Here is a 72,089-nt window from a genome sequence, read left to right as displayed (position 1 = left end):
CACGCAAACTGCAACGTATAGATTAGAGCACTATGATTTTTCCCCAGTCTTTCATTATCCTAATGTTGTAAAAAGGGTTAATGTAGGTTGAAATAATTTCTTATTAGTAAAGCCAACCACTGTGGCACCTTTTAATTTCGGAGCTTAAGCTTCTCCAGACCAAGCACTCTTAAACTATACTGCCTACCAGGATGGATGACTTGACTTAGTCTTGTAATCTTCTGTCTTATGTAACATTTCACATTTATATAACGGCTTGTACTTCACTGGGTTGCTGCAAGCTTTGAAATGATATCATATCAGAAATATGCCTTGAGTCGACAGAAGACATGGGAAGGGGAATCTAAGGGAAAACCGTAAACTACTTGAAAGGGAATGGCTGGATAAACAGGAAGTGCTGTGAGGCGGAGCTGCACACTGGAGAGCAAGAATACTAGAACGCTGACCTTTGTCGGCCTCAAGAGAGCTGTCTCACAAAGAAGTTTGGTGGATGAAAAGGAGTAGTTGGGCCTTGGTAACACTGATTAGAGCAAACACATGCGGAACAACAAGAAATAGTGTGCGACAGCCAATAGAAATGGAGGAAAAGTAAGTGGCAAGCACATAAATCAATAAAAAATAAGGGCGTGCTTTAAACCCCTAGATTTCACAAGCACAGCGCAAGGTCTGTGCACGCGAAACCTAAAAATACAACAGAGCTTTTAATGAAGCAACCAGGCATTAAATGTATTGCTGTTTTTTTCAAAGCTGGGAGTAATCCTCTTTAAGTAATTTCCCAACCAAAATAGTCGCAAGTCTCACTGCACTGAGGGCCCACACAAACAGAGCTGGTTCGGTAACTGGAGTGAGGACACAAACTTCCAACTCCCTTTTACTGGCAAGGTCACCTGACTTGGTCGTCTTTGGTGGGTTGCATAGAGTGCAAGTGAGGGACAGGCATCTAGGAGAGGAGGATTCAATCTCTCGAGCAACACTGTTGAGGAGTGTTGTCAGCCTTAGTATGTCGCTGTACTGGACTACTGATTTCAAAATATTGGTATTTTCATGTATGACATAGCATTAATGTTCACATATTTAGATCTTGCACGTTGATTCTTATCAGTAAAGATATCTTTATTTTAAGTGCATTATTTGATATGTTAAGCCAAATGAGTTCTTTAGCAGACCTCCCACATCACATATTGCCACCATGTGTGGAAAGATATCAGCACATATCTCACGGTAAGCTAGTAAAGCAAGTATACCTTGAGCTGGAAACCACTTCATAGAGTAGATTTCCAGCTTACATTTGAATGCTCTGCTCTTTTTAGGAATTTTGAAAACTGCCTTGGATAGGCGGTGACCTCAGACGCCTTTAATCTGTTGTTTAGATAGGGGTAGGAGTGGCAAGCACCCCCCCCCCAGCTTTCCCTTGCCAGGACCCGCCTCCTCCATTGTCCTTCCATGGCTGTGAGGGTCTTTGGACCCCACACCTCCCCTACAAAACCCTGCCTCCCCACTCACAGGGTGAGTACGTTTTCGAAATTGGCAGATCTACTTTTGGTGCACTAAGTGAAAGGTAAATGTGTTATGAGTTTGCACACATGCCATTTGATGGAGTTTAATCTTTACATATTCTCTTTTTTTCCAGATCTGGGATATGAGTGATGAAGAAACTGTCTGAAATCCAGGGACAGAAAATCCATGATCACCGCCGCTTTTTCGATTCCTGCAATTTTGCCTGTTAATAAATATTAAGAATTTGTGACGTATTCCAATTCTAAACAAATATAATGGACATGTTCTTTTTGCCTGCAGCAGTATTGTTCCGCAGTATGTGTTCGTTTTTTAACCTACCCATCCCATGTGCCTGACTCAGTATGCATTGGAAATGTAATTGCAGCTATAACAGAGTAACTATTTTATATTCCAAAATAATGCAGAGTTGAAGTAAAATATATTGTATAAATATTTTGTTTATTGTCAATTATCTACTGTATATGTTTATATGTCTAGGAAAGTTGTAGCGCTGTGAGGTGCTGGTTCACAGAAGGTTTTTGACCTGGCTGCTTGGGGAAGCCTAGCATAAATGGAAGATAAGTTAAGCTATTAATAGAAAACAACAAAAACAGAGACAAAATGATCCTGGCAACATAAAATACATAACGTGCCAATGCAAATTACAACAGATGGAGAAAATGATACGCATGGCAAGTTTGCTTATATTTGCATATTTTTGAGTGTGAGGAAAAAATGCCCTTGAATACTTGGGTGACAGTCCAAAAACTTGAAACCACTGTTCTGTGATAAGACACTTATGATAATGTTGAGTCCATGAACGATTTTCCTTTTATGGCGAAGGGAGAACTAAATATTATCCCAGGCACTCTGAAATCAACGTGGGCTTTCTAAAAGGAAAAAAAATACAGAACTGTTTATTACGATTATCTGAATAGTTCCTTAACATCCCCTTTGTTAGGTCTGGCTTCACATCACAGCAGTCTGCATAACGTATTATTATGAATGTTTAAAAAAATACTACAGTGGGCTGTTTCTCCAGTCAGAGGAGTCTACTCTCTCGCCACACCCTATTGGCGCCTTCAATGGACTTTTTGCATTACACATATGAAGGTCTATTTTAAATCTAAAACATTAATTCAATCATCACACACTCAGTTACTTGTCTCAAATATGCATTGTATACAGAAAAACTATACTTTTTGTATTTCTTTTTACTACAATTGACTGTTTGTAATATTTTTGTCAGTACCTTGAAGCAAGCCTGATCTTTAGGGGGCCACCTTATTGCTTTATTTGTTTTCACACAGGTGTGTTTATTTTAGGTTATTGCCACCACAACAACTTCCACAACTATAATTATTACTACTCCCTCTGCCATAGACATTACTACCATTACCACCATCACCACCACCAGTACCATCATAGCATGTCCATCAACATACCTACCTCTATCACCACCACGTTTATCAACATTTCCAGCACTGCAAGTACCATCGCTACCACCACATTGCTACTATTACGATTATTACCACTGCCACCAACTTTACCACCTCTGTCACACCAGAACTACTACCACCATTATCACTGCCATGATTACCTCCACCACATTTACTACCATCATTACCACCCTCAAAACCAGTAGATTTTACTTCAATGAGGTAACACATGCAAATACAGACATAAGCAAATGCTGTTTGCATGTATTAGCTCAAAAAAGCAGGTCCTATTGGTAGTGGCAGCTGAACAATCACGTTCTTTCTAGCTCTAGCGAATACTCAATTATTGGATATATATATATTAGGGTAGCTTAGGGTGCCAGCCGTCAAAACCAAAGTAACCACTTCACAAGGGATATTCCTCTCCTGCCTATATTCCTTTTGCATTACTTACATTTGAAGTATGACTGTCATTGGTATCTTATTGTCCTCAAAAACAAACTCCCTCTAAATATTTTTAATTATTATTTTTGTAGCCTTCTTCAATATGCCTTTCGTTTCCTGCAGCCTACAAGATAGGAAAGACACCTCTTCCCCTTTGGTCTGTTTCAAAATGGACTTCTATAGCCCTGTGGAATAACAATACAACTACACCATAAATCAAAGGGTAGTTGCTCATTTACCAGTAGCTTGGCATGTAGGATACTGGCAGATATTACCCAAAGCACTGCAGTATGTCCCAGAGAGGTGCAGAATGTCCTGCATTGTCCTTCCAAGTTGGTGTCTGCAAGGGGGCCGATATGAGCATATATACACATGCCATGCTATCACCGTGTTTTCCTCCAATATTTCCCTATCTTTCTTATTGTTTTTATCACTAGCTTGCCTTGCTTCTCCATCTGGTTCGTGGTCCTTTACTGGTCATTCTACCCTTAGGCGACATAATCTGTTAATTTGCCTTCTCCCATCATTTATGTGCCGATGGCATACGCATATTCTCTTTCCCAACATTCACCACTGACTTCCATACGATAGTCTCAGACTGACTCACAGCCCTTCGTAACTGGACTTCTTTATGCTAAACTCCGTCAAGAGAGCAGTTATTTACCCCCCTTCTAAATCAGAGCGAAGAAACTAGCCGATCCCTATCAGTTTTCATCCTGATGATATCATCTTGTACCATCAGGCAGAAATCTTGGTGTATAGTTTAACCTGCCAATGACCCTGGAATCCCTTCCATAACTATTGCTGACAGATACCAACTGCTTAATTTTCTCAAAATCTATCTATATAGTCCCTTTCATTTAGCCAAAACTTTACTTTGCGCGCTTGTTTTGAGCATGCTGGGTCACTGCCTTTTAGCTGATATTCCTCAATACTCTTTCTTTCTATTGAACTAAGTACTAAAGTGCTCTACCAGAACCTCTTCAGAGGCGCACTCCTAAATCCCGCTGCCATCTTCAAATTGACTTATCTGAAAAACAGTACAACCTACAAACTGTGAATTCAATTTATGAAAGCCTGCACAGCTTCACGATTACTCTCACTCTAAAGTCTAGAACAGTACTACTGGAATCTACTCCATATGAAGTTGTGCTCCATCACCTAGCCTCTCGCTTTGAAAATTGCTATCAAATTTGCTTTGAGACTGATTGCTTCCTATGATTGATTGCTTCCTATGGTCAGAACTAATTCTTACGTACTCTCTCTTGCACTCATGTTCCTTCTCATTATCCACTACTGCAGTGTCCTTCAAACTATGGGGCTTGCCTCACTCCCATCCAAATACCTAAGGATATGAGCCGCTCTGTGAAGGAGCCCCTTGCCAATATGGGGGCATTTGTATGTGTCCATGGACAGCTTGGGTAAAATAGCATCCATGAAGTGTTTCAGAAAATCCAGCCTCAGAGAAGGCATTTTGCATGTTTTATTTGAAGTCGCAGTATGCTTTGTAGGTCTTGTCTGCACAGCACTTGCGCTGTACTGCGAGACATGTTGTGTACAACTCAGTAGGCTTATAACCTGCCCACAGTGTACCATTAGTGTTTTTGTTGTCACTCTTATTTGCTGTCTTTCGATTGATTAGCTCCCATAGGCTTCTCTTCCTTTATTGTGGTAGCTCCTTCCTGGAGCATAGACCAAGTACATGTATTCTTGCTTGTCTTTGTTCTTCCTCGTCTTTTTGCAATGCACTATTTCTTTATTTTATAAATGGTTTCTTATTACTCCTGGATGCACAATGTGCTTTCCTACTTTTAACACAGGCATACAACTTCTTATTTGTTACTTTCTCCATATCTTTATCGACACTTTAGTTACTTACACCCAAAACTGTACTACTTTATGCCACTCTACGCTACTCTACTCTACTCTGTCAGTCAGTCAGTCAAAATACTTTTATTCGATAAATTAATATCATAAAAAGACATGATACAATTATAGAAAGGATTATTTACACAGCATACTCCATAGACAATAATAAATTTCTTTTTAAAAATATTGATACATACATATTTCATAAAAACAGAATAAAAACTGCCGTGGACAATTATGTTCCATATCTTCATTGGCGACGTAATATGGTCAAACAGATAGAATGAAGATCCTACTAAACTAAGTTAACTAAGGTGGGTAACAAACTAATACTCCTATTCCTAATTGGTACAGCGGCTACTAAAAAGCTCGCAACAGAAAATATTATACGATGAATATTTAATAGTTGAAGAACAGGAGGGCTGGCCTGACCTGTGTAAACCCAGCCTCCCTCAGAATAGGCAGCAAAAACTTCTTCCTAATATCACTGTAGTGATCGCAGAACATAAGGAAATGTAAAGTGTTCTGTGTGGAGAAGTCATCACATCTACAAGGTCTGGCCTTATCTGGGGTGCACCAGTTATAAAAATGACCTAACGAGAAATGAATCAAATTAAAACGAAATCTAGTTAAAAGATGCCGATGATAAGGACGGTTCACTATGGTGAGATAGAATTCAAGTCCAGGGGAGCTAACTAAGGCATAGTTCGCTCTAACAGTTGGTTTCCTGGTTTCTGCCTCCTCTCTCTCCAGGGATAACAAGTTCATCATAACGTTTTTTGTCTATAAGACATCCATTCTTGTTATTATTATTTAAAATTTTATATAGCGCGCAGTTACCCTTGGGCATCCCAGCGCTTTTCCAGACACTGTCTCTGTATGTATAGTCTCTGGTATGAGAAAAAGCTTGGGACGCCCTATTTTTTTCAAAGCTAGATTTAACGTAAGTGAGCAGGGAATCTTGGTAACGTTATCCAGCAGAAGGCAATCTTTAAGTATTGTATGGTTCAGGGAGATTTCTTGGTTAAGCCAAGTCTTCAGCCAGTATGTTAATGGAGCTGTTTTTATCAAATCAGTGACGTAGCCCACCCCCAACTCAGTATGGATCGAATAAGTTGGGGTTGACTGGGGAACCGTTAGGACCGATCTCAAGAATTTGTTTTCGATCACCTGAATTTTGTCTTGGGGGGAATATCCCCATATTGAACAGCCATACGTGGCAACCGCAAGACATTTTTCTTTGTATACTTTCATTATTGCCTCTACTGGTCTTGCCCCCAGCTTTTTTACAAAACCCAAAAGAGGTGAGGTCGTTCTAGCAAATGCAATGCTTCTGCTCTTACATTGCGGGGCCCAGCTCCCTCTATCATCAAATAGTACCCCCAGGTAGGGGAACGTGGGCACCCTATCAATTACCTCAGCACCACAAATAAAGGTTTTGGCTCTGTTTTTCCTGGAGCACTTCCCTGACAGCATAACGTGGGACTTTTTTGTATTTATTTTTAAATCCAGAGTCTCCATGAAGCTCCCAAAGGCATCTAACAGCCTTTGGAGACCTAACCCCGTGCGAGCCAGAAGAACAGCGTCATCGGCGTACAATAGAACTGGTATAACCAGATCTCCTATACGCGGTACGTCCTGTGACTCTGCCCCTAAGGCTGGCTCTAAAGCATTAATATACAGTGTAAAGAGAAGGGGGGCCAGAATGCACCCTTGTCTGACCCCCCTTTCTGAACTAAAGTGACTAGTGCAGCGCCCTTCATTGTTAACCCTCACTGAGGCTAAAAGACCAGAATGAAGGTCAGCTAAAAAATGTACTAGTGGTGGGTCAAAGCCCATATTTAATAAAATCTGCCACAGTTTTGACCTGTTGACCAGGTCAAAGGCAGAGGAGAGGTCCATAAACCCTATGTACAATGACCCCTCCTTAGCTTTGGTGTACTTATCAATTAAAAGTTGGAGATTGAGGCATTGATCTAGTGTGCTCCTTTTTGCTCTAAATCCATATTGTGCATTAGACAGGACCCCTCTGTCCTCCAGCCACTCCGTCAATTTATGTAAGATGACACGACCCAAAATGTTTACAGAGGAATCTATCAGGGAGATAGGCCTATAACAGGAGGGGTCCTGCCTATCTAACTTTTTAAAGACCGGGACAATTATAGATTTGAGCCAAGAGTCCGGGAGACTATTTGGGCCCAGGTCATTAAACACGTTTGTCAATATTTTTGACCAAAATTTTGGGGCTGCCTTAAACAAATCAGCAGGAACCCCATCAGGGCCAGGGGCCTTGTTCTTTGTCATCTTCTCTATCGCCCTTTCAACTTCAGCAATCTCAAATACCACCATGGGAACTACATTCTCGGGTAAGATAGGATCTATATCGTTCTCCTTATCTGGCAGACTATATACTCTACTCTGAGTTACTCCTCTCTACGCCACTCTACACCACTCCACTCTAAGCTATTCCACTCCACACAATGCCTCTCACGGCACTCTATGCCACTCCACTCTATGTCACGCCACTCTACTCCACTTCATCCCGCTCTATGCCACTTTTCCCCATTTTTTTCTACCGTGCTATTCTATTCTTTACCAATTTATTCTACACCACTCCATTTGACTCTACGCCACACTGCTCTGTGCCATTCCATTGTGTGCCACACCACACTACACTATACCATTCGATTCTGTTTTATTCTAGGCCATTCTACCCTTAGGCCACTCCACATCATGCTACTCTAAGCCACTCCACCCTAGGCTATAGCACTCACCTCTGTATTACTCTGCTCTATGCCACACAGTTAACATTTAGCCATGCTGCTGTACAACGTGGCTTAAAGACATTGACAAAACCAATAGCTCTCACATAGGTGAGACCTATTGGCTTTGCCAATGCTTGTTTATACTGGGAGGCCAAATTTGAAGTTACTATAGATAACACAACTTGTGGCAGGCTTGATCGACACCTGTGAACTCCTGTCGAAACCTGTGACCCAGCATTCTTTGTTTCACTTTTTAAGTATCTTTGATATTAACAGTCTAATTCTGTCCCTGACTAACGCTCTCTATGGTTTGGCTGAACCTGCAAAGGGCAGCCGTTTGTGTTGTGTAATGCAACTGGTGCTCAAGTAAAGCTCTCTGATACCCGATACGTTCGGGTCAAGTTTGTGCTATATCAAACTCTGGGGGGGAAAAAAATTCTGGGGAAAATTCTCTTTTCTGCCATTTTCTTCCTCCTGCACCTCAATATCTAAAGAGAATCTCACTTAATGTGGTTAAACCATATTAGACTCTGCCAAGGTTACTATTACACAATCTGCCTCATACTTAATATTGACATTTCATGTCTTAGAGGAACAAATGCCCAGAGGCTCAAAAGATGGTAAAAACGTCCACAGCAGTAATCGTCTTCTCATTTGCCTTCTCGCAAGAGGCACTGTGGCTGCAGGCCCTTGGGCAGAGAAGAGAGACGGCATGATGACAGTTCCCACATTTTTCTGTCCGCAGACGTTTCTGATGCCGCAGAAAACCAGCCTTGGCAGGGGACATAAAATGATGCTCGCGGCAGGAAGTGGGCGATGCAGCATCGCCTCCTTCTTCATCCGGGAATGAGGCCAATAACTTAGAGTTCAACTGCACTACTATCTAACATTTCCAACAGAATCACTCCGATAATTTTTTATGTAACTGATCCATGTTATAAAGAACACTGAGCAACCTCATTTCACAATACGAACTTTGATAGATGGTGCCTACCTGTGAGGGTTTGGGTACTTTTTGTTTAATGGCTTTAATGGAGGCGTCTTTATTGGCCCCATGAATTCACATTTCCATGGAATGCGTGAAAAGGAAACCCTTTACTCTACTGAGGATTACATAAAGAAATTAATACAAGGACCTTCCACTTCAGTTTTTTGGGAACTACTCCCATACCTATCAACATTAGCTGACAAGAGAAAAAAAAAAAAAAAACTTGGAAAACGTAACCCCTTCGCTGCCAGCCCCCTCCACCACTGTGCCACACTCTTTTTTTGCTAATTGGAGCAGCTGCCGCTTAGGCCCCCATGGTATTTTGTCCACGTAAGGTATCCACACCAAATATGCGTCCTTTTCTTCCAACATCCTGAGGATTCTAAAGGTACCCAGGGTTTGTGGATTCCCTGGAGGGAACCGAGAAATTAGGCAAAATACAGCTACATTTTGCTTTTGGGGGGAAAATGCAAAAAATAAAAATGCTGCAGAAGAAAGTGTCTGTTTTTTTCCCCTGAAAATGGTATCAAAGAAGGTTTATAAAGAAGGTTTATGATGCTAAAATCACCAGCTTTCAGGAACAGACACACTTTTGTCAGAAAACCAAAATGTTCTACACAATGTTGCCATTTTACTGGGACATTGCCTATTTTTCCTATTTTTGTGCTTTCTACCCCTTTCCAGTTAGTGGTAGAAATAGGTGTGAAATCAATAATGGATCCCGGAAAGCTATACATTTCTGAAAAGACGACAAAGTTCTGAATTCAGCAATGGTTCAATTGTGTAGATACTTCAAGGTTTTCCTATTGAAAGTAACAGTTGAAATAAAAAAATATTGAAATTGAGTTGAAAAAAACAGCTATTTGTGCCTACATTTTCAACTGTACCTTCTAACTATGCTAGATTGTTTAAAGCAATATACCATTAAGTCCGCAAGACCCTTCTGGTTGCGGGGATATATTGGGCTTGTAGGTTCACCAAGAACCCGAGGTACAAAGAGCACCTTGCAATGGTTTTTCATTGTGTACCGGGTATAAAGCAATTCATTTGGTAAAATATAAAGAGGGAAAAATAGGTATCAAAGAAACCTATCTATTTCTGAAAAAGAAACAAGAAATGGAGTTTAGAAGCAGTGGTTATTTGCACATCTCTGAAATTGTGGGTAGCCATACTAGCATGTGAATTAGAGGGCGTTTTTCAAAACATCTTTTTTATTCACTGTCGTCCAGTTGGAAGGCAGAAATGCATAGAAAGACAACTGTTCTCCCGATAAAAACAGTACATCCCCTGTGTGCATAGGTCTAGTGCCAGGGACAGGAAATGGGTCGAAGCACAACATGGACACATGACATTTCTCCACTGAAAACTGACCCCTTTTTTGCAGTGTGCCTAGCTGTGGATTTTGAGCTCTAGCTCAGCCAGCAACTAGAGAAACCTAGCAAACCTGTATATGTTTAAAAGCTAGACACCCAGGGAAATCCAGGATGGGGTGACTTATGCAGCGCTCACCAGGTTATATTACCCAAAATCCCTTGCAAACCTCAAAATACATTTCCCACACATTTCTGTGATGGAAAGTTCTCGAATCTGTGGGCAGCCACAAACTTCAACCCACCAGCGTTCCTCCAAGTCTCCCGATAAAAAGGTATCTCACTTGTGGGGGTAGGCCTAGTTCCAACGACAGGAAATGGCCCAAAACGCAACGTGGACACACCACATTTTTCCACAGAAAACGGACCCTTTTTTGCTATATGCCTAGCTGTTGATTTTGGGCCCTGGCTCAGTTGGCACCTAGGGAAACCTAGCAAACCTGTACATTGTTTTAAAACTAGACACCCATTGAAATCCAGGATAGAGTGACTTGTGTGGCTCTCATTAGGTTCTGTTACCCAGAATCCCTTGCAAACCTTAAACTTCATTAACAAAAAAAACCATTTTCCTCATATTTCTAGGATGGCAAGTTCTGGAGTCCGCACCAATTTATTTATTTGAGTTTTTATATAGCGCTGGCTAGACCCGGAGGTATCAGAGCACTTTACATAAGGTTCCACATTGTTACAAAGTTACATCAGTTACAAAGTTACATCTGTTGCAAGAAAACATTTAAAAAGCATAGAAGACGAGATAATGGAGCCTAGAAGGGTAGGGGAGTAAAGTAAAAAGGGTAAAAGGGAGATTCGGCAGAGAGACGAAGGAGAGTCTGCCCAAAGTCCGGCTGGGTAGGTGACGGTTGAGGGGGAAGTCCACGCCCCATCTCCTCTATAGCTATCAAGGTAACTCCACCGGGCATCGGCCAGAGTGTAAGATCTCAAACGGTCGATGGCAAGTTAACAGATTCAATGGTGGCGGTAGAGACAAGGATAACTATGTCCAAAGTCCGGCTGGGTAGGTGACGGTCAAGGGGTGACCCAGAACCGATCTCCTCTATAGCTGGCTAGGCAGCTCCACGGGAAATCGGCCATGATGATCGGTCTCTTTGCGCTTTGAGTTCATGTAAAAGTCAGGCGTTATCCTGGCCCGTCATTACAGTGGACACCCTGGCCTCGAAAAGCCCCCAGAATAGGGTGCCTGTGCAATGGGGGATTAGTTGGAATGTTCCTACAGCTCAGTATGGGAGTGCCCCGGCACTTCAGGAGCCCCCCGCGGCGACAATCAAGACTGGCCCCAGCCACCATCTTAAGGTCAGGCATTGCCCTTAGAAGGCTCCGCAATTAATATTTCGGCCTCTACAATGTCCTCAGGCCAGATCGTTATGTCAGGGGGGAGATGCCCAGTAATGCCCCCACTGCTCCTTACAGAGGAGTTGTCAGCACATCGCCTGTGAGAGACAGTCAGTCCTGCCCCTCCCCCTCAGCTTCAAACTATGTCTTGCACTATGTCTTGAGTCGAACAATATGTTTCATAGCTCTCAGTCCGGTTTTCGAAAGAACTATTCCACGGAGACTGCCCTGCTGAGAGCAACCGAAACTCTACGGATCGGAGCTGATGAGGGTAACACTATGGCACTCATTATGCTAGACCTCAGCGCTGCGTTTGACACCGTGGCACATTCCACCTTGCTACGGTGTCTGAGCAGTGCTGGGGTTACCAAGGCAGCATTGGGATGGCTCAAGGACTTCCTCTCGGACCGCAGTTTCCAGGTTCAGAGAGGTATGTTCCTTTCCAACAGCGTAGCCTTAGAACAGGGGGTGCCTCAGGGCTCGGCCCTGAGTCCCACCCTGTTCAACTTGTACATGGCTCCATTGGCAGCTGTAGTTCAGTCATACGGCATAGATCTAGTATCTTATGCCGATGACACGCAGCTGCTCATCTCCCTGTCACAGTCACCCACGTTAGCAGCGGCCAATTTTAAAACCTGCATGCAGGAGCTTGCTGGCTGGATGAATCAACACTGCCTGAAGCTCAATGGGGCTAAAACGGAGGTTTTAGTGATAGGGGGAGATGGGGCGAGCTGGACTCAGGAATGGTGGCCGCCTTGTCTTGGCTCTCTGCCCATCCCGTGCAGTGAGGCTAAGAACTTGGGGGTCTGGGTTGATCCTAAACTCTCTTTTGAGAGTCATGTTGACAAACTGGTGGGGAAATGCTTTGGGGTTATGAAGACCCTAAACCGCACTCTGGACCTACTGCCACTTGAGGCCAGACGCATCATGACCCAAGCGTTGGTCACATCTCGTGTTGACTACGCGAATGTGCTGCTATTAGGAACTACGGAGAAGAACCTGAGAAGATTGCAAGTGCTGCAAAATACGGCGGCCCGTTTAGTCCTCAGACTCCCCAAAAGAACGGCATCCAAGCCTATTTTGGCTGCCCTTCACTGGCTTCCTATAAAGAAAAGAATCCTCTTTAAAGCTCTCCTTTTCTGTTACAGGATAACTTCTGCAAAAGCGCCAGAGTACTTGAAGGACTTAGCTATCCCCTACCTGCCCAAAAGAGCACTTCGCTCTATGGGTATGGGTCTTCTTACAGTTCCTCGTGTAAGAAGGGCCAGGATGGGAGGCCGCTCCTTTCGGGTGTTGGCAGCCACCCAATGGAACAGCCTTCCAGCTGTGATCAGACTAGCCAATACTGAAACTATGTTCCGGAAGCTTTTAAAAACACATCTGTTTGCCCTCTAGGGATGGATGTTTCTGCTCTCTTGACTCTCGCTCCACAGCGCGGGGATACGCCGGGATGGCGTCACCAGGCGCTTTATAAACCCCTTTTATTATTATTATTACCGGTATAGCCTGGTGACAAGCAAGTAACAGTCCACTAGTGTTGCAGTCCAGGCGCAGGTCTACCACACTCCTGAAGGTGGAATGACTGTGTGAGCGTCCGATCACAGCCACAAACTTCCACCCACCCAGCATTCTCCTTAGTCTCCCAATAGAAATGGTGCCTCACTTGTAAGGGTAGTCCTAGCGCTCGCACCCGGAAACGGCCCAAAACATAACGTGGAAAACAAACCCTTTTTTCGCAATGTGGCTATCAATGGATTTTGGGCCTAGCTCAGCTGGCACATAGGGAAACCTAGCAAACCTATACATTGTTTTAAACTAGACATCCAGGGGAATCCAGGATGGAGTGACTTGTGTGGCTCTCACCCAGTTCTGTTACCCAGAATCCCTTCCAAACCTCCAACTTTGTAAAAAATAAAAACCCATTTTCATCATATTTCTGTGATGGAATCTGTGGGGAGTCACAAGATTCCAACCACCCAGCATTCCGCCAAGTCTACTGATACAAATGGTATCTCACTTGTGTGGTTAGACCTAGTACCGGTGGCAGGAAATGGCCCAAAATGTACTGTGAAGACTTCAAAAATATCGATCACAAAAAAACATGGTTTTGTGAGGTAGTCACCTGCGCTTTTGGTCCCGGGCTTGGCACCCATCTAGGTAAACCTACCAAACCCAGACATTTCTGAAAACTAGACCTATGGTGGAGTCCGGGTAGGTGTGGCTTGCAAGGGTCCCCAACGTTTTCTTACCCAGAATCCCCCATTTTCCAAAAATGTTTGGGGGGGAAAGTTGTGGGATCACTGGGCCGATACAAATTTCCTACCACCCAACGTTCCCCCCCAGATCTCCTGATAAAAATGGTACCTCACTTGCATGAGTTGGCCAAGTGACCGCAACAAGGAGGGGTCCAAAACGTACTGTGGAGACATTAAAATTATCTATCACAAAAAAGGAAACAAAATGCCTCAGTCAACTAAAGAATCTCTTCCCCGGATCCTAAGGCAACAAAAGGAAATCCTCTGCTGTTTGCAGCAGAGAGATTTCTAAATAGTAGGCCTTGGACGTAACGGTTACGTACTTGGCACCGGAGCCCCAGAGCCAAGGCATGGACGGGTTAAATAAAAAGGTTGGTAAGAACTCAGCTACATGGACACTTGATAACAATACTTATGGTTAAATATTATACATATATGACTTCATATGAAAAGCAAGGTCGCTATTTTCACACTGGACCCCAAATTCAGAGAGAATTTCAGTTTTGTGGCAAATAAATTCTCCAGGCACTGGATGGTGCTTGGAGTACACACCACATTTGTATGTATATGTAAATTGGAATTGTAATGTTTTTATGTGTGACTAAATTGATACTATTAATGTTTTCGAAAAAGTACCATTTTTGAAAGACTCTCCACATACATTTAAAATTATTTTGAACATTTCCGATAGACCCACTCTTTTTACATTTTTGTAACCGATCCAGCTTCTGAGGAAAACAAGGCAACTCATATCACTTTACATGCTCTTTTAAGGTCTTCACAGTGGCTCCTTTCCTCCCGAAGCTCTGCTGTTAACCATTGGGCAGATGGTTTAGAACTGGGAGAAGTTTGAATACTCAGAGGCAACATGATTAATGGGGTCTGCTAGCCAGTGATTGTAGAGCTCACATCTTTGATAATATACCTTACGTATAAAGGTTGGGAAGCAGATAGTTTAAGAAGACAAATTGTATTCATTAATCTTATACCATGCTCGAGAGACTTTGGGATTCATTCGTCAGACTCAGTAGCTGATCAAATTGATGATAAAATGAAAAAAGGGACTTAATAATGATCGTACCAAATGAATGGAAAGGTTAGCCCACTTAAAGAGAGGACAAATTGGGGGAAAAATTAATCAAAAGTGGGGCCTGTTACACGAGTGGGGCCACAGACCAGCTGTATTAAGTTAGGAACTGGAAGGTCATAAGTCAATTAAGAAATTGACAAAAACTAATAATATCTGCATGCATATGATATCACCAAGAGCGGCTATGTCACCTAAAGCCTCTGGGAAATCATGTGAATACTCTGGGAGACAATAAATAAGGGCACATGAGAAGGAGAAATTAGCAAGTAAAAGATCTGGCTCTTCCCCATAAACACTATGTAGAATTACAAAATAGAATAATCAGGTTCTATCACTGACAAGGAAATATGAACATGAGATAGCTCAGGGTCATACCCACTAAAGAAGTGGAACAGGTTCCCACTCCAGGCAGGTAGGCTTGCAAAACTATATTTCGTTCTATTCCTGACATAAGTTCTGCCACTTTCTCCCAGTGATAGGAGAAGTGCATTTGCTACTCTCCACACACAACATCCATGAGAGGCCATAGACAGAACAATAAATTAGGACAATGCGCATGGATTCCATCCCTCACTCCTCTTTGCTCTCCTACACACTAAGGCAGGGTAAGACACCACATTGGTCTTCAAACACAACACCAAAACACCTCCCATATAGACCACATTACAACTCGAATTTTTGATAACCTAGTTCACTATATGAAAGAGTGTACTACCTCTCTGCCAAGCACGTTGTTACTGTATACATGCAAATACAATGCAAAAACGTTTTCAGCAATAATAAGCGCAGTTCCACCTTGCAGTGGCAGTTCATCAATCGGTGAAAGACACCATCAGAGGAGAATGGAAAGGTCTGGAGAAAATTATCCTGTCTAAGTTCATGTCTAGGATTAGGGAAAACCCATACACAAGCAAATTTGTTTTGACTGCCCCTTGGGAAATCAAAGCCCAAGTGTGAGAAAAGTAAGACTATTCATAGAAAACAACAAAAACAAAAATGACATAGAGATGTCCGATAGTTTGTTAGCTCTATGACCCCACACGTAGCTGGAAGAGTCTGCATGCAATATGAGAACATATCACCTATGGCCGTAGTTGGTAAATATATTTCTGCATTTATAAAAAAAGGTGTGTATAGGACTTAATCGTCTTTCCTTTTTTAGCCAGTCTGTGTACTCCATGTTTTTCACTTTGTCCATAATAATCCCACATTTCTACCAACCAAGGAGGTTCAAAAACAGATGCTTTCTGATGCTGCAAATAACTGTGCTGCAGTGGCTGCCCTGATCAGTGTAGCATTGATAGCAGATAGTTAATAATTTGCCTCTCTGATTGGAAAACCGATGTTAGCCAGAAAAGACTGCTGCTTCTACTATTTTTAGTAAAGAAGTTATTTTTTATGCCAATGTTGCAGGACATGATTACGGCAGCCACTTAGGGACTGTTGAACCATCAACACTTTGGACATGTTTGTAATGTGGACTACCTGATCTGAGATCCAGTAACACAAACAGAATTTCGAAAATTACTTGTCTAATTACGACAAAATCAACGAACCCCTAACACATCAAAATGATTATTTAGCAAACCGCTGAAATGTTAACTATGTTAACACCTTGGCTGCTTGAGATATTCTGCTGTGCTGAAGGTCAATAGAAACGGGTGTGGTCATGACGAGCTCAGCTCGTCATCAACACACGAGCACCGCGCCTGATGACGAGCTGAGCTCGTCATAAGCATGGAAGGAGCTAAAGAGCACAGTGAAACACGTCCACTGTCATTTGCTAGGGTGAGCAAAATTAAGTATTCTGGCCAAAGCTTCAAGACATTTAAGTTTAACATTTGTTGATGATGGGCAGGACACGTGGAAAGAGTTGTGCAAATGTTCAATGTCAACATATCTTGAAGCTACAAAGCAGGTATTCCTATGACTTCTAAGTTGAGTATAATCACACCTTCATCAGCGAGACCTGTCAATGCTCTCCAGGAAAGAATAGAGATAAGGTAAATATCAAGGACACTTGAAAAACACCTAAATTGCACTTGAAAACAGACCAATGAATATGGCCAAAACTATTAAGGGGACGATGGTAATTATTTTCTGCATACGATACACCATCAGCAAAAAAAGTGTGATTGATTGTACACACCTACATTGTCATGCCCCTGGTTCCCCTTCTAGTCATTGGCACCCCCTTTGAGAGGGTGGGCATCAACATTGTTGGGTCTCTGGATTCCAAGACAACACTGAGCAACAGGTTTGTCCTGGTCTTGGCAGACAGTGATGATGCTCGCAATGGCCTGGGCACTGAGGAGGATATTTACCCATGTGGGGTTCTCCAAGGAGGTAGTATCTTTTGTGGTACCAACTTTGTCAGCGCGCATGAAATTCCTTGTTGGACAAATGTGGGCTAACATACATGTTCTCCACAGCCTAACATCCCTAAACCAATAGGTTGTGAGAGGTTCAACAAAACCCTTAAAGCCGTGATCATGGACCTATCAGAGCCCTTTAGGCAAAGTGGAACATCCTCTTGCCATGTCGGCTGTTTGTGTACATGGAAGTACTGCAGAAGGGAGTTGTATTCAGCCCCTTTGAACTGCTGTATGGGCATCCTGTCAGAGGGCCTCTCAGCCTGGTCAAGGAGATATGGGAGGAGGCTCCTAAGAAAGTCCCTCAGGATCTGGTTAGCTAAATACTGGTCCTCCACACCCAGATGAAGCGCTTCTGGAAGAAGTCGATGGAGGGCCTGGAAGACAGGAGGTTAAAAACTGTAGTATGACCAGAAGACCACTCTAGTCGAGTTTCAACCTGGCCACAAAGTGTGGGTGATATAGCCTTTGGATCCCAGGACCCTTCAAGACCAATGGTCTGGGCCCTAAGAGGTGAAAGAGCATGAGGGGTATCCCTCACCTGGTGGACCACTAGACCCCCGGGAACCTTTTAGGTGTCCTGCATGTCAGTTGCCTTAAACTCCACTTTGAGAGGTCCAAGGTTACCATGCTCCTGGTCATGGCTGATGGAATTGTTTGGGAAGTTGGGGATCCCTATATAAGAGTACACTAGCTATACATAGGGCAAATTATCTTGTTTGAAAAGGTCTATAACTAGTAAACGAACCTAGATGTATAAATACATCTATATCTTATTACCAACTACATACAAACTTGTGACCAACTACATAAATGTGTATTTTTCTTCAATTTTTATTATTCAAATATATATCTTTTTTTGTTGCTTTTTTTAGGGATTAAATATACATTTTATGGATACATTATGATATATTTCAATGTGAATTGATATTTCCATACATTTTCTCATACAAATCTTAAAAATTACATAAAACACACTTAGATGAGCTAAAGACAAATTAGATGGAGGCAATGCGGTAGGTAACACACAGGCAAAGTTGTGGATAACACACTACACTCGTTTCGGCTTGGAAGCCTTCATCAGGTGACCCGTCTTTGGCAATGGGAAGATAGCTTAAGATGTGAAAAAATGCTGGCTTTAAAAACATCTGAATCGTCAGAGCCTTGTTTTCCAGAAGTTGATGTTTATCAAGGTACAGGTAAAGAATTTGATAAGAGTTCCTTCAATCGTCGAAGGGTGCTAAGTGGAATTTACTTCTTCTGTCTATGGAGGGATCCGTAATGGTTCATATGAGGACAACCAGAATAATCATTTAAGATAAGAACAAGAACAGTCGCTCTTAGGATATGATCGCCTTACTGTGTCCGGGGGCCAGATACGTTTTTTTGTATGGTTTGGCGAACGTTCTAGTGTTCTAGGATGTAGAACAGGGTATGGCCGTCATGGCATCTGGCGCTCTGCAACATACCGGCATGGCATGTCGGTAGATGGAAAACAGAGAAACGGATACCGGAATGATGGAATAGAAGAGGAGAGTGAGCCTCTCCTCGACCTCCTTTCTTCCAAGGAGCTGGATGAATCAGTGTAGGATGTCAACCTCTCCCCTACCCTATCTCTAGAGCAACAGACGGACTGTCACCAAGTTTGGGGGCAGATCGCCTCTCCCTTCTCCCTAACCCCAGGGCTCACTACATGATGTAACCATGGTATTGACTCTGGGGACAGCATGCCTGTGAAGAATAAGCTCTACAGGCTATAGGACAAGGTGAGCGGAAGTGTTAAGGAGGAAGGGGTAATTGAGCCCTTAAGCAGCTCTTGGTCTAGCCTGGTGGTGCTGGTCCCCAAGACTTACAATCCAGGAACCACCTCTGAACTCAGGTTCTGTGTTGATTACTGGGAGCTCGATGCAGGCACTAATTCTGACGCACCCCCATCCCCTGAGCTGATGAGCTTATTGATTGGTTATGGGCGGCTAAGTTCCTCAGTATGTTTGATCTGATGTCTGAGTACTAGCAGACCGCCTTAACTGAGGGGACCTAAGAGAGGTCTGTGTTCTCTACTCCAGAAGGTCACTTCTCGTTGTGGATGCTTCCTTTCGGATTGAAGAATGCCCCAGCCACATTCCAGAGGTTGGTCAATCAGGTTCTTGCTAGGTTGGAGAATTTCATAGCTGCCTACCTAGACGACATTGCGTTTTTCAGTTCTCTCTGTGAGGACCACCTGTGCCACCTCAGAGAAGTACTTCACGCTGAACAGAGAGCAGGCCTAACTATCAAGGCCAGAGAGGGCAGGGTTCCATGTTCTACTTGTGTCACCAATCATGAATATGTGATTCATCTATTTTCTCTAAATGTTTTATTAGTAACTGATGTAATTTTTTAATTGATGTAAATTTTGTAATGTTTTTTGGAACCTCATGTACAGTTCTCTGATACCTTCGGATCTAGCCAGCGCTACATAAATCTCATAAGCCTAACACCCACCTACCTTTCAACCAACAGCTCCTCAAGACCTGTCATCATTTTTGTTGTGGCTAATTTGTTCTTAATTGAAAAGTAAGAGGGATATACTTTGGGCTGAATTTTCTCTGCGTCTTTCTGTTGTATCTCCCCCTACCCTGTTACCCCACCCCTCTACGTTTCCTCTGACCGCGTCCTCAAAGATCTCTATATGCTCTCCCTGCAACCGATGTAACCTATAACTGACGTAATCTTGGAACAATAAGGATATCATGTAAAAAGCTTTGATACCTTCGGGTCTAAGCTATTTTAGTCCTAAATGCTGAGACCTTGAGCACCATGTCTGATGCCCGGTGGAGCTGCTAGACAGCTAATGAGGAAATTGGCCCTAGTTTTCCCCTCGACCGTCACCTACCCAGCCGGACATTGGGCACAGTTCTTCCTCGTCTCCCTGCTAAGGCCCCTTCCCTCCTACGAATCCTCTCAACCTCGTTGTTTGTTTATTGTACCTGACTACACTACTGCGCTATGGTAACTGATGTAACTTGCAACGCAAGGTTCCTCTGGTAAGCGTAATCAAAAACAAGAAAACCTCCCCTAGAACAAAACATATAATTAGGTAATCACTCTAATTTCTTTCAAAACATCATCATTGTCCCACACAGAGAGAAATTATTTGAAAAACATATATCTATTTATTGATTTTTTTCTGAAGTATTCTTTCATAAATACAAAAACAGTTGAGACATCAATATATATACACATTATATTTACATTTCAAACAATATGTGAAACCGCCCTCTCATAGCTCCAATACATCCAACACTATCACTCCCATCCAGACCATCAACAATCATACCACTAGACAATATATACAAAAAACAAATAATCACAAATAATTAACATTCATATATATATAAAAAACAAAACAAACAAAAAGCGCGTTTCGGAAAAGGACTGATATCCACCAATCCTTCGTCAGGGCGCAAATGAATATATATAATTTCTTCAGTATCTTCTCTTAAACATTCGAAGTATATCGTTGCATTCAAATTTGAAAAATTCTTTTTATCTTTAAAATAACATGACGAGGTGAGCTCAGGGCTGTATCTTCACATATTTACTTTGAGTCTTTAAAGAATATCCCTACATCCATCCAGGATCCAAGGTAGGTAGTACGTGAGCTGAATGTGATATTTACAAGAGCCTTGGCTCAGAATCGTAAATAGAGAAGTCACGAAGAATGAAGGAGGATCAGAGCAGTCGTATCAACCTGCAGGGTTAGTAAAAGGGCAAAGCTCCTGGGATGTGTTACAGCAGTTTCAAATCCGTAACGTGAGAATTAAATTTCTCGGAGAAGGTAACAAAATCAAATGAAGGTTCAGCCAGCGGCATAGAGACAGAGGGGCCCGGGTTAATAAGTAGTCCCCCGACGAGTATACCTCCCGTGGCGAATATAGATAGCGTGCCCTCCTTGAAACACGTCGCAGCGTGGGTCCCGCAGTATAGATAACGCGAACCACCTAGTTTCCCCCTCGACCGTCACCTACCCAGCCGGACATTGGGCACAGTTCTTCCTCGTCTCCCTGCTATGGCCCCTTCCCTCCTATGAATCCTCTCAACCTCGTTGTTTGTTTATTGTACCTGACTACACTACTACGCTATGGTAACTGATGTAATTTGTAACGCAAGGTTCCTCTGGTAAGCGCTCTGATGCCCCTGGGTCTAGCCAGCGCTATATAAACTTATCAAATCAAATAAATTCAAAACTGGTTTCCCTGATCGCAGAGACCTGAGCAACATGGCTGATGTCCGGTGGAGCTGCTAGACAGCTATTGAGGAGATGGGCCCTGAATTCCCCCTGACCGTCACCTACCCAGACGGACATTGGGCACAGTTCCTCCTCATCTGCCCGCTAATGACTTCTTCCTTCCCTTCCTCCTACGAATTCTTGCAACATTATTTTTGTGTACTGTACCTTTCTATGCTCTTGTAACTGATGTAACTTTTATTGCCACGATCCTAAATATAAAGCGCCCTGATACCCTCTTGGGTCAAATTCACGCTATAAATCAATAAATAAATAAATAAAATAAGTTGGAGGAGGCAAGGTGCAAGCCCTCCAGGCCAAAATACAGACCATTCTGACTTCGGATAGAAGTTAGGCCTACCGGGTCTTCACCAGGTATACAAGAGATTTGAAAAAGAGATGGCACAATTATTGCTCCCTTGACTGAGCTGACCTCGAAGAATCAGCCTGGAGGGATGATCTGGATGCAGGCTTTCCAGGCTGCTTTTGACCTCCTGAAAAAGGATACATGCAAGGCACCCTGGTCATGGTCCCTGATTTCTCCCGGCAGTTCATCATGCAAACAGATGCCTTAGAGCACAGTGGGGGGGCCCGTGCTCTCACAGCTAAATGAAGAAGACCAGGCTTAATTGGTAGCCTTCATAAGCAGGAGGTTACTACCCGGGGAACAGAGGTGGAGTGCAATAGAAAGAGAAGCATTGCCGTGGTCTCTGCACTGAAGAAGTTGACACCATAAATGCTTGGCGCTCATTTCTGGTTTCGGACAGATTATAGACCCCTCAGATAGCTAATGCAGATGAGGGGTGAGAATCCCAAACTGCTGAAGTGGTCTATCTCCCAACAGGGAATTTACTTTACGGTGGAGTGTCGCCCTGGAACTGACCACACCAATGCTCTCTCCAGGTTCTTCCACCTTAGTAATGAGTATTCCCACCATGATGGTGAGTAGTTCTCTCAGCTGTCTGCTGGGGTAGACACATGTTAGACTTGACACATGTTGGACTTGACAACCTTCGTGTGGTTTTCCTCCATCTTGTATCCTTCCAGCCTCCTGTTTTGCTGGCTTTATGACTGCGCGCTTTACCCCTGCTAATCAGCGCTGAAGCACTCTAAACATCTTGCGAGGCCCAAACCGCCCTCTTTAATACATATAAGTCACCCCTATGGTAGGCCCTACACAGCCCAAGGGGCAGGGGGCTGTGAATTTTAAAAGTTGGACATGAATTTTTAACTTTTACATGTCCTGGTAGTGAAAATCTCCAAAATTCGTTTTTCACTACTGGAAGGCCTACCTCTCCCAAAGGATATCATTAGGTTTTCTTGTTACATTTAATGAGCAATAAACTTCATTTGGGAGTAGGTATGAATGTCAAGTTTGGTGTCTAAAGAATGGCTATTTTAAATCTTCTTTGGTAGTAAACTTGGATTTTAAGTCACTGTTCTGAAAATTCCACTTTTAGAACATTGGCATTTTCTTGTCCTAACTATTTGGTAGCTCCAGCATGTTTCCTGTGTCACATGACTAGGTTTAGCTGGCAGTTTGGTCTTTGTATACTGCTTCCAGACAGTGAGACAAAGGAGCATAGGTGTTAGCAGGGTGAGCAATCTCTGAATTGATGAGGAGGGGGAGCTGTCACCTACCACACTTGCACATCAAAAAGGCTCTGCCTCAGCACACACAAAGTGTTTGATACTAGTCTGTGTGACCCCAGACAAGCTGGAGCCAGGGCAGGAAGGGAGAAATCTCCAAACACCTCTGGGGTGGAAACCTCCAGCATGTTCTCCAACTTCAAAGTGGACACGAGATATAAATATTGGACTACCAGACCCAACTCTTCATTACACCTCTGGACCTGTGAAAGACTCAGTTGGGTTGCTGTGCTGCTGTGCAAGAAAGACTGCTACTCTGTTGCCCTGCTGCCTGAGTGAAAGGTCTGGATCTGCACTTTGAACCCAGGACCACGAGAGTAACTCCAAAGCTACTTGGCTGGCCTACTGATTAGAGCCTGAGGGACAAAAAAGACTCCAATCACCTTGAACCCAGCACCTGGACTCTGTCTCCTGTGAGTCCTACCACCCAAGTGGTCCCACCCCAAACATGGACCCTTGGAAGTGGGCCTGAAGGTTCTCTGCCAGTCCAGCTATAGTCCTATGATGCAGAACCGACACAGCGTGACACCTCTCCTTGCAACCGCATAGGAATCGCCGCAGCATGATGCATCCGGACGCCAGCATCTTGCAGTCTCCTCGGAACCATTTCTGTGAGACGCATCCTCAATGCAGGCCTTCGCATCACAAGATCCTCATCGATGACATCCTCAACGGATATGCAGGATTCCTCATCGCAGCTCGCAGCTCCTGAGAATCGCTGTTATGTGATGCATCCTCGATGTGAGATCTCGTAACACTCCACAAACCAGGATTTAAGGTATTTTTGTTCACCAGGCCTAACTTGGTTCCTGTAGCTGGCTTGCGCTCCATTGCAGGCCCCTAAACTGGTGACTTTTCGACCAGATAACCACGTTTGGACCTTCGTGCTTTTAGCCACTATTTTTACCTAAAACGTTGAAACCGCATATCTCTGGTTCTACTGATTGGACTGTTGTCGTTTTGGTCTTAAATAATTTCTTACATTTTACTCTATTTTTTCTAAATTGGGGTGAGATTTTTCTTGAATTGTGCATTCTCTTTATTTCTGTTTGAAGTGCTGCATAAATACTTTGCACATTGCCCCTATATTCAGCTTGGCTACTTGTTACAATGCTACCTAAGAATTTAGCACACATTATTTTGGCGTTTACTAAAAGCATTTAAAAAAAGTAGAAAATCGTAAAGATGCAGAGTCTGCAATACAGTTCCAGACATAGTCCCACATCTGGTCACTTGTTGGGAAATCCCCTTGGCTGAGTAATTGTACACAGCAAGAGTGAAACATTAGGTAAACATTTCAATATTCCAGTACTGCAGAAAAATAAGTTATTATTACGTGGGATACTCGCATTCCAACAGCTAAAGAAACAGATGGTGCACAACTAGACAGTAGTAAAAGATTATAACTCAAGAATAACTTTAAGTATGGGTTTGCAGCGACTACATAGGCGTCTGCAAAGAGTTGGAAAAAAACTGGAACCATAAGCACATGCCATCAAAATGTCGCTGGAAGAATAAGAAAGTGACACACTGAATTATAAAAAACGGAAATATTGCCATGCAATGTATGTGTCAACTAACTCATCCTGGCAACGCTAACCCATCAACTCTTAAGACACACCAGAACAAAAACACATTTGCAATGAGCCTATGAAAAGATTACTCATTTCGTTAAGCCTTGGAATTTACCATCAAATCCAGACAGAAGAAACTGTGGCAGAACAAGGGGGGATTTAAATAATGTTTCCACTCTTAATTCTGTGGTACGTACCTTCAACAGTGAGGCTTTTAAAAGATAAATGCCAGAATTTCTGCAATACCAAGGCAAAGGGGCGTTATAAAAAGTAGCCATTCAGTATAAAATATTGCCACACCCAATTGTCGCCCTTGGTTTGATATCCGAGTGTGTTACCAAAGGTGTGGCATGCATGAAGGCTGGGAACTGGTGTGGAATAGGTGCGTTCAAGGGGACTAATGTTCTACTTGTATTGTAGAATGTGGCTCTTTCAGGGCCGGCGTTAGGCATGGGCAGTGTGGGCAGCTGCCCAGGACCTCACACTCAACCTACCAGCATGGGGCCCCCACTGATCGCGTGCCCTGTTGTTTCCCTGTCAATGCCACTGGAAGAAAGGTGTCTCCTTGCAATTAGGAGGAGGGGTCCCATCCCTGGGCCTCTCAGGGATGGTGTCTGGAGGCCTTGGGGAGGGAGACGTTTCCTCTTGTCCCAATTGCAAGGAGACCATTCAGAGACACTGGAGGAGGCCCTTTGTCCAGGATTTTAGCGCCTCCACCGTTTTAACTTTTAGCCCAAAAGCAATTCTCACACCTATCAGGCTGAAGGTGTGAGTGTTGCTAGTGGGCTGAAAGTTAAAACTGTGGAGGCGCTAAAATGCTGGACAAAAGGCCTCCCGCTGTGTCTCTGAATGGTCTCCTTGCAAGGGGTCACTTAAGAAATTTAGGGGGGCCTCGCACATTCCCTTTTGGCCCAGGGCCCCGTAAATCCTAGAAGTGGCCTTGGGCTCTATTATGCCGCCTCAAAAATAAGGGTCGTTATCTCATTCGCTCCTATGCAATGAAGCAGCTGACTTTGAAGAATAACATTACGTGCATTGAATGTTTGAAGTCTTTCAGTGACGCTACAAGTTTAACACCCTGTCCTGGAACATAGCCCCAGAGGAAAGAAAATTGCCTCACAAGGTAAAACACATGACTTTAACGAAAAGCCCATTTAAGAGCAATGCAAGTTTAACTAACAACATGCGGGTAAGTTGGAGAACGTATTGTCAACCTGGAGATTTTAAAATGGAGGTCTTCTAGGTTTTTGACAAAGAAAGAGAAAGTAACATGCATAACTATATCTGGAACACAGAAAAGAAAATATGCGTTGTGGAACACCATGGAAACTGTAATTTAAAAAGTATTACGTAGATGAACATAGATAATACAGCATTATCATAAAACACCTTTAGGGGTAAAGGTCACAACGTATGTCACCATGCAAGAAACAAGCCGCCCCGTCCAGACAGATGGTATCAAAAGTAACTCAGATGGGTTGTAGTTCATCCATCATAAAATAAAGTTGAGATTACACTTGTTTACCTATCAAAGACAGGTTATAGTTTCCGTTCACATTCGTCAAATCTGATTCTACTTTTACCCATCCTTCACAAAGTTTTATATCATTTCAAAAGTCTAGACATGCTTCATGACGCATATGCGTGGTACATGGAAAACAATCTCACTTTGCATTCATTCTTCCTTAGAGATAATACTGAAAAGCATGACATTTTTAAAAATTAAATAAGAATAGTTCTCAGAAAAAATGAGTGGACATAATAAAACTCAAATAGAAGTGATATAACACAATCTCCTCTGTTGGTTTTGTTGAGATGCTAAGTCCAGAGGAAATAGCATTTTTATTTTCGGCACTAATTTTTGAGCCTTTTAACAAATCTGCACTAAGTACATCGGAGACCATTTTCTAATACTTCTGCTTGTTCTTTTCAAGTGTGGCATAGATTGGTCAAGAGATTCTAATATTTTTAAAGAAAATAATGTTTTTCTGTGTGCAGGGGAATATGTCTCCTTATAAAACAACATGGTTTATGCCTTGTTAGGACTGTCACAAACAAATGTCTGGGATGGATCTCCACAAGGGATGTCTCTGGTGTTTGATGTCGGTCCACGACTGCACGTCATGTGACGAGTGTGCCTAATTACCCAAAGATGACCCGGTATCACGAAGTCAAGCTGCAAAATGCTGAGCACTGAAAGCAGTTGCATAAGGGTCTCTCCTGCTCGAAGTCCAGGACACATTCCATTCACACTCTCAGGGCCGGTCTTGCGACTGGTCATCACTGTCCGAGTCTTTGGGTTAGCCAAAGTCCAAAAAGTAACACTAGAAGTCCAAGCAGGCCATGTTGCAGCTTGCACCTTTGTCTGAGAAGTCACAAAAATGTCAAGATGCCCCGCAATCGCACACTCTCCATCTCCTACTGAGGGGAATATTCCTCAGCTCATTTTAGTGCACCTCAAATTCCTAGGTTCCTCAGTGCCACCAGATTGAGGCCGTTAAGGAGGCCCTGCTCTGCATTTTCACCATCCTACCATCTCCCTCTGGTGCGCCTTCAGGCCCCCTGGATACATGGAGACCTCCAGTTGGGTTACTGCTGGTGGATCTGCCCATTGTGCCATCTGTGCTTCCTGAACCTGCTTCGGGTCCAGGTCCAACTCTGAGGCCAACTCTTTTGTTAATGCCATGGCAGCATTGGTACCAGTGCCGCTGAAGCCAGAGGAGGACTTCAATCCTATAGTTCTGTCCAACTCTGAACCTCTGTCTCAACCTTGGCCAAAGCTGGACTGGAGCTTAGTCCCTACTAGCCCAGCCCACATACACTCTCACTCTAATAGGACAGCGTCTTTGCCCAGGACCCAACCCCCTAGCGCTAAAACAACTGTTCATATCGGACTCTGACCAAAGCCAACCAACTTTGGTTGGCTTTGGTGGATAGTGACAAAATCTAATAATATTATAATGACCTACAAATGGCCAGAATGTTGGACACATCTCCATGCCCATGGGGCTGGTCTCTCACCCAGGCTCTTCCACAGAGTAGTCTGATTCATTCGCCATGATCATTAAACAGGCCACTAAAGTCTTAAATCTACAATTGCCATACATTGAGATATAAACCAATGTCCTCGCAAAAGTGGTACAACCCAGACAATCCATATCTGAACCCAGACTGTAGTTCAACAAGGTCCTTACTGACACCCATGTGGCTAATTCCTGCTCTTGCTCACCCGTAAGCAAGCAGAATGGCCTCAGACACATTATGGGTATTCTTGCCTTCTTAATGCCGAATCCTACTCCTGAGAGCCTGGTGGAACAGGCCTCAACTCGCAGGTTTACCATCAATTCTTTACTCACAATACCCTTGGACATGGATTTGAAAAGAAATGAGTCATTTAGGAAGAGGATATTTTCTTCCCTTTGCCTCGTCCTCACGCCAATTGTTCACTTGGAATGTACTGTTATTTTTACTCAGTCACTGAGATCTTATCAGCAGTCCCGGAGGATTTTCACACCAGTTTCGGAGAAACCATTCAACATGGCCAGGATACTTCCAATTACATCATTCCATCAGGCCTGGACACATAAGACTGTTTAGGCAGAGCTATTGGCATTAGCATGGTGCTACAGCGCCACAAGTGGATGAGACCCATTGACTTCTCAGGCATCACTTACAGATAAGCCTTTTGATGGGTCTCTCCTCTTTGGTGAGAAGGGCAACTCTGCCCTCATGTGCTTTACAGAGAGAAGAGCTACCGCGCACTCCATTGGTCTTTCCACACCCATGAGGCTGTACCCCCAACAATGATGCCTTCTTTCTAGGCTTTGCTAGGGTTTTTTTCTTTAGACTGTGCCAAGGACCACCAACCCAATGACGGGCACTTCTTTTAGGGTAGAGATTGGGAAATCTGGCAGACAGCATTCAGGACACCAGGGACAGCAAACATTCCAGTCCCTAGCCCCTTCTGCAGCAGGCTACAAGCTGGTTTAGTTTGTCCTTAGCAGTACGCAAACAGCCTATGAGAAACAGGATAACTTATTTTCTCCACGAGTGGCAAGCCATAGCTTCCAACAGGTGGATCGTGCAGGTGTTCACAATGCTGTACCATTCCTTTCCACTCGCCACCTCTTCCTCCTACATCAGACCATCTGTCCATTTGCGCCAGTGTGTTTAGGTTATTTCATAGAAGAGACATTGAGAGGTTCCCTGCCTCAGAGATTGATTTAGTGCTGTGTCTGCATCACAAAAATGATGCACAGTGCAGCAAAATCTTTCTTTCCCTATTTACTTTCAGAGAAATCACTTTAAAGTAATGCAAAGCAGTGCATAATGCTGCTTTGAATCACTTAGCGCCAAGGGGGCATTCCATGGTTGTTGCATGGGTGTTCCCATGCAACCACCCAAGGTTTGTGATGCAAAACCCAATTTACTAAAAAAGAAGAAGATAGGTTCTGTGTAAAAAAATAGCACCCATTCAAAATATGCACTATCACAGAGAAATGCTTTTATTTCTCTGTTCTTTTCTGACTTTCCATGCGTGCTACAATGTACAGCACACATTCAAAGTAGGAAAAGTTTTAAAGTTAGTCTAAGCATGGTATTTTATACTGGAAGGGTATCCTTCCAGTACAAAACCTATGCTAGACTCATGCAGACACCCTTGCACTATGGTTTAAAGGTGTGTGCATGGTGCATGGCGGCCTGATTGAGCACCAGCACCAGGGAGAGGGGAGGAGAGTGCCATATGTCTGTATATATAGAGCTCTGTGCTTCTCACTCAATGCAGCACAGCATTTTTGGCTGCTGCACTGTTTGAGTATTTAGTTAATCTGGCTCTTGATGTTTGTCTTTTTTCTGCATTAGGAAACAGCAAGAATGAGACTTTGGCCCTATGTTAGATTTTTTGACCCCTCAATCCCTTCCTGAGGAAGGACATATTCAAGATGCCCAGGCTCTGTCTGCCCTGGATTCATGAGACTGGACAGTAGCATTGAATCTGCAGGATACCTACTTCCATATCCCCGAATTGTGGGCCACAAGCGCTAACTGCTGTGCTCCCTGTCAGCCTCACAGTGTCCTTCAAGTGTTTTCAAAGGTAAAGGTGGTTGTTGCATCATACCTTCGGAGGTTGGGATACCAATCTTTCCTACCTCAACAAATGACTGTTGAAGGTGGGCTCACCACAGTCAGTCATGGACCACCCCCGGCAGCTGTGAACGTGTGTACATTGTTGAGGTTTTCTGTAAACATGCCAAAGTCGCACCTGACAACACTGGTGCCAGCGCTGAGACAAACAACTAACCCTACAAAAGGATGTTTTCCTTTATCAGATTATGGAAATAATGTATAATATAGTGAAAAACATTTTCTTTATTTGCTAATTTTTGCAGTATATTTTTGACACTGGAACCTGTGTTTATGTAAGTGTGATGTGTGATGAATGTTTGGCCAAGAATGCGTGAAATGAACAGCGTATTGTAAATTTGTGGTATAGTTTCAATCACATTTTTTGATGTATGTAGATATATGTATATAGTCTGTTGGTATTTCCATGCACAAGTTATTATGTGTAAAATTTAATGATGTGTACAAAATTGTAATAAAATTGTAATGTTGCAAAGTCAAAAGCAGGTTATTATGTTATGTTCATAACAACCATGTTTTCTCCCCTTTAAAATAGTAGGGTTAGTTGTTTGTCTCAGCGCTGACACCAGTGTTGTTTGGTTAGTTAAAGGTTGGCTCAGCCTCGCTGTACTAAGAGTCAAGGCCCTTAGTGTTGTCTAGAAGTCACACCTGAGTCCTTCTTGGAGGGTTCCTTCCATTATAGTCATCCTGGATATGGTGCACCCTTCCCCACAGAACAATGAATATAGGACTTTTGGGCTGTGATCCCGATGTTTCAGCTTTCAGCCTGCATCCTGCTCATCAACAATGCCAGATGGCATATGCAAGCTTTGCAGCGGGCCCTTTACAGTCTCATAAGACTGCAAAAATGTGGCTGCTCGATCGCAATTGGACTAGCAGATGATCCCTCTCCCTACCCCACCCTGAGCTTACGGTGATGATAGATATGTCACTGTGGGTTGGGGAGTTCATCTGGAAGAGTTGGAGATCAGAGGACTCTGCTCTCCAGCAGAGACCCACTTCTACATAAACCTGCTGGAGCCACAGACCATTCACTTGGCGTTAAAAGCCTTCCTGCTGTATATCAGCGGAGGCTGGTTCTGGCCCTCATGGACAAGACCGCCGCCATGTTGGGGGCCATAGCCAGATGCCGATGGAGTTAGCATTGCTTGGAGCTCCGTTCCACCAATCGCCATCTAGTGCCATCCTGCAGAGATAAAACAACTCTGGGGTCCCTGTTCTCATCCCTAAGCAGGAGGGACCGACACTGCTCCTGCCGACTCTGATCATAGCCTCACTGCGGAGACTCAGAGATGTGGGGCCCAGTGATGGTGACCTCTAGAAGCCTTTCTGGGTTGTGTGCCTGATGGCAGTGCCATATGTGCCCCTGGCCTAGCGGATCCTCTGCTGACCTTTCTGCAGGTTACTTGGAGCCACAGGAGAGGGGCTTGCCTGAGTCTGATGGGTGCAGGGGCGGTTTGAAACGCTGATACCCACAGACTGGGAGAGGAAACAGAAAAGGCGGGCCTCCTGCGCCAAGGTGAACCGGAGCGGCGCTTACTTGAGCCAATATCCTGGGGGTGCAGACACTGAAGACCATCTCCCTGAACTGGCGCACGCTGCAGCCCTAACCCTGTAGGCTGCTTGATCATGGGGTTGGGGAGAGAGATTGCTAATGATCTGGAGGGGGCGATGCCACACAGGCTATTGACTCTTTGATAATACCATCCTCTGTGCAGGTACGAATGAGAGGAGCTGACACCTGAACAGCAAGATTGGGCCACAGGCTTTGCCCCACATAGAGCTGCGGCGATGCCTGCCTTTGCCCCACTGCCGATGGCTACTGCATGTCTGCGGAGACTCTAGAGAAGCCTGGCAAACAATATATGAGCCCAGATGACTGCCTGTCGTTTATGAATTAATCCAGGGCCCACTGACTTCCAGGCCTGTGTGACTGCTGGGTGCTACATGTAGTGGGGAAGACCACTATGGAGGAACATTCTGGCATGTGGGCAGAGTGAGCTTCTGATGGCTGAGAGACGGCCTCAAATGAGACCTTCATGGTGCTTGTGATTGAAGGGCCTGACTGACCATGAACTGTCTAATGCCTAGTCCTGTGGCGTTACAAGGAAGGACTACTTGCAGCTGAATTACTAACATTGCTTGCCACTGATCCTTGCACCACTGAGCTGGTATAGCCTACATGCCCTCCGTTGTAAATACATTGCAACCTTATCTTCTCTGCTCGACACCACCTGCGAGGAACATGGGCAAAACCACCTGCAGGTGAGATCCAAACCCTGGGGGTACAACAGTGTCAGAGACACTGTTAGTGATTCTCAATGGGGTCGAAAAAATGCGAGGCTCATGAATATTAATGAGCCACTCGCAATTTGCGACCCCTTTGGGAATGGAAGGCCCTTCCAGGTATGGTGGCCTGCTGGGCTCAGCAGACCACCATGTCTGGAATTGCTTTTAAATAAAGCAGTCTTTTTTTAATGCAGCCCGTTTTCCTTAAAGAAAAACGGGAAGCATTTAAAAAAAAACGTGGGGCCCTTCTGCACAAACGTGTTTGTTTCATTTTTTAAGGGCAGGTAGTGGTCCCTGGTACCACTGCCTGCCCTTAAAAATATTTTCAGAGCCAGTCACAAAGGGGAAGAGGTCCCCTGGGGACCCCTTCCCATTTGCAACTTGCATTAGCCGAAGTGAGCATGCTTCTTGAACTTGTCTGCAGTACATTGTTGCTTCTTGTGCTCCATATATTGTTGCTTGTTTTCTGTTTCATGCACCTAGTTTCTGCCAGTATCTCTCATTCCAATTCAACTGGATCCCTCCCACATTGAACTTGATATGAGTCCTCCTGCTGCTCTCCCTGGTGTTGGGCTCCTTTCCTGACAGGGTGCGGCCTGACCTCTCCATACCTGAGTGTATCTCTCCTGCGATATTTGATGCCGTCCTGCCATTTTAGAATCCTACCTGTACTTGCATATATATATATTTTGTATGATATTGGCATCGTATTTGTACTGTATATTATTTATTGCTTATACTCGTCTACTTAGCTCATTATTTATTCAGTTTTGCATATATTGTATATCTCCTCCATTCAGCTCTGAATCTACACCACATATGAGATTTTAAATATTTCGTCCACTCCGCTCCTCTACCCACGTACCCATATGGCCACTATACCTGTCGGACTCATAGTCTGTGTCTCCTGGTTCTAGTTCGGATAAGCATGCCCAAGGCCATTCTGAAGGCCCTGTTAACAGACTCAGTAAAGAATCTTCCCTGCCCCTCCACACACTTGCATCCACCACTGCTCCTAAAGGGAAAGCAGTCCAGAAGAGGACATATCCCATCAGCCCTCTCTTACAACATCATCCAGAATGGATCCCAACAGTAATCTGAACACCCTATTAACCCCCGCAGGAAATTACTCATATTTAATAAACTATCCTTCCAATCTAACAAAAAATGCCAGGTGAAATCTCAAACATAGAATCCTAAACCTTAACAAATAAACTCTTATTACTGACCTTTATTTCTGTTACAAAAAGGGTACTCCACTGAACAATCTCATCTTAACTACCACTCGGCATGCTAAATGGAGAAAAGCTCTATCTTCCTTACTTACCATCACTAAGAAAATCCCAGACAGCCACAAACTTACTTTTGCACCTGCCACGTTATACAATGCAGATGTCACCATCTCGATCTACAACAACGGCACCGTGCTCATTCAGTCTTCAGATCGCTAACTTTAACTCTTCGCAGATCTTTTCTCATATTTCAAGGACAAACAGGACACAACCATCCTCCCGCCAACTCCTGCGCAACTCCCCTCTGACTCCTCCCCATCTGATATCCTCATCTCTCCTACTCCCCCCTTACCCTTCCCCCCTGGTGAGTACCCACCATATTTCAGGCTCCACAACCCTCTCACTTCCTCACGCCATCACCACTCCGACATGTCCACTGCCCACTCTTCTTTACAATCACACTCCCCTCTCTACCATCTATTACTAGGGCTCCGATCATGAACCCTTCCAACATTGGCTACCCGAACTGGCATGATATGGCCAGTTCTCTACAGTGCTCCACTCCGCCAGGAACCCCCTAGGAGTTAGTGATTCTACTCTGGACACTATCCGTTCTGAATTGCAACTGATCAGGGCTGACATCCTCAAATTAGTCCACATCACCTCCAACCTGGAACACCAATTGTATTTGTGAGACGACAACCAGGAGCAGGATACGGACTGTCTCACGAAGGCTCTCGCTGTCGGCGGTGTCAGCTTCCGGATCGGAGTTAACAGGCCTTGGCAAATGCAACCCACGCAGGAATTGAATATTCGCTTCGGGTTTAGACCAGCAAGGTCTATGGGGCCTCTCCTTTGCAGGGAAGCAGGGGCCCACCTGGAGCAACCAGGCAGGCAGTTCAGATTCGAAGGTTTGTCGTCACAGAGGCCACTAGCCAACGGGCAAGTAACCGGACAGACTCGTCAAGCAGGAAAATGCAGAAGGGCCCCACGCAGAACTCGTGGAGTGTGGAGGGCTGATCTTCGGTGCAGATGATGCTCGGGGCTGGGGCTTCTCAATCTCCAATGCACAACTTCGAGGATGCTTCAGAAGCTGCACAAGTAGCAAAAAGCAGGCTTTTCAAGATGGCCGGGCCTACGTCTCTCGTCGCCTCCACAGGTCTCGGCTTTGCAGGGACTGTGGATCGGGGTCCAAGAAGTCTGGAAGTCTGGCTCTTGTCAGACTCTGTGCTTAGGCTCCGGCGGGAGCGTCGACAAAGTAAACCGCAGATTGCTGGATGGTGCCTGGATGTCTTTCTTCTGGTCACCACCCTGATTTATAGGCCTAATCCAGGTTCTGACCCATTTGTCTGCCCTCTTATCCAGTTCTTGGGGAGAGGTCGGATCAGAGTCCACCAGGTGCAGGTGTAGAAGCTGGTTTTGACAATCACTAAGGATCTGCTCCCTCATAATCAAATTGTACAATCCTGTATAGTCCTGTACTTTGCTGCCCAATAACCAGCCCTCCAGAGCCTTAGTAGCACAATCTACAAAATCAGTCCAGTCCTGAGTCTGTGTCTTTTGGGTATCCCTGAACAACAACCTATATTGCTCAGTGGTTAAGCCAACCCCATCAATTAGAGCACTCTTCGGGGCTGATAAGTTTTTAGCATCCTCATCACTTACTGTGAGGAGCTTATCTCTACCTTTTTCTGAAAAGGAGAGCCACAAGATTGCTGCCCACTGACTTTGGGGTACCTGCTGTACTTTGCAGGTCCTCTCCAAAGCAGTTATCCATTTGTGGATGTCATCCCCATCTTTGTAGGGGGGCACAATCTTACTTAGGTTTCTATGATCATAGGACCTGTCTTTATCCTTAGGGATATTGCTGCCACCAGTGGACTCTAGTCCACTTAACTTTTGCTCTCTTGCAAGAGCAAGTTTCAATTTGGCTAGGGCAAGTTCTTCTCTCTCAATTCTGAGTTGGACTTCCCTCGTCCTAGCCTGGTGTTCTCTCCTCTCAGGAGAAGTCATCCCCCTCTGAGAACCCCTTGAAACATTGGAGCAGAGAGATTCCCTGGAGTGGGATCTGTCCCTCCTATACCTCTGGTTAAGTCCACTTGTAGGCCTGAATGGGGCTGTCCCATTCTCAGCCCCAAATAGGCTTAGGTTAGCCTGGCTAAGTCTCCTAACTTGGACCTGGCTGTCTTCCTCCTCCCCAGAATTATCTGCCTCCTCTTCATCCCCATCTTCTTGGATTGTAGGGTCAGTGGCATCTTCTGCTGAGGGCAGGACCTCATCTCCATTGACTGACATACCTTTAGAGGCCTTGAGAGCATCATGTTCCTCCATGAGCACAATCAGGGTTCTGAGGGTAGGGTGTGAACCCTGTTTTAACTTTCTAGAGGTGCACAAGTGCCAAGTGCCTGAGCTCTTGGAAAGTTAGGGTGTCATATCTGGAAGGTATCCTTAAAGGATCTGCCTCCACTGGGAGAGATCCACTTGGTTCTGCTCTCAGAGACATGATCGAGTGAGGTGTGGTGTGTGCACCTACCTACACTAAGTGTTATCTACTAAACCTCTCTAGGAGTTGTAGTCAGGGTGTGCTAGGCCCTTTGGTCTACAACAACTAAGTTCAATAGAACTTAAGTGTTATAAGTCTTGTTATATGTACCTATAGGTACCTAATGTGATCTTTCAAATGATATCTTAAGATTACAATTGGTAAAACAACAGCAAGCTCTTATCCCACCGCTGCCACCAATGTGAGAAGTTGGCCTGGTATATGGTGTTCACTATTCTAGTGAGCACATTGCACCAGTCCAAACAACCCTTATGGTGATGGTTGTAAAGTCAACCCTATAGACCAGCTATCCTAGAGGTAGCATGGACAAAGCAGTCTTAGGCTAAACTCAAGAGGGCATGTGAAGCCAGCTGTTTTACCATATGTAACCCCTTGAATACCAAGTGAAAGGACACCACACAGTTTATATATAAAATATATATGTATTTACTACTCAACACAACCCTCTGAACTCTTTATGAGGTCAGAGGCATAAGCACATAACAAGATACTTAATTATCATACAACAAGTTGCACAAAATAGAGTTGGGCCCTAGAGGCACGTAAAACCATATACTAAAATAGTGATATAAGGACCACGTCACGAACAAAGGATAGGCCTAGGGAATCGCTGGGGCTAAGCTGTACTACCTATGGATAGGAAGCAGGAGACCCACGGGAGGCGTGTGCAGTGTTTTAACACACACGCGAGTTACCATAGAGTTATAATGGGAATAAAAGAATTGGAAACTAGTTCTTTTAGGGCACTTCCGGATGGACTAGGAGAAAGCTATTTAAAACTTAGACACTAGGATAGTCAATACTCATAGGAGCACTGAAGTACTCACGTTACCTCACCCACAGGAAGCGGGTGCATAGGTGTCAAAGTGTGTCGGGTTTCGTCGCTGAATCCTATGGAGCCTTGGAGAAAGATGCTGCAGGCGACCAGGAGAGAAGTGTCCGGTTGGATCCAAGGGCGGATCAAGGATGAAGAGTACCTGAAAGCAGAGGGGACAGAGTCTGGGCCACTAGCCAGTGACCAGGAGGGAACCAGAAAGGAACCAGGCGATGTCGCGAAGCAATCAGGTGATGTCGTGAAGCTTGACTCTGCAGCCACGTGGACCAGGAGGTGTCGAAGACAACCAGGAGCTGGATATGGACTGTCCCACAAAGGCTCTCGCTGTCGGCGGTGTCTGCTTCCGGATCGGAGTCAACAGGCCTTGACAAATGCAACCCACGCAGGAATCCCCTAGGAGTTAGTGATTCTACTCTGGACACTATCCGTTCTGAATTGCAACTGATCAGGGCTGACATCCTCAAATTAGTCCACATCACCTCCAACCTGGAACACCAATTGTATTTGTGAGACGACAACCAGGAGCAGGATACGGACTGTCTCACGAAGGCTCTCGCTGTCGGCGGTGTCAGCTTCCGGATCGGAGTTAACAGGCCTTGGCAAATGCAACCCACGCAGGAATTGAATATTCGCTTCGGGTTTAGACCAGCAAGGTCTATGGAGCCTCTCCTTTGCAGGGAAGCAGGGGCCCACTTGGAGCAACCAGGCAGCCAGTTCAGATTTGAAGGTTCGTTGTCACAGAGGCCACTAGTCAATGGGCAAGTAACCGGACAGACGCGTCGAGCAGGAAAATGCAGAAGGGCCCCACGCAGAACTCGTGGAGTGTGGAGGGCTGATCTTCGGTGCAGATGATGCTCGGGGCTGGGGCTTCTCAATTCCCAATGCACAACTTTGAGGATGCCTCAGAAGCTGCACAAGTAGCAAAGAGAAGGCTTTTCAAGATGGCCAGTCCCACGTCTCTCGTAACCTCCACGGGTCTCAGCTTTGCAGGGACTGTGGATCGGGGTCAAAGAATTCTGGAAGTCTGGCTCTTGTCGGACTCTATGCTCGGGCTCCGGTGGGAGCATCGACAAAGTAAACCGCAGATTGCTGGATGGTGCCTGTAGGTACAGGGTGGTGAAGTAGAATGTCGAAGGTCCAGAGTTTCGTTACAAGTTTAAGTTCAGGATAAATCTAAAGTCTCTTCACTCAGCTCCTACCTTTATACCAATCTGAGGGGCTGGATTACCTGCTAGGTCCCTCCTATGGGTGGGACCAGGGAAGGGGGTGGTTACACACCTTTCCCTTTCTCCAGTTTCGTACCAGAGCTGGGGCTGGAGTGTCCCAGCAACTGGTTTGAACCGGACTATTCAGGGGACACCTTGTGTGCCCCAGGCAGTGTCTCATTTCATTCAGCCCTCCCTGCCCCAAATCACTATGGCCTGTCTGGGGTGGTGCTAGCACCTCCCAAGACAGGAAACCTATTGTCCAAGCCTCCCTCACTGGAAGGACTCCCAGCAGCAGGAGGTCAGACTTGTGTCTGTGGCAGCAGCATCCATTTTGTGATGCTGAGGCTCTGGTTAACTTTAACCTGGATTAACAGGAACAACATATCTTCTCCCTCTAGAATGGTGGAATGCTACACCCGTCACCACAACTGGCGAGGGGGTAGTATTTCAAAGCGTATGACACCTTACACAACATGTTTTGATAAAGCCAAACCAGAGTTAGCATTTAACCGCGAGGTTCATAATGCACTTAAGAGTATATAGTATGGCTATATACTAGAACAGCTATAAGGACATGGTTATGAAAGCTGCAGACAGGCTCAGCTCATGCTAGAGCCTCATCTCACATAAAACCAAGCACTCTGCCTCCAGGATTGGTAAGGCCTGCCATATTAGTGACTTATAGGCGTATATGTGTCTAGATATAAGGGTAGATATAGGAATACTATATCTAAGCAAGGGGTGATTACACGACCTTGCCCCAGCTGAGTGATCAGCCAGTTGTGTCAGTTTGGATGGCGAGCCAGGGGTGGCATAATTCATGCTGCAGCCCCTGATAGGCCTTGGATGCACCTATGCCCTGGGTACCTATGGTACTCTATACAGGGGCTCATAAGGTGACCCAATATCCAATTAGGTATGTACCTAAAGTACATGGAGTCCATTTTACAGTGAGAGCAGATAGCCTGGGGTCCTGATTAGCAGGATCCCAGGCCAACTAAGTCGAAAACCAGCTAAACACTAGACCAAAAAATCTGGGGTAACCGTAGTCCGGTATCCACCTTCCTACAGTCTTTACATATTTCTCATCTCCTGACTAACTACACTCCAACTCCCAATCATCAATCCTTCTCTTGCCCTGCTTACCTAAGGGCCATACATCCCTATTGGAAATCCACACTGAACCATAACCACTCCTCACGGCCCTATAGGCTGGTTCATCAGCTATGAAACAATGATATACTCTCCCGCTGAGACTCCTTTAACCATGTTTGGTCTGACAACATTATATACTCTACAAAAATTGAGATTATCACTCATCCACTCAGGGCATCCCACCCCAGCACTAGGTTTATTAATAAAATGAACCTTAAACAAGTCCCTATTTCACACATGCCCACCGTTACTCTTGAAGCGTCCCGAAAATGTGCGTTACTCAATTGCAGGTCGGCTGTGAAGCACGCGATGGACATAGGCGATCTTATACTTACCCCTGACCTTGACATCTTTATGCTCACTGAAATTTGGTTGAACAAATCCTCAACCCCAATCCTGGACTTACTAGTCCTCCCACTCATGACATCATCAGGCTTGACCGTTTAGGACGTCCTGGTAGCAGCCTAGCCGGTATATACAGATCCACTCTATCTTTGAAACAATCACTCATTCTTCCCCTGCCCTAGTGTGAATACCATAGGATCAACATCACCACTAATGGCAACTCAAGATGCTCTCTTCACATGTTCTCCCGTTCGCCTGGAGATAATCACACGTTCATCAAACAGATCATGGAGGATATCTCCTCTAACATAGACAAACACAATATCCAGATCTTTCTTGGTGACTTCAAAGTTCACCAGAGAAGCTTCTGAACTTAGGGAGCAAAAAGCTGTCCACATGCTAGTTGAACCGGGTATATGAGGCGGACCATCTGGTGCTCCCGAAAGTGGGAAAGAGGAATAAATATCCTGGATTTTTGTCTGGAAGAAAGTTGCTAACCAATCCTTGATTCAATGGTAACTTGAACGACGAATAATGGCTATTCAGACTTGCAGAAAGAGCATGGCTACAGACCCCCTCTCTGTTGAACCTCAAACTGATGTGACGGAGAAGTGCCCACAACAGGCACATTAGGAACTCAAAAGCATCTTTCTTCCAAAATCAATTAGACACAGCAACAAATCGACCAATAAAACTCTTTGAACTGATCAAACACCAGTCGAACCGCAAAAGCGATCCCCCACAATCTGATAAAACACTACCTAACTGCAAGACCTTTGCCACCATCTTTGCTGAGAAAACTAGGATTATCACCAACAATATCCAAAACTCTATGCAGCTCCTACCATCTGAACCGTCCCTACACAGCACCCAGACGATCAAGAAGGAGGCCCTAACCACCTACCATGGTCACCCAAAAATAAGGCTGCCTGGTCTAGTTTTAAAAACTTTGGCGAAAAATGACATCAAAAAGCTACTGACCTCTCTGAAATACTCCAACCACTTCAGTGACCACCTTGCCTCCAAATTGCTCAACAAATCCATCCACCTCCTACTCCTTTTATGGACACGGTCATCAGTGTCTCACTCATCCAAGGCTTCCTACTCTATTGCCTCAAAAGTGGCCAGGTCACCCCTAATCTAAAACAAAATGACTCCCACCAGTCCCACCCAAACAATTATCGCCCTATCTCCAACATTCCTACCTTAGCCAACCTCTTAGAAAAATGTATTAACTTACAGCTCTGCTATCAAATCGATCAATTCCAACTCCTTGACCAAAGTCAATCTGGGTCCGTCTGGGTCATGGCACCTAAACCATCCAGGTCCATATTATTGATAATGCCCTCTAGCCATTCCAACTCCTCGATCAATGTCAATCTGGTTTCTGTCCAGGTCATAGCACCGAAACCTTCCTGGTCCATATTGTCGACAATGGTCTTCGCTCACTGGACCAGAAGGAATCTTGCCTATTTATCATACTTGACCTGTCAGTGGTATTTGACACTGTTAATCATGATACCCTATTGAATCTTTTTAGAAGATAGGATGGGTCTCTCCGCTAATGTGCCAATATGGTTCTTCTCTGTCCTTCTCAACAGATCTCAGCGTATCCTAATTAACCACTCTCTCTCTCTGACCTGATGCCAGTGTCTCTGGGTGCTCCCCAGGGCTGTGCTCTCTCTTCGACTCTTTTAACCTGTACATGGAGCCCCTAAGTGAAATCCTTAAACTCGCCCACATTATCTACCACATGGACGACACATAACTTTATATGAAAATCTCCTCTCTTGCTGACATTCGTATCCTCAATGCCACCCTGACAAAAATGCAACATTGGCTGACTCGTAGCCACCTCAAATTCAATGCCCTGAAAACAGAATTCTTATTGATTTCACCACCCACCATCGCCCCCAGTATCAAAGACCGGCTCTCACATCATACTGCCTTTAATTGCTCCCCACAAATCATTTACTGCTAAATCACTAGGTATCCTTGGACACGGCCCTCTCCATGAAAAACCAAATCAGTGCTACCACCAGAGTAGCTAACCATCAATAACTTATTCTAAGAAAACTAAAACCCTTCTTCCCATTGCCTGACCTCAAAATTGCAGTTCAAGCCCTTGTATTACCAAAATTAGATTCCGGTTGTGCCACCTCAGTAGGCATACCAAAAACCTCACTTGCACCACTGAAAGCTACCCTGGTTGCAGCAGCCGGGCTCATAACTGGATCACAAAAACTTGATCACATCACCCCGGACCTCCAATCACTGAAATGGCTACCCTATGAGGCTAGGATCCACCTTAAAATTACATGTATGACCCATAAAACGCTACACCATAATACTCAATCCTATCTGACACAGAAACTGACACTATTGGGTGGAAACAGGCCTTCCAGAGATCAACCTCCTTACTACTCAAGCCATATAAATTTAAGTAAAAGAAAACCTACAACAGATCCTTCTCTGGAATTGCCACCAAAATTTGGCCTCGCTCCCGCTCAAGATCAGAAGTAACCCATCCACATCCCTCTTCAGAAATGAAGTAAAAATTCTCCTATCCAACAGCCTCCTCTCACTCTGAGGTCTTGCCTTCCTCAGCTAAGGAGCAATTGTTCTCTAACTTTTTTAGTCGTTGACTCGAGAGACGTCATTCCCCTTCCCCTCATGTTTCTCCTGTGCCTCGCTCACATTCACACATCACTCTGTTGCCTATTGTTCTTTGTACGACCTAATATCATGTCCGGTCCTTTTTATGCTCTTATCTCCACTCTTACCATATGCATTTGTAAATGATTGTAATGTATTATTCTTTATGTTCTACACCATGTTTATACATTGTCACCATTTTTATCATATTCCTTGTTGTCCTTTCTTGTATAGCACTCTGTTCTCCCGACAGGATCTTGCTCGTCGGTTATTGCCAGAGTATTATGCCTGACCCCTTTGTTCTCTTCCCCATTCTTAACCATTTTTGTTTGCAATATTTTTTTTCATGTCTTATGCCATGTTTGTACAATTCCACAGTATGTATTTAGTTTTCCTTTTTTCTTTATTGTAAAGTGCTCTGCTACCCCTAAGGGTCTTGTTAACACTATATAATACTCTAAAAATAAATAAGTAAATTTATATTACAAAGTTCCGTGCATCATGCCTTCATTAACCAATTGCTAGCATTCTCAGTGTGGCATACATGGGTGACTTATTATGACGTATCACAGATTGTAAAGAGGTGAGCATCTTTCCACACCCATGATTGGTTTATGATCATGATGCATTAATGATTATGACGCAGAAGTGTAATTTGCAGTGTGTGTATAGGCATTCGTCTCTTCCTATGTGTTCGCTTGTGCACTATCTCATGATCTTGAGCAAAGTATCCAGTATCGACTGGGCATAGAGCATACTACGAGTAGAGATGAGGAGTCGTCAGCCAAGGTGTCAAGTTGAATAGGGGTTCTAAGTGATTTAGCATAGAAACTGGGGCGCAGCCGTAATTCCTACATCTCTTCTTCCTCCTCTCCAGATAAACACTGCTGACAACATAAGCAACAGAACACCAACAGCGACCTTTACACTCCAGACGAAAAAAGATTGGTGCTGGGTTGGACCAGGTGGCAAAGGCATTCCAGTGTTTTATCATCTCTCGCATACCATCCCCTTCCCTTTCTGTACACCTGCAAATACTTCTGTAATGGACCAGTAGTGTTGAGAAGTGCCCTGGGAGGTCTGAGGGGTTTTTCCTCGCCCCTGTAGACATCCTGCTTTTCAGGTGAGTGGATCTGACACTGATATGGATTAGGGTGGGGGTACCCTTTCAACACACTGACACTATAATAGACCCAGAGGGTAGATATGTAGTGGTACAGGGTCACCTGGAGGTCCGAGACTTAGCCATTGTAAACATATATGCCCAAAACTCAGATCAGAGTGCTTTTTTCTGAAGAATTTTGCATCCATTAGCCCAACACTTAATATGCCTGACCATAATGGGGGGACTTTCATTGCATGGGGGATGCCCAACTTGATAGGTCCCACTATCTACTGCGCAAGTGGCACAAGCCTTTGTAGGTTGGCAGCGTAAATGGGGGCTTGTTGATTCCTGGAGAAGGCACACCCGCAAGAGCGGAATCACTCTTTCTTCTCTGGCCTCCATGAAGTTCATATTCGCTTGGGTGCATTCCTGTGCACCCATACATTCATAGCTTAGCACATTCTGTTGAATACCTGGCCTGCACAGTATCCGTTCATCCCCCTGTCCTCCTACTTTGCAGTGGGCCCGACCCAGACCTTCAGTCTCGGCTTCTCAGTTAAAATCAGAATCCATGGAAGTCCAGGCTTTTTAGGAAGTGATAAGAGAGAAAATAACCCAGCATTTTAATACTAACAATGGCACGCCCCCCCCCCCCCCCAAGTGGAGTGGGACGCCTTAAGGCAGTTCTCCGTGGCCAGTGTATAGCGGAGTCAAAGCGGATTAGACATACTCTATTGGAAGGGGTTCTAATTGCGGAATGAGACCTAAGGGACATGGAAATCCAGAGACTGAGACACCCAGAATTGCAATCTGACCTCTTAGAGGCTAAAGAGACGGTAGCAGCCCAGATAGAGCAGCTTAGGTGCTTTGATTTTAAACAATACGTGGACCGAACGCAGGCGGAGCAATACAATTCGGGGTCCCTCCTAACATGGTTCTCCTATAGGTGAACTAGAAAGTAGGGAAGGGGACAGAATATACTCACCAGAAGGGATTAATGACTTCTTCGCTCAATACTATTTAACCCTTCATAGGAGTGTCACAGTACAAAATTTCACTGCAACACAGACATATCTTGAGACATTATGCCTTCCGCGACTCAAGGAGGAGGTGGAGGAGTTGTGGCAGATATAACCCCACAGGAGATATGGACTGCAATTAAGATTATGGCACGTAATAAGATCCAAGGACAGACGTATTTCTAGTGGAGTTTTTATGTTACCTACTTAATGGAATTGACACGCAGACTAGCTGCCTTCTATGCCGTGGCAAAAAACTCAGAGTCTTTGCCAGACACCACTAGGAAAGTGCTTGTAGTCCTCATCCTGAAACCAGAGAAATCGGCACATGATCACACAGCATTCAGACCACTCTCAATGTTAAACATCAACTTAAAATAATAAGTAGAATACTAGTGACTAGGTTACTGCCCCTCATGCCCAAACGGTTTCACTCGGATCAGTCAGAATTTATACCTAACCATAACACAGACATAAATATCAGGAGGCTCCTAGCTATACTGGAAGCCAGAGACTATGATTGGGCGAGTACTGCGGTGTTCGCTGTTGACATAAAGAAGGTATTTGGCAGCCTAGAATGGTACTACCTCTATGAAGTGCTGTTGAATATGGAACTGGACAGAAACTTCCTAGCTTGGCTAAAACTGCTGTACACGAACCTGACTGCTAGAGTCCACACAGGGAAGGCCATCTCTGCAAGACACTCTGTAGGCACGGAACATGGCAGGGCTGTCCCTTGTCCCCCCTGCTTTATGAATTGGCCCTGGAGCCCTTGGCCAACTATACATGAAGAGGCCATGGCAATCAGAGTCATGCTGGAGACATTTGGCCTACTATCTGGTTTAAAAGTAAATTGGCAGAAGTCCAGACTATTCCCCACCGCACTGCGCAGAGACCCCCCTGAGGGGTTTGGCGCACCTACAATGGGAGCCCGCTGTTTGGCATACCTGGAGGTCAAGATCTACCATGATTGCACTGACCTATTAGATGGCAATGTGGGGCAGACCATCCGATCTCTCTGCTCTCATGCAGACTTTTGGAAAACATTGCCGCTCTCGGTGCTGGTAGGAATTGCCCTCCTGAAGTGGTAGCCCTGCCACGTCTCCTCTACTTTTTCTGAACACTCCCAGTCTGGGACCCGCAAGCGATGTTTCAAGACCTGGATTCCTTATTTACTATCTTCATATGGGGAGCAGGCCATAGGCAAATGGCACTAGCCACGATGCTGCACTCAACGGTAACTGAGGAACTGACAGTCCACAACTTTGAAATGTACTAGATAGCAGCCCAGCTAAACTGGCTAGTCCAATGGCTGATGAGCAGGAGAGATCCAGACGGGGCCCCAAGTCAATTTGCGCAGTCGCTCTCAGACCTCACTACAATGTTGCTGAGAGTGAGACAGTCCCGTGCTGGGGATACTCAGGAATTTCAGGTGATTGCTCGCTGTTGGAACAGATGCTTGCAAAAACACATCGGAAAATACCATCCTCCCCAACTTACCTCACTCCATGCTAAATGAGCTGTCCCACGACAGATGCTGGAGGGGTCTTGATGCTAGGACCATAGCAGGGGCGACAAGCATAGGGGACCTATTTAGAGTCTCGGAGATGTTGCAGTTGGTGTTTCGTATAGAGTTCGAACTAACACAGGATAATTTTCCTTTGCCCATAGCACTTATAACAGCATTGAGAAAGCATTGGGGCACTGGCTCCTCTGAACTGTGTGCGCTCAAGAGCTGTCAATATGAGACATGTCATGCATATACAAAGCAATACAAACAGATGTCCAACGACCACTGGAGCACCTGAGCACACAGTAGGAGGAGGATTTGGGAATCCCGACCACTGTCAGGGACTGGGACACTATTCTAGAACAAACACCGAAAATATCCAGTAATGCTTCTTCAAATTAATGATTATACTGGGCCTCATAGATTGTATCCTACTCCAGAGAGGATTGGCAGATATTTCCACATAGATGAGGCAGCTTGTCCTAGATGCAGGGAGAGGGGAGCTCATATCCTGCACATGTTCTGGATGTGCCCATTGCTGCACCCTTTTTGGGAGGAGGTCATAACTACAGTTGCTGCCGTCATTATGAGGGAGGTTCCCTGTTCCCCAGACCACTGTCTCCTAGGGTGATTTCAACACATATCTAAAACTAAAGTCACACCCAAATCTCAATACTTGGCATACATATTGGCTAAACACGAAATCACAAGGAACTGGAAGTCCCCGTTAAGGCCCCAAGTAACCGCATGGAGAAGGGAAATAGATAAGTGGGCTTGATGCGAGGTGAGATTGCTCCTGAGGGAAGCTAGACGTGGGATGGGCACGCAAGAAGCAGCCCTGACTTGGGATACTCTGGTAGGCAGTTTTTCTGCCCTGGAATCTGCCACCACCGTAGCCTCGCCAGCGGGATCACCACACCTATCTCCGCATTAAGGTGCATTGCCCCTCATTGATGCTCTGGAGGCCCCCAGATACTTGCAAAAGAGTTGAGCACCCACTATTGGGCATGTTTCCTTAGCATACACATACCATTCTTCCCTAACAAATGCATGATTTTATACTGACTCATGCAGGGGCGGGGGAGAAGGGAGGGGAATGTTTGTTGCCTTTGGGGACCAAATATGCAACTACATCAATGTTATACTGTTGACATCCTTATATGTCTTATGTGATATAGTACTTATGATGTATTATCAGCAAAACCCTAATAAAGTTTGTTTACAAAAAAACATTGCTGCCATGTCTTATTGTAACAAGCTGGGCGGTCCTGTGCCTTTGCCAGAAAGCCCTGCCAGATAATCAGGGCATCTCCCTGATTGTACACCACCTGGATGCATCTTAAAATGGCAGGGTGGATGAACTCAGTTGGCAACGTCAACCGGATCACAAGTGGCAGCAGGGCATAACTGAGCAATGGAGAGAGCACTGGCTCGATCTCTTTGCCATCACCAAGAACACCCACAAGTAAATAAATGTGACCTATTTTCACATGATTTGACAAAAAAGGTAACTGAAATCTGCAGACTCATTCTTTAATTATTACAGTGAAAAGGTGGTATTGCTACAGTAGAGTGTAGCTGACTTGTAAAAATACTGGTTATTAACTCAAATACTCCATTCTAGAATTAGAATAAAATCTTGGAGCGATACTCACAAGGCCGAGCTGTAGTGATGTTTTCTCACTGCACTGATTTTACCACTTGCGTTCTGGTGTGGTTAAAAGTACATGTTACTTACTTTAGGTAGTGTTCTTTCTCGTGGTTAAACTGTCTAACCGCAGATAACTCACCTTTAGAATAACCCTAGACCCAAGACTGGATCCAGAAGTGAAATGATGAGTATATTCCAATGATATGACATGCATACTATTCCACATGACCTACCTACAATTCAATACAAGAAGAAGATTGTTCAGCATAGCCCATCAATAAGTGGTGTCCTTCAGCTCAATGTGGACTCTGATCCAACCTAGTGGTGATTCAGCTGCAAATTTAGATTGAAATGCATTTCTGTTTTGCCGATAACTACGTCCCAAGTTTGTGCAGATACATAAAACTTTGCCAATCTCAGTGAAACTGCTGGATTACAGGCATGCCCGGTTTTGTGCACAAAAACAACCCCTAGAGGCCTATTCCTCTTTCCATGTGTAATACAGCACACATGGAATGAGATTCAAAAGGAAGGAGGATCAAGGCTAGAGATCCTGCACCAGTCAAAATACCCTATCTAGGCAAAACCTATTGATTCATTGATTGGTTCAAAGGGGCCTGGGACATGACCTTCATATGTCCCAAAAAAAAGTGGCACAGATACCACTTAAACAAATTGAGCAGAGGGTGGGCCAGCACTCAAGCATGTATAGATGGAACTTATTTATTGTCCACAATTGCAAAAAAAACACAAGTAGGCAATATATCAAGATCTTCCCAAACAAGAGAAAGGAAACAACTAATACATTTTGATTGTAGATATAAAAGTTCTTTATTCTTTTTTCAGTTCTTACAATTCAAGATTGCCTGTGCGTTTCGTCCTCATACAGACTTCTTCAGGGCTGAACCAGACGATACCTTGGATGCACGGGAGATACATATCCCATTTCTACTTTTACAATAGAAATTCAAGTAAAAATATGATCCTTTTCGATCAAGAAGAGTGACATCCATATACCCACTTGCGTTTTCGTTTTATACTGTCTTGCTATACCAATTGATTTGAGTACACACAAGAAATTTTCAAGTCAAGTAAAGTTCTCAATGACAATTGAGCCTTGAAGAATTCTGTATGAGGACGAAACGCGTCGGCAATCTTGAATTTTAAGAATTGAATAAAGAACTTTTATATCTACAATCAAAATGTATTAGTTGTTTCCTAAGATAATAAGGTGGTCAGTTTTTACTACAGAAAAATGGGTCCAGGTCTTTAAAAAAAGCGTGATATGTAAAGCACAAACCTCAAAACCTTTAGTTGAATCTTTTTCTTCACAGGATGAAAGAAGGAAACATTTCTTTGCAGCCCACAGACAAATCAAATTGCATATTCTGGAGTTTGAACAGTTGGTCTCTTGAAGATTGCAATAAATGGATCATCTATAGTCCAGGTGGTTTAGCACACAAAGCATCAAGTATGTTGGCAAGTGTGGCTAGTGGAGTGGAAAGAGGTATTTTCCAGCGTTTGTTTCAATTGCAGAAAACTGGTAAGCCAGATCTTTTGGATTTAGCCAATGAAAGAAGCTTCTGATGATATCAAGATCTTTTAGAATACAAGGTTACCATTAATATTGCCCAATACCCTTTTAAAGTCGTTCAATTTAATTACTGGCATGCAGACTAGGTATTTCTTCCCCCTGTCTCCTCACCTTTGATGAAACAAAAAACATGAGTGCCATTTTGCTAAATATCTTCTTGTGCGCATTATGACTGCATTTGTTGTTCTCCCTGCCCTCTGTCCTGATGTTATTCTTGCCCTGTGGGACTTTTTTTTTGCCTATTTTTTAAATTGTATGCTATCGTCAAATTCCCCATTCAATTTAGAAATATTCCCGCCTATTATAAAGGTTGCTGTATCCTTGGTAAAATGTAATATATTTTACTGTTGTGAATATTGAGGGCTCCAGGGTTCAGTGTCACCCTGGGAATAATTGGGAATTTAATTACTCCTCATCACAATTTATGAGGCTGCCCTGCAGGTGGTCTTTGCCCTCATGTTTGCCTTGCGGAATTTTATTTCTTTTACCTTCTGATAATTGTGCGTCAGATCCATAATGTCAACCACTTCTGAGTATGCTAACAATGTCCCCCTGTACAATTACACATGGTCTCTTTTTTTAAAGGATTATCATAGTTGAAATCATTCTATCCTTATTTGTTGGAGAGATCATGCTTGTCATTAATCCTTTGGTATCATTCTAAGTTCTCCTTCTTGTTGCTCAGCCTTCTAAATAACAATGTGTGTCTCGCATTATATTTTGTACTCTCAGCTTCTTGATACCACACTGTGCTGTTCCCAATTTCATGAGAATCAAGATGGCTTCTTTCCAATCACCCTGTTCTGTGTTGCCCTCCCTCATGTTGGGCTGAATGTGTTGGAGAGCAGTCCGTTTTAAGTCATCCCTTGCTTATCCATTTTCAAAGACATTAGTAGCAACCAGTGTTCTCATCACTTTATATCTAATTTTGGATTTGTGTTGAAGGATTATGTCTTTAATCTCTTGTGTACATAACACACAGAGACAGATGATTGGCTAAAATACATTATTAATGTTGCAGTTTATGAAGTCAGTATGTGTGTGTGATTTTATTTCCTCTGTGTGTGAATTCCGTACTGATGGTGACAGTACCATTATTGTTCCCTCAGATTGATGCATTTTGCCTTTTCTTTTTTTATGAGGAACTTAAATCTTCTTTTGGTTATGATTCCTTATTAAAGCGAAAACGAGTTTCTCTATTTCCACTGGTAAGGTTTTTAAAGTGTTCCATTTATGTAATGATTTTCTTTATGTTGTTTGTAACTTCGTTAAATGAGGTACACACAAACTTAGAAGACCCCTCCTTTTTCTGTTATTCTTACAATAGCATTTCCCTGTGAGTGACACTTGCTTGTTTTCTTGCCCTTACTAGCAGTTTATGGTACACTCTTTTGTGTAGTTTGAATTGAAGTGTTTTTGCCTCTTCAAAGTAATCCCCCTCTCTAGAAAATCTTCTACTAATTCCAAGGCATTATTAATATTGCCAAGTAAACTTTAAGGGGCATATTTATCAAACATTAACACAACACAGCAAGCCACTTTGCTGCGTTGTGTTAAAGGGAGAGAGCAGAAATGCACCTTATTTAACATTATACAGTGCATATCTGCTCTCTGCCTGATCTGGCACACAGACTGCTGCCTAGTGCCAATGCAGGTACCCTTGCATCATGGTGTAAGGGTGCCTGCTTTGTAGGCAGGATTGTTGTTATGCAAGAAGGGACGCATTCCTGCACAATTCAATCCTCTGAGGCTTTTCCCTCTTTCGACAAATGCAGCACACATAGAAAGAGTTGTAGCATTTGATGCATTCCTAGGTCTACCATTAATGGTAAATCTGGGAATGCGCCAAAATCTATGGATGGATGCATAGGAACACCCACCTCCCTGGGGCAAAGTAACGTATGGCAGCAACTTTTGCTGCCTTGCTTCACTCCACATTTTTCAAGTTACACAGGGCCACACAGGTGACCTTGCATGGATTGGTAAATGTCATTCTAGGTTTTGTGACCCCTTGCGCCCCATTGCATGGAGCAAAGGCGACGCAAAACCATGATAAATATGCCCCTCAATGTCTTGAGTGAAACCCTGAGTATGAGATAAAGGATCTAGAAAAAATATTGTAATTTGTTGCTTGACTTCAAATTCATCAGAGTTTCCTTGTTTAATTTGCTCCTCCAGTATATTTGATATGATTTCATACCACGCATTTGTTGAAGTGATTTTTATTATTGACAGTGTGAACTCAGCTTAAATGTAAACTACTGTGAAAATGTCTTGGTGGGGCAACTGTGATTACACAAGTTCGACAAGAGTTGATTAGTAGTGGAATAAAGTCTAAAATTAAAAACTCCATGTCAACAGTAATCTTAAAACCTCTCTATTAATATTTTCATAGTTGTTGAAGATTTTCATGTAAGAGTACACATACTATCCATCACCCATAGCTTTTGGGTCAGCCAGGATAACAACAACTAAAATTGACAATTGAGTTCTGGTCTTAACAATTCAGGTGACTTTTGTTTTTTTACAGCTCCATATCGGAACCCAAATCTCCCAAAGACAAGGTTCAATTATTCTGTCAGCGTAAATTTTAGACATTTACATCGGAGGTGGATCTCTGTTGGATACTTGTATTCCTTTGAAAGGTATTCCTTTAAGGGTGACCAATCAGTGCCAAATGATGTCCTTCTGTTTTCAGTACAGGTTGTGATATTTTCCATCCCAAGGTAACTCCAGATAAGTGTCAGTCACGCCCAAATATGGGTGCTCCCTCTCACTCTCAATTAACCAAAATATATTGGGCCTGACATACATTCCTTGCCAGGAATGTGCATGTGCAGGCTCCCACGCATGTGCAGTTCCCAGAAGAAGGCACGATGTACAAGGATGCGCCCGCGAGAAGGTAAGTTTTATTTAAATGTTATTTTTGGCTTTTTAATGTAATTTAATACTGCGGGCGGGAGGCGGGTGGCCAACTTCCGTTACGCCCCTGAGTGTGCAGAGATTTGCCTCGTTTCTCCGCCTTCATTGCGAAAGGCAAAAGGGGCAAATCTCTGCACATTCCGTGGGCGGAACAAGATATCCGCCCACCCCTACTATAGACACGGTTTCCGAATTTGCAATTACGATTACCGATTCGGACAGCCGTTTCGATTCAGTCTGCTCAACTTGAAACGGCTAACGGAATCTGTCTTTGGGGGCCCATAGCAGGCCCCCTTTCACCCGGGCCATCCGATTCAGTCCCGTAGGGGTACCCATGGGACCCCTCTCCACAGCCATGCACAGTGTGGCAGGCACCATGGGGTGCCTGCCACAGGGTGAAATGTTTTCCACCACCGCCCCTTTTTTCAATGAGAGCCTGTGTTCTCGTTCGGAACACAGGCTCCCATTGAAGTCATTGGAAGTCTGACTGAACGATGTTGGAAAGCATCGTAATCGAACAAACCACTAGGATAGATGGAGGGTCTAAGGGAAAGGTTTAAAGACCTGCACGGATGTAATCCCCAGCACATTTAAGTATCAAACAAAAATATCTGCTGGTCTATCAGACTCCCTAAAGAGCTTATGAGCACAGACAGGACAAACGAGTGGCTCCTACTTAAACATGGAAGAAGTCCTATTTAAAAGGACGGAATCCCATCACCCACTGAAGTGGCATGCTTCATCATCTGGGATCTCCTCTTGGTTGCAAATCCTAGTGCAACCAAGGGCTACAACCCCCTCACTGTGAGGGAGGAGCACAGGGATGTTTTAGGAGTCAGTAGATAGGATCTCCTAAAATCCGTTTGGTTTGAAGCATGAAAATATACAGAGTGATGGTTGCAGTGCAAGGGATGTGGTGATGTATAAGTGATGTTAAAATTGGCTACCAAAAGAGAAAAAAATTTAATAGTTGTCTCTTGGTGTCAAGGTTAAAACACAGAGCAAGCGCGGTCTGAAAGAATTGTTGAGCGCGCTGGTTGAAGCAAAGGGTCTACATGTTTCATCCGTAGTGATCAAATTCAGATTGCGGCCTTCCTCAGGACCTAGATGATTATTGCTACTGCAAAACTATGTGATCAAACTAAAAAGTGTTAATAATTAGGGCGATACAACCTACAAACACCTGTGGTCTCCTTTGTGAACAATCTGCAGGGTAGTTGTTGCCACCGTAAGGGCACGTCTGAACCCCTCACCTCAACTGGCAACAGCTCAGGACGTGAGCCACTGCTCTCTCTGTCGGTACCCCAGACTCATCTGTAGCTGCCACCGGAGGAGACCACAGGGAGCACAGGGACCACAGGGAGTCTGATAGACCTGCAGACTTTAACAAGCATTGTAATCGGTCATTCGGACTCACAGGACCCAATTCACTCGGAAACGATTCCGAGACCGATTTGTTAAGAACAGTTTACGAACGACATCGGAATTGGCCCCTAAGTGTGTTTTCTATCCCCCGTGGCCTCTCACAGATGGGTTCCCAGTTTTATTGTTAAGTTCCCTTCCTAGTTTTTTCTCCCTCTGTTCCTTGCCTGGGCTTTACGCTAGGATTTCAGGCAACACAATTAACTTATATCGACTGGATATTAGATTTAATTCTGAATTCCCACACTTCAGCCATTTCCCAGCGCTTGTTACATTCCAAAAGGCCCCATCTCTGATCATTGAGTGAAGGACCCAGTGAGGTGCCGTACATATACAATGTGGCCACTAAAATGTAATACCTTTACTACATTGTATTAACTTCGGAATCACCTTTACATAAAGAGTAAGTACATCAGCGATCAATTATTTACAAAGTAAGGCATGTACTTTAAATTCTTTTTAATTAAAAATGGCACTTGCAGTTTTAAAAATAGTGTTTATTAAACAAATGTGATTTTTTGTTTACTACCTGAAAATAATGAATACATTGTTTTATTAAATCTACAAATAAAATATTTTTAAAGTAAAGAAAATGTTACAGATGTGTTTTAGAAAATTTGGAAAACAGAACAAATTATTTATTTTTAAAGATTAAAATATATATTTTAAACATTCAAGTAACATTTTTCTTTTTTTTTTTACATCTAACAGGTAATACATATCAACCAATGGAGAAATTAGTCTTATTTTTTTCTTCTCTTTCATTTTTCTTCACGTTGCTGATCTTGTGTCTATTTCTTCAGTTAGTAGAGAGCCCTGGGAGAGAACAAATGGGTGCTACACCTTCTTTCAGGTAAGAAACATAATCTAAATATTTAGTTGAATTTACAGTTTGTGTATTGCAAAGTAATGTAAGTTAATGTTAGCAGAGTAATAGGTCTTTAGGTAGATGTGGAAGGGGAGTAGGTTTATTTTTTCTTTTAAGAAAGGGGGTGTCGATTTTCCCAACAAATATCCTGCTGTCTACATTTTTTACATTTTTTTATTTTTGATTTTCTTGGAGCAGTTTTTTTAAACATATATATAAATTTTATACTTTTTTCAAAATGTTCACAATTACGAAAATTAATTCAGAACATGGATGGAGTTGAGGTGCTTTGTTTTTAGCAAAGGGGTGCCAGAGGTCTCTCCAACAAAAAGCACAATACTTCTTTTATTTTAGATTTTCCTTTAACAATTCCTTAAATTTTATTTAGTACTTTTCAGATATTTCATGGTTACAAAAATGGATGTTAAAAAGGGTTTATGAATTTCTTGAATCGAGAGTGAAGACTACTAAATATTAGCATTTGTAACATGTATTTTAGTTTGTGAATGTAAATTTAGTGTGTGATGTATGTTTACTTGGGGAGGAGGGTGGGTGTTTGGAATTGGTGATATGGGTCTTGGGATGTGGATTGTGTTCATATTTTAATAACAAACATTATAGTATTATTTGTGTCATTGTTTAAAAACTGTTTAAACTTTATTTACATTTGCGTGGCGAGATGGTTTTTTTTTTCGCTAGATTGTTTTTCTGTCTTGTTTTCTAGCTGCCCCCTTTTCTTGGGATGTTTCTGCTGAAAGAATACTTTTTAATCTAAAGTCTATGTTTTTCATGATTTTTTCCAACTAACAAAGATTAAACTTATTATGCTGACCATATTGCTTTTATTTTATTACACTATTAATTCCTTGTTGTCATTTCAGAAAGTGGATATTTATCAAAAGTAACATTTTCTTTTCCTATAAACCCTTTCTACCTGTGAAAAATACAGAAAATCTTTGTTCTTCACTTACAATCGGTTTGATGTTTTCCAGAGTTTAAGCATTTATCTCTGTGGAAGAAGGTAGTAAAATTGTACTCAGAATGTTGGATGATGGTGTTTTTTCGGCAGTAGGGTATTACACCTTCTAGGGGAAAAAATTACAATCACAGATTAACAATTAAGCATAATTACTCGCAGTGTGGTACTGATTTTCTTCAACTTGCACTTACCTTAAATGGATGACAGGTGGTTCTGAAGTCTCAACTCAATCAGATGCATCCTTACAAGACAGTGGTGTCAGGAATGAACACAACATGGTTGTCACTCCTTTATTTGTGTATAAGAAGTGACCTTGTTTTAAGATGCAAAAATATGCATTCAACATACTTTTAAAAATATTTTTTTAGTGACAGAACCATACATTTATACTTTTGTGATTTAAAATGTGTGAGAAGGTTGGGTAGATTGAAGCAAAATTATGCCATGTTAAGAGTTGACATAAAGGAGCAGACTAAGTAATAAAAAAAACTCTGTACATATACCTTGTTTTTAAAAATAACCTTTTTGTTAACCCTAAAAAGCATTAGATAACTCAATAAAAAAGGAAATAATGTGTGGTGTAAAGAAAAATGCACAGTTCAATGTCTTGCAAAGTAGGTATTTGCCTATTAAATACAGAAATGCAATATCAGTGTATGCATTCTAAAACGGCATTGTAAATTGCCACAAAGTCGTGATATGTGATGTAACATTTCACAACCCCCAGTGGTGGACCTTCAAATAATGGAATCTTTCCTGTTTAGGGAGGCCGTCCAGTTGTTTTTTAACCCATCAAACATTCTGGTACACCTTTTATGGTATATTGAGCACATCATGAGACATTTATCTTCCCTCTACTGCCTCAAAACGTGCCTATGAGAAGCATGGGCGATTGCTTATAAAAGTATATGAGGAAGTAAATTACATGAAGCCTTTTGTCACTATGAGGAAGTAAATTACATGAAGCCTTTTGTCACTAACTTATACCATAGAGAGGGAGACCCTGTGATTGGCAAGGAGCACACGCCCCAGCATCTTTGGGTTTTTTCGTTAAAGGGCTTTGTTGTAGGTTGGTGCCTGCATTGAGGAGGCCCAGATAAAACACCACTGTTTCTTGGTGTATTGCTTGCCCCACTCCACCCAATAGCCTACAGATCCCAGGTAACTCAGCCATGGTAAGTTCAACAGTGCTAGGAGGCCGTTGATGGGCAGTTGATATAAATGCCTAGTGGCTATCCTCACTATACATGGTCATTATGAACTACTTGTAATTACTTGCTTACTTGCAAATGAACTGACAGCAGAATTGTCTGGATGAGGTAAAGAATTCAGGGCAATACTGTCATTTTAATTGCTTCCTTTCTGCCCACCCAGAAATAGTGGCATGTTATGTATTTGTGGAGATCAGCCTATATGCCTTTTTGAAAGCAGGAAACAGTTCAAGCCAAAGACCGTTTTGGTGAGTAGGGTTAAATCATCAGATATTTTATAAACACAGAAGCCCTATGTTATATTCTGCACTGTCATTGTATCTTTAAGTGTACTACTGTTGTCACATGCCTGTGCATGTGACCTGTTTACAGTAGTACACTTAAAGATACAATGACAGTGCAGAATATAACACATCTCTCATTTTTATAAAATTTAAAAACAAAATAAAAAATGAGACTTAAACAGCAAGTCTCATTTTTTATTTTGTTTTTAAATTTTATAAAAAAGAGAGATGTGTTATATTCTGCACTGTCATTGTATCTTTAAGTGTACTACTGTTGTCGCATGCCTGTGCATGTGACCTGTTTACTTTTGTAAGTGTTCTGTGTTCCAGAGCTGGTGAGCCAAGTAAATGTTCTGTTAGAAGCTCAGTTGAGCCTGGACCAGGACACAAATGAAGGTCATTCGTGCTGCCATTAAACAATGACCCAACCTCAATTTATTTCTGTCTGGATGATTTCAACACCCTACATATAGGTAAGAATTTTCAAAGGGCCCCTTTTTATTCTGACACTTAGTTGAGGACTTTTGCTTCTGATTTTGTGTTGTTAATTTTGAAGCCAGACACTGCACAGAAGCAGTCAACCTAGTTTAACAGATTAGGCATGGACATAACAGGTAGGGCATCAATTCTAAAATGTCATCCACAATCACGATTAGATTGAATACAGCCATCACAATATGTGCTCCTGTGATGCCATCTTAATCTGCACACTTGGGAAAGGACTCTAGAGTGAGCACAAATAACAAAATAACAACCCGGGCATGTTCCTCTGCTGGACCTCAATGTGTTGAGATAATGCACAATTTACTTTTATGAAGACGTTTGGGTAGCGGACTAGGAGCCATAAATGAAATGTGGTCCAAATCCCAATGAGTGTACCAGATGTTGCATTATATGGCCGATTTTCTCTGTCAAATGCTTTTCTGGATTAAAAGACAGAAGCAGGGCGTGAAGCTTAACAATGCATCCTCAGTGCACCGTCCACTAAGTGAAGGATCATCTTGGTATTTTTATGGTTTGGCAGCCCTAGAATAAAAACAGGTTGAACTGGCATGTCTAAACCACAATATACCTAGCTGTAAAGCTAGTATTCACATAACCATTTTAACGCCCGAATTCAACCCAAAAATTCTATGCCTGGTTTGGGAATGACTGAAATTACTGTGTGTTTCATGAAATGCCCCATGATAACTGTCTCACTAAAATCATTAAATAGCTGTACCAGCAGTGGCTTCAACAGTCTACGAAAAGACTTTATAAAACAAGAATGTGAAGCTATCAGTCCCAGAAATTTGCCAATCTTTAGATTCTGACTATCCTTGACCGTCTCCATAGTGGTGTTAAACGCTTCTAACCTCTCCACCTGAGTTTCATTGAGATTTTGTTCAAGGGTTTTATAAACACAGATTTCCACCATTTTGTGATCCACCACTTCTTCATTGTATAGCTTTTGACAGAAGTTCCGGTTGGTCAATGGTATGTCCCTTTTCATGGTCAACACACTACTGTTTTTTTCTTCAGATCCTTCACCCTTTTTGCCATGATTTTGGCACTCAATTGTTCCCCTAACAGCCTTCCTGCCATGTTTCCTTCTGTGGGGTGTTTATGATTGTTGCGTTGTATTGGGAATTCTGCTCTATCGATGTCTAGAGCTCACGTTTGGGTTCTTAGTGCAAATAATTTACAACAAATCTTTGCATCATTGTACTATTTTCAATTGTGTCAATTCTGAATCTAAATTTGCCTTTGAGTAAGTCTCGCCATCTTCAGATGAAATAATGGTGTGATAACTATCTCTCTGAGTATTTCTTTCCAGGGTGTCCCACAGGAGTGCCGCCATTACCCCTTCTTTTTCATTCTCTGATATAAAACCTGCTATTGCCACTTCAATTTCTTTTCTGAGTGCAGAATCCTGGAGTAGGTTTTTGATACGTCACAAAGTCCACCTAGTGTAGGGACAATTGATGCTTGTTCTCATAGGTCAATTTTGCCTATAGTGGATTCATATACACGTGATTACGATCCTTAGAATTAAGAATACTAAAAATTAGCCAAGCGAGCATACATGCCTTGAGTCGCTGACTAATCTTGCTCTTCTTCATTCTGTGCCTCCCATATGTCAGAGGCACACAGACTTTAGCCATCCTTTAAAATCTAGGAAAGATTCCTCTCTGCCACCTGCTGTCCTGGCTCTCAACCCATCCATTGCAATACTTAAGTCTCCTCCAAGCCTTATTACTCCCACCACAAACTACAGAATGTCTAATATGTTTGATTTGAAAAATTGCTCCTGATAGTAATTACTGATGCACCCAGAAACGATGGTATAGTTGCGTAACCTTATATTTGCAACTATTTCGATATATCTGCCTGCCCCATCAGAGAGAAATGTAGTTATCTGTGCTTGAAGTCTCTGGGAGTAAGATTCATCTACTTTTTGTGTTGTCCCGTCGATAGATGTTGCACCGGAAACTACTTAAACATCACCCTCAACCAATGATATTTGCATAAGTGAGTTTCTTGAAGGAGGCACATGTTCCTCTTCAACTTTCTGAACAGGTTAATAACTCATAATCTTTTCACTGGTGTATTTATTGTTAAGGCTGACATCTTTTACCATGGCTGTTCAACCCTGATGGTAGTTGGCTGAGACCTATATGGTCTACTAATGTGTGCTATGTGCTGGTGCTTCTTTCCTTTTTTAGGTCTCGTAGAGAGACCTAATGCCGCCCATCCACAAAGCTGACTTTTACGATGAGGATTTTCAACAGTTCACGCGAATCAGAATCACGTGACCTGCTCTCATGCACGAGCCTTCCCCCTGGCAGCAGCATTTCTCCTTTCACGGCCGCCAGGCCACTTCAAAGGGTTCCGCTGCCCCGCCCCCTGCTTCACGGCCATCTGTTCCCCAGCACCTCCCCTCTCTCTCCCCTAATTATTCACTGCATGGCCGGCCGGCACATCGAAGGCTGCTGCTCCCCATGTGTCTCGTTTCACTTTCGCGGCAAACAGCTTGTTTTCTGAAGCTGCATTATTATGTTAAATACATGGAAACCTCATTTGCATCCGTAGCACAAGTTTTAACATCTCCAAACTAGCTTTAAATGAAAGCGCAACTCACTGTTTGCCTAGCCCTCCACCTCTATCACTACTGCGCATGCTTCAACATTAGCCCCAGTAGGAGCCGAGGGCAAAATGCAGCCACCCATTCCCATTTTGCCCTTAACACTTACCACCATATTGGCAACTCCCCGCACTTCCCGGCCGCTTGCCTTCTGTCCCTTAATCTCCCCGTGACTCCCCCCCCTCACCTCTCCCACTCCACTGCTTCAGGCCCCCACCATTTGCTCAGGACATTGCTTGTTTTTTTTTGGTTGTTGTTATAAGAAGGGTATTTTCTTTGGAAACAACAGACAACGTGTACACTATTTCAACACATTCCATGTCTGCAGTTTTAACTACCAGTCACCACGTCAGATTTTACATTGTTGTTTTTTGCAGATTTATATAGGCGAACTCGACCCGAAGGTATAGGAGCGCTTTTCATGAGCACTATTTACAACAAGGGGTGGTGATGGACAGAGTCTCTGAATTAAGCAGAGTACTCTCACCCAGTCAAGAGATCAGGGCTAGATCCAACACCGTTTTTTAGCTCATTGCACCATCCCAGTTTCAGAACCTGGCTGTATGCAAATTAGTCTGTCCCTGGCCCAGTGCATCATGGGAACAGGGCAGACCAGACTACAAAAGCCAATTCTTACACTGGGAAGGAAACAAGCTTCCGGGGACCGGTTTCTGGCATTACAGCCGTCTTCGGCCCGGCTTGCTTGAATCCTGATGGTGCAATGAGCAAGGGACTCACATCTGAGTATACCCTTCCACGCTTAGGGTGGACAAAATTATTTACAACAAGGGGTGGTGATGGACAGAGTCTCTGAATTAAGCAGAGTACTCTCACCCAGTCAAGAGATCAGGGCTAGATCCAACACCGTTTTTTAGCTCATTGCACCATCCCAGTTTCAGAACCTGGCTGTATGCAAATTAGTCTGTCCCTGGCCCAGTGCATCATGGGAACAGGGCAGACCAGACTACAAAAGCCAATTCTTACACTGGGAAGGAAACAAGCTTCCGGGGACCGGTTTCTGGCATTACAGCCGTCTTCGGCCCGGCTTGCTTGAATCCTGATGGTGCAATGAGCAAGGGACTCACATCTGAGTATACCCTTCCACGCTTAGGGTGGACAAAATTATTTACAACAAGGGGTGGTGATGGACAGAGTCTCTGAATTAAGCAGAGTACTCTCACCCAGTCAAGAGATCAGGGCTAGATCCAACACCGTTTTTTAGCTCATTGCACCATCCCAGTTTCAGAACCTGGCTGTATGCAAATTAGTCTGTCCCTGGCCCAGTGCATCATGGGAACAGGGCAGACCAGACTACAAAAGCCAATTCTTACACTGGGAAGGAAACAAGCTTCCGGGGACCGGTTTCTGGCATTACAGCCGTCTTCGGCCCGGCTTGCTTGAATCCTGATGGTGCAATGAGCAAGGGACTCACATCTGAGTATACCCTTCCACGCTTAGGGTGGACAAAATTATTTACAACAAGGGGTGGTGATGGACAGAGTCTCTGAATTAAGCAGAGTACTCTCACCCAGTCAAGAGATCAGGGCTAGATCCAACACCGTTTTTTAGCTCATTGCACCATCCCAGTTTCAGAACCTGGCTGTATGCAAATTAGTCTGTCCCTGGCCCAGTGCATCATGGGAACAGGGCAGACCAGACTACAAAAGCCAATTCTTACACTGGGAAGGAAACAAGCTTCCGGGGACCGGTTTCTGGCATTACAGCCGTCTTCGGCCCGGCTTGCTTGAATCCTGATGGTGCAATGAGCAAGGGACTCACATCTGAGTATACCCTTCCACGCTTAGGGTGGACAAAATTATTTACAACAAGGGGTGGTGATGGACAGAGTCTCTGAATTAAGCAGAGTACTCTCACCCAGTCAAGAGATCAGGGCTAGATCCAACACCGTTTTTTAGCTCATTGCACCATCCCAGTTTCAGAACCTGGCTGTATGCAAATTAGTCTGTCCCTGGCCCAGTGCATCATGGGAACAGGGCAGACCAGACTACAAAAGCCAATTCTTACACTGGGAAGGAAACAAGCTTCCGGGGACCGGTTTCTGGCATTACAGCCGTCTTCGGCCCGGCTTGCTTGAATCCTGATGGTGCAATGAGCAAGGGACTCTGTATCGTTTTTGGCCACTATAGGTGTGGCAGGGTATACTCAGACATGAGTCCCTTTCTCACTGCTCCATCAGGATTCAAGCAAGCCGGGCCGAAGAGGCTGAAATGCCAGAAACCGGTCCCCGGTAGCTTGTCTCCTTTCTGGTGAAGAATTGGCTTGGTAGTTTGGTCTGCCCTGTTCCCATGATGCACTGGGCCAGGGACAGACTAATTTGCATATAGCCAGGTTCTGAGCTGGGATGGGGCAGTGAGATAAATAACGGTGATGGATCAAGCCCTGATCTTTGGACTGGGTAAGAGTGGTCTGCTTAATTCAGACACTCTGTTCATCACCACCCCCTTTTCTGTATCGTTTTTGGCCACTATAGGTGTGGCAGGGTATACTCAGACATGAGTCCCTTTCTCACTGCTCCATCAGGATTCAAGCAAGCCGGGCCGAAGAGGCTGAAATGCCAGAAACCGGTCCCCGGTAGCTTGTCTCCTTTCTGGTGAAGAATTGGCTTGGTAGTTTGGTCTGCCCTGTTCCCATGATGCACTGGGCCAGGGACAGACTAATTTGCATATAGCCAGGTTCTGAGCTGGGATGGGGCAGTGAGATAAATAACGGTGATGGATCAAGCCCTGATCTTTGGACTGGGTAAGAGTGGTCTGCTTAATTCAGACACTCTGTTCATCACCACCCCCTTTTCTGTATCGTTTTTGGCCACTATAGGTGTGGCAGGGTATACTCAGACATGAGTCCCTTTCTCACTGCTCCATCAGGATTCAAGCAAGCCGGGCCGAAGAGGCTGAAATGCCAGAAACCGGTCCCCGGTAGCTTGTCTCCTTTCTGGTGAAGAATTGGCTTGGTAGTTTGGTCTGCCCTGTTCCCATGATGCACTGGGCCAGGGACAGACTAATTTGCATATACCCAGGTTCTGAGCTGGGATGGGGCAGTGAGATAAATAACGGTGATGGATCAAGCCCTGATCTTTGGACTGGGTAAGAGTGGTCTGCTTAATTCAGACACTCTGTTCATCACCACCCCCTTTTCTGTATCGTTTTTGGCCACTATAGGTGTGGCAGGGTATACTCAGACATGAGTCCCTTTCTCACTGCTCCATCAGGATTCAAGCAAGCCGGGCCGAAGAGGCTGAAATGCCAGAAACCGGTCCCCGGTAGCTTGTCTCCTTTCTGGTGAAGAATTGGCTTGGTAGTTTGGTCTGCCCTGTTCCCATGATGCACTGGGCCAGGGACAGACTAATTTGCATATAGCCAGGTTCTGAGCTGGGATGGGGCAGTGAGATAAATAACGGTGATGGATCAAGCCCTGATCTTTGGACTGGGTAAGAGTGGTCTGCTTAATTCAGACACTCTGTTCATCACCACCCCCTTTTCTGTATCGTTTTTGGCCACTATAGGTGTGGCAGGGTATACTCAGACATGAGTCCCTTTCTCACTGCTCCATCAGGATTCAAGCAAGCCGGGCCGAAGAGGCTGAAATGCCAGAAACCGGTCCCCGGTAGCTTGTCTCCTTTCTGGTGAAGAATTGGCTTGGTAGTTTGGTCTGCCCTGTTCCCATGATGCACTGGGCCAGGGACAGACTAATTTGCATATAGCCAGGTTCTGAGCTGGGATGGGGCAGTGAGATAAATAACGGTGATGGATCAAGCCCTGATCTTTGGACTGGGTAAGAGTGGTCTGCTTAATTCAGACACTCTGTTCATCACCACCCCCTTTTCTGTATCGTTTTTGGCCACTATAGGTGTGGCAGGGTATACTCAGACATGAGTCCCTTTCTCACTGCTCCATCAGGATTCAAGCAAGCCGGGCCGAAGAGGCTGAAATGCCAGAAACCGGTCCCCGGTAGCTTGTCTCCTTTCTGGTGAAGAATTGGCTTGGTAGTTTGGTCTGCCCTGTTCCCATGATGCACTGGGCCAGGGACAGACTAATTTGCATATAGCCAGGTTCTGAGCTGGGATGGGGCAGTGAGATAAATAACGGTGATGGATCAAGCCCTGATCTTTGGACTGGGTAAGAGTGGTCTGCTTAATTCAGACACTCTGTTCATCACCACCCCCTTTTCTGTATCGTTTTTGGCCACTATAGGTGTGGCAGGGTATACTCAGACATGAGTCCCTTTCTCACTGCTCCATCAGGATTCAAGCAAGCCGGGCCGAAGAGGCTGAAATGCCAGAAACCGGTCCCCGGTAGCTTGTCTCCTTTCTGGTGAAGAATTGGCTTGGTAGTTTGGTCTGCCCTGTTCCCATGATGCACTGGGCCAGGGACAGACTAATTTGCATATAGCCAGGTTCTGAGCTGGGATGGGGCAGTGAGATAAATAACGGTGATGGATCAAGCCCTGATCTTTGGACTGGGTAAGAGTGGTCTGCTTAATTCAGACACTCTGTTCATCACCACCCCCTTTTCTGTATCGTTTTTGGCCACTATAGGTGTGGCAGGGTATACTCAGACATGAGTCCCTTTCTCACTGCTCCATCAGGATTCAAGCAAGCCGGGCCGAAGAGGCTGAAATGCCAGAAACCGGTCCCCGGTAGCTTGTCTCCTTTCTGGTGAAGAATTGGCTTGGTAGTTTGGTCTGCCCTGTTCCCATGATGCACTGGGCCAGGGACAGACTAATTTGCATATAGCCAGGTTCTGAGCTGGGATGGGGCAGTGAGATAAATAACGGTGATGGATCAAGCCCTGATCTTTGGACTGGGTAAGAGTGGTCTGCTTAATTCAGACACTCTGTTCATCACCACCCCCTTTTCTGTATCGTTTTTGGCCACTATAGGTGTGGCAGGGTATACTCAGACATGAGTCCCTTTCTCACTGCTCCATCAGGATTCAAGCAAGCCGGGCCGAAGAGGCTGAAATGCCAGAAACCGGTCCCCGGTAGCTTGTCTCCTTTCTGGTGAAGAATTGGCTTGGTAGTTTGGTCTGCCCTGTTCCCATGATGCACTGGGCCAGGGACAGACTAATTTGCATATAGCCAGGTTCTGAGCTGGGATGGGGCAGTGAGATAAATAACGGTGATGGATCAAGCCCTGATCTTTGGACTGGGTAAGAGTGGTCTGCTTAATTCAGACACTCTGTTCATCACCACCCCCTTTTCTGTATCGTTTTTGGCCACTATAGGTGTGGCAGGGTATACTCAGACATGAGTCCCTTTCTCACTGCTCCATCAGGATTCAAGCAAGCCGGGCCGAAGAGGCTGAAATGCCAGAAACCGGTCCCCGGTAGCTTGTCTCCTTTCTGGTGAAGAATTGGCTTGGTAGTTTGGTCTGCCCTGCCCTGTTCCCATGATGCACTGGGCCAGGGACAGACTAATTTGCATATAGCCAGGTTCTGAGCTGGGATGGGGCAGTGATATAAATAACGGTGATGGATCAAGCCCTGATCTTTGGACTGGGTAAGAGTGGTCTGCTTAATTCAGACACTCTGTTCATCACCACCCCCTTTTCTGTATCGTTTTTGGCCACTATAGGTGTGGCAGGGTATACTCAGACATGAGTCCCTTTCTCACTGCTCCATCAGGATTCAAGCAAGCCGGGCCGAAGAGGCTGAAATGCCAGAAACCGGTCCCCGGTAGCTTGTCTCCTTTCTGGTGAAGAATTGGCTTGGTAGTTTGGTCTGCCCTGTTCCCATGATGCACTGGGCCAGGGACAGACTAATTTGCATATAGCCAGGTTCTGAGCTGGGATGGGGCAGTGAGATAAATAACGGTGATGGATCAAGCCCTGATCTTTGGACTGGGTAAGAGTGGTCTGCTTAATTCAGACACTCTGTTCATCACCACCCCCTTTTCTGTATCGTTTTTGGCCACTATAGGTGTGGCAGGGTATACTCAGACATGAGTCCCTTTCTCACTGCTCCATCAGGATTCAAGCAAGCCGGGCCGAAGAGGCTGAAATGCCAGAAACCGGTCCCCGGTAGCTTGTCTCCTTTCTGGTGAAGAATTGGCTTGGTAGTTTGGTCTGCCCTGTTCCCATGATGCACTGGGCCAGGGACAGACTAATTTGCATATAGCCAGGTTCTGAGCTGGGATGGGGCAGTGAGATAAATAACGGTGATGGATCAAGCCCTGATCTTTGGACTGGGTAAGAGTGGTCTGCTTAATTCAGACACTCTGTTCATCACCACCCCCTTTTCTGTATCGTTTTTGGCCACTATAGGTGTGGCAGGGTATACTCAGACATGAGTCCCTTTCTCACTGCTCCATCAGGATTCAAGCAAGCCGGGCCGAAGAGGCTGAAATGCCAGAAACCGGTCCCCGGTAGCTTGTCTCCTTTCTGGTGAAGAATTGGCTTGGTAGTTTGGTCTGCCCTGTTCCCATGATGCACTGGGCCAGGGACAGACTAATTTGCATATAGCCAGGTTCTGAGCTGGGATGGGGCAGTGAGATAAATAACGGTGATGGATCAAGCCCTGATCTTTGGACTGGGTAAGAGTGGTCTGCTTAATTCAGACACTCTGTTCATCACCACCCCCTTTTCTGTATCGTTTTTGGCCACTATAGGTGTGGCAGGGTATACTCAGACATGAGTCCCTTTCTCACTGCTCCATCAGGATTCAAGCAAGCCGGGCCGAAGAGGCTGAAATGCCAGAAACCGGTCCCCGGTAGCTTGTCTCCTTTCTGGTGAAGAATTGGCTTGGTAGTTTGGTCTGCCCTGTTCCCATGATGCACTGGGCCAGGGACAGACTAATTTGCATATAGCCAGGTTCTGAGCTGGGATGGGGCAGTGAGATAAATAACGGTGATGGATCAAGCCCTGATCTTTGGACTGGGTAAGAGTGGTCTGCTTAATTCAGACACTCTGTTCATCACCACCCCCTTTTCTGTATCGTTTTTGGCCACTATAGGTGTGGCAGGGTATACTCAGACATGAGTCCCTTTCTCACTGCTCCATCAGGATTCAAGCAAGCCGGGCCGAAGAGGCTGAAATGCCAGAAACCGGTCCCCGGTAGCTTGTCTCCTTTCTGGTGAAGAATTGGCTTGGTAGTTTGGTCTGCCCTGTTCCCATGATGCACTGGGCCAGGGACAGACTAATTTGCATATAGCCAGGTTCTGAGCTGGGATGGGGCAGTGAGATAAATAACGGTGATGGATCAAGCCCTGATCTTTGGACTGGGTAAGAGTGGTCTGCTTAATTCAGACACTCTGTTCATCACCACCCCCTTTTCTGTATCGTTTTTGGCCACTATAGGTGTGGCAGGGTATACTCAGACATGAGTCCCTTTCTCACTGCTCCATCAGGATTCAAGCAAGCCGGGCCGAAGAGGCTGAAATGCCAGAAACCGGTCCCCGGTAGCTTGTCTCCTTTCTGGTGAAGAATTGGCTTGGTAGTTTGGTCTGCCCTGTTCCCATGATGCACTGGGCCAGGGACAGACTAATTTGCATATAGCCAGGTTCTGAGCTGGGATGGGGCAGTGAGATAAATAACGGTGATGGATCAAGCTCTGATCTTTGGACTGGGTAAGAGTGGTCTGCTTAATTCAGACACTCTGTTCATCACCACCCCCTTTTCTGTATCGTTTCATGAGCACTAGTTACGTTTGTTGTTTAAACAGTCGAAAGGTGGATTTACACAAGCAGAACTGTGCGTGCACTTCACTAAATCCTCGAATACCCCTGCGTGGTGACTGTGCCATTTGAACACGTTCTCTCCGTCTGCACGCAAAGAAAGGCTGGCTGAAGCTGATCGACTGAACAGCAAGGCTGGCGAGCAGATGCGTGTCATCACTTACAGGCCTGGGCCTTGAAACCTGTGTCTGCTGGAAAGGTTACATTTAACCTGTTCGTAAAACCCACTCAAATAGTCCTATTGTGAAATTAGCGCATTCTTCAGTTTTTTTAAATGTAATACCTGTCAGCCTCAAGTGTGGCACGCTTAGACGTGAGTCACGAGACCTCTCTCAAAAATAACCCTGGTGCCACACAAAGCAGCTGGCTATGGCTGGTCACAGGCGTCGTGCCAGCGCCCCCTGCCGCCAGCACTACATGTGCCTGTAGGGCAGAAACCTGGCTGGGCTTACATCGTCTTTCTCTTGTGCAGACAGCTGCCCTGGGAAGCAATCCTGTGCCTAGGGATGCAAGGTCTGAAAACTCACTGCCATTGTGGATGAACATGTGGGTCCAGCTGGTGGCCTTTCCACAGCGCTGGGACAACCCCGCCACCCCTCCCCCTCCGAGTACTAAATTCAGGCACAGCCTCCGGCTCCATATGGCAGCTCTCGATGTTTGCTCCCGCACCTCCCCCACCGTCTGCCCACACGCCACTGCAGCACCGAAATCTCCACAAACACTGGTGTGCCCAATTTTGTAATTCTGTAGTTACGATAATTCGATACCCATTCAGGCTAAACAAAATTCAGCATATTTAGTCATTCAGTGTGATGTACCACGCCAATAGTTTAAACTTAAACAGTGAATGACTTAACTCATGCACCCATCTCCCAGAATCCCTAGTGTAAAGGGACCTTACTAATGAAGCAGTGGCGTAATGCAAAATAATGCCCCCAGCACAATCTGATGTGGGGCCCGAAGTTTGCCATATCTCGCAGAAACACATTGACATTAAGTTGATCAGAACATTCTGACCATTTGGGGCCATCTGCTATGAATCCTGTTGAAATTTCGAATTATTTGAAGCCAATTCTTGGATGTCACATTTCTCACATGTTTTCTAATTGGCTGCCTGATTTTTGTTTCCAGTTTTAAATACATAATAAAAGTTTTGCAGTCTGTGTCTCATAATTATATAGCCGCAGTAAGTGAAGCATATGTAATTTTAGAATCGCCTAATGAGCCCCACTTTATAGTGAGATCCGCTTTTTTTCAGATAAACAACAAATGACGCCAATTAAGGACCGAGATCTCCGCGCACACACACCACCAGATGTCATTGCATGCTTCCACCAGGCACACACACACACCCAGCCATCAGTGCACACTTTCACCAGGCACACACACCCCCAGCCGTCAGTGCAGGCTTTCACCAGGCACACACACCCCCAGACGTCATTGCATGCTTCCACCAGGCACACACACCACCAGCCATCAGTGCACACTTTCACCAGGCACACACACCCCCAGCCGTCAGTTCACACTTTCACCAGGCACACACACCACCAGCCGTCAGTGCACGCTTTCACCAGGCACACACACCCCCATCCGTCAGTGCACACTTTCACCAGGCACACACACCACCAGCCGTCAGTGCACGCTTCCACCAGGCACACACCCCCAGCCATCAGTGCAGGCTTTCACCAGGCACACACACCCCCAGCCGTCAGTGCACACTTCCACCAGGCACACACACCCCCCCAGCCATCAGTGCAGGCTTTCACCAGGCACACACACCCCCAGCCATCACTTACCCTCTCACCCTCACACACCCTCTCACCCTCACACCCCCTCACCCTCCCATCCCCTCACCCTCCCTCCCATCTCCTCACCCTCCCTTACACCCCCTCACCCTCCCTTACACCCCCTCACCCTCCCTTACACCCCCTCACCCTCACTCCCTCTCACCCTCACCCACCCTCTCACCCTCACCCACCCTCTCACCCTCACCCACCCTCTCACCGTTACCCACCCTCTCACCCTTACCCACCCTCACACACCCTCTCACACCGTCTCACCCTCACACACCCACTCACTCTCACTCTCACACACCCTCACTCTCACACCCCCTCACCCCCTCATCCTCACACCCCCTCATCCTCACCCTCACACACCCTCATCCTCACCCTCCCACACCCTCATCCTCACCCTCACACACCCTCATCCTCACCCTCACACCCCCTCACCCTCACACCCTCTCACCCTTAACCACCCTCTCACCCTTACCCACCCTCTCACCCTCACACACCCTCTCACCCTCACACACCCTCTCACCCTCACACACACCCTCACTCTCACACACCCTCACTCTCACACACCCTCACCCTCACACCCGCCCTCTCTCACTATACAGCCCTCACTCACTCTATCACCCTCACTCACTCTATCTATCTATCACCCTCCCTCTATCTATCGCCCTCCCTCTATCTATCGCCCTCCCTCTATCTATCTATCGCCCTCCCTCTATCTATCTATCACCCTCCCTCTATCTATCGCCCTCCCTCTATCTATCGCCCTCCCTCTCTTCCAACCAACTCCTTCTTTAACTCCCTGTTCTCTTCTCCTGTGCTAATCTGCTGCTCTCTTCCACCTCACCTCCTTCTCTAACCCCCTGTTCTCTTATCTTCTCCTGTGCTGATCTGTTGCTCTCTTCCACCCCTCCTCCTTCTTTAACTCCCTGTTAACGTCTGCTGATCTGCTGCTCTCTTTCACCTCACCTCCTTCTCTAACTCTCTGTTCTATTCTCTTCTCCTGTGCTGATCTGCTGCTCTCTTCCACCCGCCTCCTTCTTTAACTCCCTGTTCTTTTCTCCCGTGCTGATCTGCTGTGCTCTTCCACCCGCTTCCTTCTTTAACTCCCTGTTCTCTTCTCCTGTGCTGATCTGCTGCTCTCTTCCACAGCCTCCTTCTTTAACTCGCTGTTCTCTTCTGCTGTGCTGATCTGCTGCTCTCTTCCACGTACATCCTTCTGTAACCGCACGCACACATACATACAACCACGCACACACCCAACCACACACATACAACACACAACTACGCACACACACACAACCACACACATACAACCACACACACACAACCCCACACACACAACCACACAAACAAACACAACCACACACACACACACAATCTCACACACAACCACACACAGAACCACAAACACAACCACACACACAACCACACACACAACCACACACACAACCACACACACAACCACACACCCAACCACAACCATACACCCAACCACACATACCCACAACCACACCCAACAACACACACAACCACACACACAACCACACACACAACCACACGCACCCACACACACAACCACACACACACAACCACATCTATCTATCGCCCTCACTCTATCTATCGATCGCCCTCACTCTATCTATCTATCACCCTCACTCTATCTATCTATCGCCCTCACTCTATCTCTCGCCCTCACTCTATCTCTCGCCCTCACTCTATCTCTCGCCCTCACTCTATCTCTCGCCCTCACTCTATCTCTCGCCCTCACTCTATCTCTCGCCCTCACTCTATCTCTCGCCCTCACTCTATCTCTCGCCCTCACTCTATCTATCGCCCTCATTCTATTTATCTATCGCCCTCTCTATCTATCTATCGCCCTCCCTCTAGCTATCTATCGCCCTCCCTCTAGCTATCTATCGCCCTCCCTCTAGCTATCTATCGCCCTCCCTCTAGCTATCTATCGCCCTCACTCTATCTATGGCACCACCACATCATCACTCAGGGGCACCACAGCATCACTCAGGGGCACCACAGCATCACTCAGGGGCACCACAGCATCACTCAGGGGCACAACAGCATCACTCAGGGGCACCACAACATCACTATGTGCTACCACAGCATCACTGATCGCCACAGCATCACTCGTCGCCACAACATCACTCATCGCCACCACAGTATCAATCTGTGCAACCATTCAACCACAACTGGTTCAAATATGTTCTCTCAATGTTTCAAGCTTTATTACAAATGTCACAAAAAGATGTTAATATTTCACTTCTGTTCTTGGATTTTCGTCGCAATAAAATACACTGAACATAATCTTCACAAAAGTTATTTACAAAAGTTTAAGCTATTGCCATTATAAATTACAATAACTTTTATTTAAGTATTAATTATTTTAAAACATTTAGCCATTGTTATTTGTAAAATCAATACATCTAAGTCACGTAAATACAAAACATGTTGCATTACAAATGCTATAGGTGTCACATTTGCAAAAGATAAAAGTATTGGCATTGTAAATGACAAAGCTATTAATTTCGCTATTTTCAAAACCA

The 72,089-nt window shown here is 44.6% G+C and overlaps 1 protein-coding gene across 3 annotated transcripts in view; it reads left to right on the top strand.

Moving 5' to 3' along the window:
• The window catches only part of ATG7 (autophagy related 7), a 1,226,522-nt gene extending 1,224,572 nt beyond the window's left edge, over window positions 1–1,950 (top strand). For all 3 annotated transcript variants that reach the window (XM_078661409.1, XM_078661411.1, XM_078661410.1), the window contains exon 20: window positions 1,631–1,950. In XM_078661409.1, the coding sequence (XP_078517535.1) occupies window positions 1,631–1,663 (33 nt within the window). In that variant the 3' untranslated portion in view covers window positions 1,664–1,950. The remainder of the gene's footprint in view (window positions 1–1,630) is intronic.
• The last annotated feature ends 70,139 nt before the right edge of the window (window positions 1,951–72,089 follow it).

This window comes from Lissotriton helveticus, chromosome 9 (assembly GCF_964261635.1).
Source record: "Lissotriton helveticus chromosome 9, aLisHel1.1, whole genome shotgun sequence".
Taxonomy (NCBI): domain Eukaryota; kingdom Metazoa; phylum Chordata; class Amphibia; order Caudata; family Salamandridae; genus Lissotriton; species Lissotriton helveticus.
This window is presented reverse-complemented; position numbering and strand designations above follow the sequence as displayed.